Source organism: Humulus lupulus, chromosome 3, assembly GCF_963169125.1.
Source record: "Humulus lupulus chromosome 3, drHumLupu1.1, whole genome shotgun sequence".
In the NCBI taxonomy this organism is placed as follows: Eukaryota; Viridiplantae; Streptophyta; class Magnoliopsida; order Rosales; family Cannabaceae; genus Humulus; species Humulus lupulus.
In genome coordinates, this window is record NC_084795.1 from 18,709,894 (window position 1) to 18,781,982 (window position 72,089).

Here is a 72,089-nt window from a genome sequence, read left to right on the forward strand (position 1 = left end):
AGCGAGCTGACTGGGAGGGACTCGATTCCGCCCATACTGAGCCAAGGGTCCGGCCATGATGAGTGTCTCGATCTCATCCTTCAAATGCCTGCAATCATCTGTGTTGTGACCAATGTCGTTGTGGAATCGACAAAATTTGGAAGGGTCTCTTTTTGCCCTTTGATTTTTTAAGGGCTTCAGCTTTTTCCAAGGAAGGCGAGAAAATTTTGCCAGAAAAATACACTCTCTAGTATCCGTGAGGTAGACATAAGTCGAGTAGACCGGTTTGAACTTCTCCACGGGCTTGTTTTTCTTTGGACCATTCTGGTCGCCCTCACCATTTCCCTTTCTCTTGCTTCCTCCCCCTGGTTATTCTGGGCAACGGTTTGAGTCGTAGTTACGACATCTGTTTCCACTCCAGCGGGCTGGTCAGGGACTTGGCCAGTCCCTGCGACCGACGCTCGTGCTTCTTCCAAGTTTATCCATCTCTGGGCCTTGTTCAAGAATTCATCCATGGTGTTGACACCCTTCCTTTGGATTTCTTTCCATAGGTCGCCCCCAACAAGGATTCCAGTTCTCATAGCCATGAGTCTGGAACTTTCGTCCGCGTCTCTAGCTCGGGCCGCGACGTTGGCAAACCTGCTCAGATAAGCTTTTAAGGGTTCTCTGGGCTGCTGCTTCACGTTAGCAAGGGATTCCGCCTTGACACGAACTGTCTGGGAGGCCTGGAATGCCCTCTTGAAATCAGCAGAAAAACTCTTCCACGAGCTGATAGAATGTTTCTTATATTGCTTAAACCATTGCCTAGCTGGCCCAATCAGAGTTGAAGGGAATATCAAGCATCTCAGCTCAGGCCCGATATTATGGGCCATCATCAGGGTGTTGAACATCCCCAAGTGATCTGACGGATCTCCATCCCCATCGAATTTGGATAGATGGGGTATCCTGAAACCCGGCGGGTACGCCGTTGCTGTGATGTTGGGGGCAAAAAGCTCGAGCTCGTCCCCCGAGTCATATTCGTCTTTTCCCTTTTCTGATAGGAGTCTCTTCATTAGCTCCTCCATCTGAGCTAACCTTTCGAGGGTTTGGTCTTTGATCCCTTGGTTGTTCTGGGGCTGTTCAACAACTCCCGTCCCATTGTACGCGTTAGGCAGGTTATTGTCCCTTCAAGCTTGAGCTTGGTTTGGTGGGACATTCCCGTTGTCACGTATTTCGGAAGGACTATCCCCTCGGCGAGTATGACTTTCATTTTTGGTCCGATCCCCCCTCTGCGAGTTGAGACGATCTCGAAGGTCAGTCCGCGGGTCGGCTCGAGGGCTTTGTGCCGAACTTAGATGATTTCTCATATCTCCACCAGATCTGCCACTTCGGCGGCTTTCGGTCCAATAACTCCCATTAGAGAAGCTTAGAGCCTGCTGTCGAGGGTGAGGATCTGGGACATTTCCACGCGCTTGTGAGGGATGAGCAGGAGCAATGGGAGGAAGATTCCTCCTGTTGTTTTCGTATGTAGGAATGTCTCGAGCAGGATGAGGAGGAGATGGATATCTTATCGGAGAAGGAGGATATCTGATCGGTGATGCAATTCTAGTTCCGTCAGGTCGGACCAAACTAGCCCGCGGTCTCTCTGCTCCAGCGCCTCCAGCCCTCTGTGTCTGGCGATCCGATCGCTGCACGGGAGGGCTAGCCGGAGCAGGTTGGCCACGCGAGCTCCCCCCAGACCTTCTTCTTGAATCGCCACGAGCTCTCTTGGGTGCATTCGAAGGTGGAGCCGAACTTGGGGTTGAAGTTCTGACTAACCGGCTGACTCGTTGATGGTCCCTGGGAAAATCATCAAACATAGTTTCCTGGTGATGTTGCAACATGGGCGCAGAATTCGGGGTTGAGGTTCTAACCGATCGACTGGGCCTAGGCCGACTATCCCGACGAGACTTGTGAGTCCTGCTTTGCCTCTTTTCGACGTTAACGTCGGTTGCAAGAGGGGGTAGCCGGGCCAAGACTTCCTCGATTTGGTTATTTGCTTTGGCCAGATGGTTCCTCAACTGCATGTTTTCCATCTCCACCGTCGTCAGGTAACTCGAGTTTGGATTTGGCGGTAGGGGCGCTGAACTTCCGGTGTCATGATGGCCCATCGGCTGTTTTCCCGATCGTTGCTGAATCTCTGGGATTTGTTTGTTGGACACAGCAGTATGGTGAGCCTCCTGCCCACCATGTTGTTCTGCTTCGTTACCATGCCTTGAACGAGTGACCACCATGATAAACTTTTCGTGATAGCACTAATCTAAATCCTCTCAATGAAAGCACCAAACTGTTGGCGCGATTTTTCGCTAACAGTGAATTATATGAATAACTAGGATGGATTAGTGCTTAATGATAAACCGTACTAAGAAAGTGATAATACTCAAGGATGTTGGAAGTCAAATGCAAAGAAAATGATCACTCCTTTTTACGTGTTTCGGAGGTTAAAATCCCCTTAGTCCACGAGTCTGTGTTATTACTGTATCTCGTTCTATAATTTTACAACCCTTGCATTACAAAGAAAATCCAACCCTCAACACTACCCAAGATCTTGGTATTTATAGGAGAATGATCCCTGGGTAGGTACTGGGGTCATCTCGTGATCCCTTGATCCCTCGCATCATCTCTGTCACATCAATGATTAATATTTACATTTTATATTAAAGTGTGGTCTAATCATTAGGTAAAATGGATCATGGGCCGCATGGTCTAATTTAGGCGTGTGATATCTGATCACGCACGTTTATATTGCGTATCCAGGAATTCGGGATAAAACAGACACGTGATGTCTATTCACGCACGTTTACATTGCGTAGTCAACATTATAAAGACCCTGGGGTACGTCAGACCTCTGGCGTATCACGAGCTAGCGTACTGTAAGCTCGTGCCAATGGATGTTGTATTCCACAAGTGATTCCAGACAGTATGTTGCCACAAACTCATCAGCTCGTGCCATTCTGTCTAGTGAATCGTGCTAGACTTCCCCGGACAAAAGGTGGACACGTGGAACATCAATTATATCATTTTGCTTGCTAGCTGTACCCGAGCTGCTTAAAATGGTATGTGCTGATTTTCAGGGCGTACAACTGGTTACAAACCCCAAACATTGGCTACTTATGTCGCAAATATCCCATGATAAAACTTAGTTTTTAAATGAATATTTTAAAAAAAATTCTCAATAGGGGTGTTCAATGGTCGGTTTGGGCGGATTGGTGGATTTTTGACAAAACCAAACTTATAATTGGGTTGGTATTTTTCAACCCGTAACCCACCCAATTAAAAAAAAATTGAAGTTCAACCCGACCATCACTCGCCGAAACTTTTTTTTAATTTTTTTTTCTAAAAAAAATCATTTTTCACTAATTTTTTTTATTATTTTCTCTAATTTTAGTTTATATTTGTAACTAAAATAATTGTTACTTTAAAATATAGGTTCTTTTATAAAATTAAAAAAAAATTAATTTAATTTTATATTTGTAAAATTAATACTTAAATAAATATAAAATTAAAAAAAAAAGTAGGCAAATCATTAATTTGGTGGGTCGGGTTACATTAGGCAAGTTGACAAAAATTTCAACCCGCTCAATATAATAATTTGACGATTTGAAATGAATGTTGGGTTTTTCGGGTTGATTTGGGCGGGTTATTTGAGTTGGGTAGGTTGCAAAATTTTTTGCACAACCCTATTTCTCAATAATATGATGTGTAAAAATATTTGAAGATATTTTATAAAAAATGTCAAAATTAATCGTAAAAATCTTTAAAATTTATTGAAGAAAATTAAACTAAAATAACTTAATTGCTACTGTTTTTAAACTTAACTTGATTGCTACAAATAATTTTTCAGAAACTGAATTGTCAAATAGTGTAAAAGTGTGAAGGAGAATTTTAAAAGGGCTTGAATTATTTTTAATTTTTTTAATTAAAAAAGAATAATTGAAGTGAAAAGGTTATGGGTGCTTTACAATGGAAAGACAAGGTAAGAAAGAAGACAATGAGCCGTAACCATTGGGGTTTCCAAAGTTTTGGGCAATCCAAAGTAGCAATGTAATGTATTGTGGTCTTTGTTTAAAGTATGTGATAGTTTTTATGGGGTTGGTAGCTAAATGTGATTAAATTAGGGGATAATTAGGTCCAAGTGGCCAACCGTGTGGCCTTGATCAGCTCAAAAGGGTTCGCAGTTCCATGGACCATGGTGGGCTCCCCTGCCCTGACTCAATCCCCCACACCCAAATCTTTGACCACCTCACTCCAATGCCACTCCACTCCTAACTCCTTATTTATTTATTAACATCATATTACATTACCAAAGAATAGTACCATCTCTTTTTATTTTTATATCATAAAACACACATACACTTAATATAATGTTAAATTTGTATGGTTATACTATATTTTAGCATAATATTAAAAAAAAATCAATATAATGATAAAGGTTGTTTCAATTTGAAATTTTTGAAATTTTATTCAAGTTTCTCAAAAACAACTTTTAAACTATGGGAGAACTCCCTTCACAAAACAAAGATTAAGAAAAAACACTTAAAACCCATGTTAAACATATCCAGCATATTTATATTTCAGAGGAAGACTGCTGTAAGTTCTCTTAAAAGGACACACGAGTATATTTTTTTTTTAAGCGTATAGAGAAGTTGTAATTAATTTTTTTTTTATAGTGATGTACATTATAATTATAGGTGACTTCACACAAATTTTTATGAAATTATAGATAATTTATGGTACCAAAAATAATATTCAAATAGCATGTTGCACACGTATCTCTTTCGATTTTTATACGTGCATGCAACAAACTTTTGAATCCTGATTTCTACACCATAAATCATCCATAATTTATTACAAACTTATGAAAAATCTCTTATAATTAAAATATACACAATCATATAAAATAATTAGAAATACAACAACTTATCCATTAATGGAAAACTGGAAGAAAAAAAAATAGTTGTAACATATAAAACTTGTGATTTATATAGTACTATACTATATTTAAACCAACAATTAATGCTATAATAAAATTTAATATGCATTTATTGAGCTTTTTCGTAGCATTTATTGAATAGTATTTTTTTTTAAATGAAACAATTCTATAATTAAAAGGCAAATCTTCAATTACTTTGTGGGTCGTACATTATACAATCAATATTCTGAAGCAAGCAAGCCTAAAGTGTTTCGAAGCCTAACTTCATCACAGCCTTGGATCACTAGAAAGGGTAACAATAATCCAAATGATACAAAATAAACTAAACAACATACTATCAAAGATAAACGGTATCCACCACAACCACAAATAGTAATCCATACCAACCGAACTGGGAGACATTAACTGAACTAAAAATAGAGAAAAATAAAAACCACTAAAACAACAGAAAATAAAGCAAAAGTTTGCAATCAAATAAACAGCAAAAGCCCAGAATAAATAATATGATTTAATTTAATAATATTGTACATAAGATTTACACATAAATGTAAAATTAAATAGTGTAAAAAAATATAATATTCAGTCATATATTGTTTGAAATTTATTATTATTGTCAACACTTATATTAGAGATGAGAAGTAGAACAAATTATAGACTATTTTGAGTCTTTGTTAATCTAAATTTTGTTCAGACGTAGGAGTACTTAATACTTATGGGTTCAAAATATATGTATATGGTATCTATGTCGGTCAATTATTGTGATGTGACAAGACACTATGGAAAGTCAAGACTAACAAGAAGGAAAGGCTCTTTTTCATCGACTTCCTTCGATTAAATAAATCCAAATGAGAAACTGTATATACATATATAAGCCTTCGGAGTATATTAGTTGAAATTAGGATCACATATTTCCAGTATTATAAAATAATTAACTATAACAATAACAACAAGAAGAAATTGAGTAAAAAAAAAGAAAACAGGTTTATTTTGTTTTGTCTTTACTTACACTAAAATGGTCAAACAAAGTAGTAAGGGTTGAGAACAACAATACGAGGTTAAGTTTGGGAAAAGAGGTGAGGTGAGGTGAGCTGCGTATCATAGCCAAAGCACAACAAACACACAAATGTGTTGTGAAAAAGACAAAAAAAATTATAATCGTAGCTAGAGAATAGAGATGGTACCACAAAGATCGTGATGATGATGATCATGAGAACAGTAAGTAGTCACGAGGACGTGGGAAAGATCAGGTGGTCCACGTGTCAAAACCCCAGAGCCTCAGATATCAAAAGGAAAAATATATAACCAAATAAGACGAAAACAGTGTCTGACAAAACAGAAAAAAGAGGAGAAAGGAACTACAAGACTTGGCTCCAAAACGGGGGTCCATATGAGTGAGTACTGTTGAACCAGACCACTACTACTCCAATGAACCAGAGAGAGTCTCCATACAAAGTTTTATTCAGTGGTACATAGTCATATAAATAATTCATTATTATTATCAACAGTAGTGGTAGTAGAAAGTAGCTAGTGTTGTTTTATAAACCTTTCTTCTTCGTCTTCTTCTTCTTCTTCTTTTCACTACAGTTTCTTTCACACAGTACTACTAATAAATAACACTTTTTATTACAACATGTATTGTGTTCAATGTACAAAAACACATTCATTCATGCATGCATTGTCTCAATGTCTCGTCACTACAACAATGTACTACAACAACTACTACTACTAAAAATTAATTCAATTCAAAAACAAAAGATGCAATCTTTAGTACAGTCTTCATTTTATTTTTTTTGGGGTTTAAATAGTAATGATATAGTGGGGAGTAGAGACAGTAGTAAATGGTGGTGATAGTGGAGTAGTTCATTAGATTGGTAAGAGTTAGAAAAATAAAGTGTGATTTTATTTCAAAGAAAGAGAAAACCAAAGCAATAGAAGACGCTGCTACTGCTGCTATTACCTGCATACACTGCTCTACTGCTGAACCCTACCCCCCATAGATGTACGGATCAAGGTCAAAATGGCTCCACCGCCACACCCATTGCCACCTCATCACCTTTGTTTATTTCAATTTTCAAGAGATAAACATTCCTTTTAATTTTTTCATATGATATAATTTGGATGACTACAAAATCTACTTCACTTTGATATTTGATAATGAAATAATTAATCTTGTCCTATGCTTATGATGATTCGAGAATTTTGATTTGGTTTGGGTTTGGGTTTTGGGACCCGCCTATACTACTACTACATTCTTCTCCTGAAGGAAAAACCTGAACATTATTGAGGCCACTGTCACAGACTACACTACCCACCAATCCGTAAATGCTGTGGATTTTTGGCTAAAATACTATACGGTTTTTGTACCATATTTATACACAGCCCTATTACAACAGTTTATTCACACAGTAAAGTGACTTTAGTTCAACCAAAAAAGATGTTATATACATGTATAAATATCCTTATTATTGGCCTTGATACATGAGCCTTTCTCCCAAAATAAAAAAACACTTTTTATTACTTCTCTAGTTCTCTACACAAATTTAATTCTTTAGTTCCAAAATCCAAAGGTCACTTCCACACATATTCCTTGGTCAGCCAGCCTTACATGTTGTCTGTCACCTTCAATGCTCAACCATATAAAAATTATATATATATATTATTACATATGACACGTGAAAACATTCCATTTTTATAATGTTACCAACAGTAACACTACTTTATATAATATAAACATTTTCCTAATCAAAAGCCTCATAATTATTACTTACAAACACAAATAAATATTATAAAACAAAGTGATACGGAGAAGGATCTGACTGTAACAGGAAGAGAAGAAAAAGAAGAAAAAAAATGGCTAAAAATGAAGGCAAAGGTTGCAAAAATATTGACCGTAAACAGAGAAGCAAACAGGGTTGTGTGAAAATGACAGCCCTAAGTATAGACAATAGTAGAAACGAGACTAACGTACATTTACTGGGGTTTTTGCAGGCACAGCAAAGAGACCCATCCAGCCAGCTCCATACATAAACGCCGGTATATACACACATATAAATAGAGAAATATCTATATTATATATAGAGACATCAGTTTAACCATTGGGTATTTCACTAGCTCTATATACACCTTTCCACTGTCCTTTTTGAACATTCAAATGTAGTATAGTGAAACTACTACTACTATATAGTACTATTTTTTTTATGATTTTTCTTTTGTCGTTAACGTTAATGTACATTTTACTTTTAAATAAGAAAAAAAACCCAAAAAAGATATTTAAAAACTATTATTAATTAGTACAAAGTTCTCAAAAGGAAAGACAAGAAAAAACTCTTGTAATCGGACTAAGGAAAAGATCATGGCAATTAACAATGAAATATCATAAACCCCATTAGAGAAAGATGGTCATGATCAGATCAGCTAACCCGTGAGAATGACAGAGACACGGATAGAGAGAGATGAGAGAGAGAGAGATTGTGTGTGCCTTGGGCTGGTGATCATAATGATAAATGGGGCTAGATTAGATATAGAGGGATGAAGAGACAAGGCTCGGAGCTCAACGATAACCCCATTGGTTGGGTTTAGGGTTGGCTCTGGCAGCCAGGCAGAGATATATATCCATATAATGAGTGAGATTTGATGGAATAATATAATACTCTTTTCTTTTCTTTTCTTCTTTCTTGTAAAAGGGTTTTTCTTCACACACTTCATTTCAGCATAAATATACTTCACTGCCTGTCTTGATCAACATTGTCGAGAGTCGTAATAATGAAACATATCATTCATCATCACTCGCTACGCCGCCGTTTTGACCGCTACTAAAGCCGGTACTGTTAAGCGACAGTTGGTCGCCAGAAGCGGCAACAAAGTCGTCGTCGTCGTCCTCTTCGTCTTCATTTGAGCCGTCGAACACGTCCTCGTTCATAATGTCGTTCTCAGACACCTCGTGATCGTGACCGTCCAATATCTCATGTTGTTGATGATCATGATCGTCATCGTCACGGCCAATGGGAAAAGGTTGTGATGGCTTAGTTGTTTGGCCAGCGATTGGGAGTGGCTCCGTCAGTAGCTTCCCATCTCGAGGCGGAGAGAACACCACTGGCAAATAGTGGTCCATTTCGCATGGGAACTTCGAGTTCTTGAAGTGCTCTTTCAATGCCTCCAATCCCTTCATTTTTATAATATTTATTTTAAAGAAAGTTGAAAGATAAAGAAATGTTTTGTCTTTTACAACATAAAAAGTATGCAAATTTAACCCAAAAAAAAACCAGACTTTTATAATCATTATGATTATTATGATTAATACCTGTACTCTTGCGTAGGTAACTTCACAGATCTTTCTTGAGTTGAATACTTCCCAATGTTGAAGATGAAAGGCCTTGTATAATCTCCATGTTGCCTCCGGGGAAGTCATGTTCACGAACCCATATCCAACATTGCACTTGTTACTACAAGTTTTTCAAAAAAGAAACAAAAACACAAGAAATAACAATCAGTATCAATATAAATATTTTTTTTCTGGGATTTTTCTTATTTATGCAAAGATAAAAACTTTAAGGCAAAGATCGTAACTTGAAATCAATGGGCAAGTATACGAAATCGTAAGAAGAAAAGGGCTGGTCGTCCATGCCGCCGCGGTCTTCATTGGCAATCTGTTCGTTGCAGTGGATACAGTGGTTATCCAACATGTTCAATAGCAGCTTTTGACTGTAATAATAAAAAAAATTATATTAATATTTATAGATTAAAAAAAATAGAGAGAGAGGATAGAAAGAATGACTAACCTGTACTTGTTCGGTATGTTTTTTATCATTACAGTAGTTCTGGTATCCCTGCAATTCGATTCCGTCATCGCTTCTTCGCTTATTAAGAACCGCGAATCTAACTTCTTTCCCTGTTTCATTCCTTTTCTCGATCGACCCCTCAGCACCGGCGTCGGGGACTGCTGTTGAGACTGCAATACCGGCGGCGGCAACGGCGGGGCAGACGGCGGAAGTAGCTGGTTTGAACTGGACTGCGTATTACTGTGGTGGGTTTTTCTCGAAAGTCTCTTAAGAACAGCCCCGTGAGAGTCCCTATCCCGATCAGTTGCTGCTCCTCCATTAATACATAGCGAATTGTTATAACCCAAATTTACAGAAGCCATTTTACGCTCAACAGACTGAACAGTACTACTACTCGAGCCACCCTTATTAGAGTTTCCCTTGCCGAAACTAGACTTCCTGACTGGGAATTGAGCTTGATGAGTCTGAGCCGCCGCTGCATACGCACGCGGTGGTATGTTGCTAAGTTTTCGAGCCACCGGCGGCGAATACTTGTGATGAGTAGTAGTGGTTACGGCGTTAATAAACTTGCGACTGTGGCCACCGGGACGACTGAATTCGATTACTATTTGTTTGCCGTTTATCTCTCTACCGTTCATCTCCACAAGGGCCTTGGCTGCGTCTCTTACATCAAAAAACTCCACGAACTTTTGGTGCTTCTTCGAAGGAGTTTCTCTCAATTCTTTTATGGGACCTTTATGAAGAAAGAAAAAAATACAATCGAAAGAGACCCATCAAATCATTTATATTATGAGAAAGAAACTATTTTCGTTATATTTTTGTGTAACCCCACAATTGACCCCCCAACCAAATTCAAAGCCTAAACATCCCGACATATAAAAACAAGGCATACATCATGTGCAAGTGTTTAGAGATCTCGTCTGTGTGTGTATAATTAATTGAAACGAGGGATATAATAAAAGCGACCATGTTATTGTTATGTAAAAAGTTCGTACCAAAAGATTGAAAGATGTCTTGGAGTGTAGAGGCGGTGACCTCCGAGTCCAAATTGAAAATCACTATGGTTCCTTGGTTGTAGCCATCGGGGACGGAGTTAGTCGCCGGAATAACGAACTGAGCCCACACAGCCCGGCCGGCTAGAAGTCCACGCGCCGGCGGGGGAATTGGGGGAGGCAGTAGTACTGAGGTTGCCCAATTGTACTCCTCAAGCCCAGAATTTGGCACCACGAGCGAAGCATTAGTAGTGGCAATGGTACTACTAGTAGTACTATTACTGATCATGAAATGGTAATCTCGAAGCCTGGTCTGTTGTTGCATATGCTGGTCCCGAATCTCCCTCAAGGCATTCTCTGCATGCCTGAGGTCATAGAAATGAACGGTCACGATTCCATCATAGAGTCTCTCCATCTGAACCCCTCTAACCTCCCCAAACGCTTCCAATTCCCTCCTCACCATCGACTCGTTCATCTCACTGGGCACAGAGCTCAGCAAAACCGCCCGGGTCGATATAGCCGACGTTGCAGGTGCCGGGACTCGCACCGCCACTGCAGCAGGCCCCACCGCCGACCCTGAGCTTACGTACGTCGCCGGAGCGCAAGACGAGAACTGCGGGTAACCCAAGCTCCCGTCACCGAACGGTAACACTTGTACTTCACTCATGTGTGGATGATGATGATGGTATGGAGAAGTATACGGATAATAAACCTGCGGTAGTGGTGTCGGTACTGGTACTGGTACTGGCGGTGGTGGTGGTCCGAACAAGAGTACCTGGTTTGCTGGGTTGGTGCTAGGGTTTCTGGGTCTGAACTCTTCTGCCTTAGGGTCCAGGTTTCCGGGAAACCGGTGTTCAGCCATAACTAAGTTTTTGTTTCGAGATACCGCCGGAAAACCAGTAGTGAAATAGCTAGGGTACGTAAAAGGGTGGTTTACCGGCGAAAATAAGAGATAATCAAGTGATGGGTATTGAAGTTATAGCGTTATAGATAGTTTTTCTCCGGCGCTAGTCAAGTTCCATAGTAGCAGTAGTACATGCTCTCTCTCTCTCTCTCTCTCTCTCTCTCTCTACTTTAGAAGAGAAGAAAATAAAAGAAAGGCACAACTGGGTTCGGGTGTTTTTCTTTTTCTCAACTTTCATTTCAAGCAAAAGTTGCTAGAAATGTCCTTCGCCATCTACAAACTCGATGGTGCGATGAATTTACGAAAATGCCCTTTTGTCCTTGGACAAAGATAAAAAATGGGAATGGTATATTTTGTAATTGTTGTTTGATAGTAGTGGAGTGGAGTGGTGAGGAGGTGGGATTTGATTGGTGGGGGCCATCTTGTGGTAGTTGAGGACGGTACACGTGGCAGGTCGGATGAATATGGTGCGTCGGATGGAGAATCGGAATAGTTTTTTTTTTGTTTTTGATAAATTTAATAATTAAAATTTGCTAAAAACGGGGGATGGGTAATAATTGCTCTGCGAGTCTGGGTGGGTTTTGGTACTTTTTCATGTGTGTGGTTTTGACTACTCGCCAATGCTTTATTTGTGTTTAGTGTTGTGTGTGTAGTGTCTCTATTAATTCTTTTGTCCCATCGACTCATCTTCTTCCTTTCTCCTCTTATATTTTCGTCTTCAATCAATGTTTCAAAATTAAAACAAAAATTATATAAATATTAAAATATATTATATACATACATGGATCTTTCCTATTGTAAAACAAATCTATTTTCCAATGAATTTATTTCCATTTTTAACATAAATCACTAACATGTCAATTGACTAAAGTTTTGCTTGTTATACAAACATATATATATTTATTTAGAGAAATTCTATAATAAGAGTGGTAGTTTAGCCTCTATTGGTAGATGTTTCTTTGTATTTGTCACCACGTAGAAAAATTATAAATTAATTTTTTTTATATGACACTAATTATTTTCCTCGTGTCTTTTTTTATATGAGTACAACTAATTATTTTGAACTCTTATTTTCATTATTATAAAGTATTCATAATTTTATTTAAACTGGTGGGATGCCTACTATAATTATAAAATACACTGTCATATAAAAAAAATTATGTTATAATTTATTTACATGCCGAAAATAGAGACGTCCTTGTCCGAAGGGGCTAAATTGACACTCCTATTATAGAATTTCCCTATATATTTATGCCTATAGTTCTTTTGAATTTCTATTTTAGATTAAATCTAAGTAGGCTGACAATTATTTGTTAATTTTTTTTGCAAAATTCAATATAATGTATAAAAAAATTAGAGGTGTATAATATTATTAAAAAAAAATCAAAATTATTCATATTAAAAAAAAAACTTAGAATTTTGTTATAGAAAAGTTAACTAAAATAACTTAATCGCTATTGTTTTTTAAAATGTAAAGACTTAAACTACGAAAAAATGAGGGACATCAATGCTAAAAAACCCTTTTTGACTTAATATTATGATAACAAACTATATACTAGGCTAGCAATTTGGATTGGGCTCTTTTAAATATTTAAATATGGAGAAAATTATATTGCATATTTGTCATTTATAAAGTAAAATTTCATATTGAATGGTTCTTCAGATCTTTACGTTTTAAGAAGACAATCAAATTTTAATAAATAACAATGATTATTTCTTCACTGATATTAGTGTCGATGATTACTATTAGTTCGTAATATTTTATTTATTAGAAATATTGTCTTTTAAAACTAACATATACACAACACAAGCACACCTTGTCATATCAACCAAATTGTGATAAGTTTTATTTTAGATTTGGACTGCGAACACTAAAAAAAGTAATGATGACTCAAAAATAAATATGCAAAGACTCAAATCACAAAGATTTATAATAATTCCTCTATGAGAGTAATTTGCTATTAACTTTTATTAAGATTTAGGTTCACCGATTTATATGTCGATAATTGTTACAAATAGTTAGTCATTAAAGTGGAGGTTACATGATATAATTAACTAATAAATGAACAGTTATAATATTAATGATAATGCTCGAATTAAGTATAATTAATATCTTAAGCATTTTGGACGGTTGGCCATTGCCGTACTTGAAGAAATATTGACCATAAGAGTACTTCCGCCAGAAATTCTATTTTATTTTTTAAAATACAACACAAAAATACTATTTTTTATTTTATTTTATCTCAAACATTTATATTTATCACACAACAATTTCTCTATTTGTTTCTTTACATCATTTAGATATTATATTTTTTATTCATACAAACAAACAAAAAAAATAAAAACATATAATATAAGAAATAGATGAGAGAGGAGTGAAAAATTAATAAAAAATACATATGTAGCTAAGGAATAGTGCATGTGTAAAATATATATGCATTTTACCTCATCTTTTGGAGTTGAATTTTAGCATTTTTTAGTTATATTTTAGCTAAATATGTATTATTAGGGTTGAGCATTAAATCTGAAAAATCGAAACAACCGAGTACACTGACATTTCGAACACCGAAAAAACCAAAACCAATTAAACCGAACACTGAAAAAATTGTTAACGCCGTAAACCGCCACTGTTCGGTCGGTTTGAAAAATCCGTGTGGACCGACCGATTTAAACCGAAACCAACCGAAATTATAAATATATGTAGGTTAAGTTATGCTTATGGATTTTTAATTATGTTTTCAAACTTTTTAAATTTGTGAAATGTAACTATGTTCAATGAATTTATGTTTTAAAAAGCACAAAAATTGATTCCAACAAAACTTTATCAAAATTATGGGAAAAAAAATTAAAAATGAACTTCGGTTTGGTCGGTTTAACCGACCAAACCGCAGTCCAAATCAGTCGGTTTTTTTTCTTTAATTGGTTTAGTCGGTCAGTTTTTGGATCGCACCAATTCGGACCGAAATCCGAATTCTAGAATATGAAAAAACCGCTCAAACCGACTAATATTCAGCCCTATGTATTATAGTTATTCTGCTGGAGTGCTCTAAGATTATCATCTCCAATCACACTAGCTAAAACCTCTTTTTTTTAGCTAAAATAGCTAAAAAAATAATTTATGTTATATTTTTGAGAGTAAATAACCATTTGGTACTGTATGTTTGATCAAAATACAGATTTGGTATCATGTATTTTCAATAATACTCATTTGGTACCCTGTAATTTGAAATTGTACGTATTTAGTACCCTGTACTCAAATTTGATCAATAAAATTTTATCAATATGACAAAACTGCCCTAAGTTATATGTAATTAAGTAATAAAATTTAATTTTGAAACTCATATAATTGGAGGTAATTTAGTCATATTGATAAAATATTATTTATCACATTCGAGTCTAGAGTACCAAATATGTACAATTTCAAATTACATAGTACAAAATGAGCATTATTGAAAACATAGGGTACCAAATTTGTATTTTGATAAAACAAACGTTACAAAATAAGTGTTTACCCTATTTTTTATCACTCTACTACACTAGCTATATTTTAGCTATTTTAACTTGGGTTTATATTGTTTTGGACCTTATGTTTTGTTTCATTACCTGTTTGGATCATATATTTTGACAAATTATTTTTTAGACCCTATGTTTTGTAAAATGGTTCAGATAAACCCCTAAACCTGAGTTTGATAAAAAAAATTAACTAAAATCACAAATAAATCACCAAACTAACAACTCATAACAAAAGCACAATCATTCTGTCTAATATATGTGTTGTTATATTCAATTTTGTTGTTCATCAAAATGGGATTTAGAAGTCTATTTGAACATTTTATAAATTATAAGGTCCAAAAATTAATTTGTTAAAATACAGAATTAAAAAATGTAATAGGACAAAACACAAGTTCCAAAAAAATATAATTATTTTAATTTTTCCCTTATTGATTCTCTAAATATAGAGAGCCACTATCCAAACTATATTTTATCATTATTATTACTATTTTATTATTATTTTAATAAAGGGTATATTTATGAACCAAATTGTATTCCATAAAAAATATTAAATTATTCAATAACTAGCTATGATATAAAGTGTGATTGAATGTGTTAAGTTAAAAATAGCTTCTAAAATAGCGTATTACTCAAATTTTACTAAAAATATAGAATAAGGTTAGAGTTGGTCTAAATAATGGAACTTCATTTATTCCCCCACAATATAAATAAATAAAAATGACTCACTAGTTGAAGAGGAAGAAAACTATATACTCGGTGTTCATACAACATGACAAGGATTGATCCCTTTATTGAGGAGGTGACTAAGCTATGGGAGCGATCCATCGTTACTGTTTGATACAATATTAAGAACTACAGTAGTGAATTAATGATATGTGCATTCAGAATATGTATTCAAATATAACACATGCTGATTTGTCAATTTAGCATAATCAATTATATTTATTAAAACATGAACTCATTATTTTTTAAGTATGTAATGTTTAAGTGCATATTTTAAATGTTCATATCGTTACTCTAAGTATTAATGCTAAATAATGCTTTGAAGTTGTATTTCCTGAATTATTTAGGACAATACAGCACTCGGAGCTACCTATTAATACACAATTGACTATTGACAAAAACTTAAACACTGACAATTGACATAAGCTTAATTTTACTATGTCTTAATTGTTCCGGTTATTTATTTCAAAAATAGGGTTCATTATGAAATTGAATATACTTTTTTAGTAATGTGCTTTTGACTAAATACCATATTTTTAACACTTGTTATTGACAATATTAATTTTATAGAATAATAAAAAGTTGTATATTAACCTCAAAATTGATGAAATATATTTTTCAATATCCGTCAACATAACCCACAATAATATTTTCCAAACAATGGCACTAGTTATTGAAAAAATATATACTATTTTTCATTGTTTTGACTTAAAACCAATATTAAGTCAAAATACAACTCTAATATTACTTATTTTTATTCATATTACTTTGAAAATATGAACCGGTTCGTAGAATATATATGTATTAATTAATGTGTATCATGCATGGCTCATTATTATTTTTTTATTAGTATTAATTATTTATAAATTAATATGAATATATTATCGTGTGCAACATAAGTAAGAGAAATATATTAGAGACATTTTTTTTTTATAAATAAAATAAACTTATTACCTTGTGTACAAATCTATTATAAAAGATGCTTTTATAGTGTTTGCTTTGCGTTACTAAAATTAACTTTTGAAAGTATTCTTTTTACCTTTTTAAGCAAAAACAAAAAGTATTTCGCTTTTGCTTTTAGTTTATTTTTAATAAATACATTAGCTAATTAAAAGCATTCTATAAGTAGATAACGTAAGTTCAAACGAAAAATCTAATTGAAGAAGCTACGCTACACACTTAAAAAAAAATTAATTTGTGATGCAAATATGACTAGTTATAAATATATTTATTTATATAAGCCGTACCACCAACTATGTTTCAGAAAAGTCATTAAATTATTATTATTATTATTACTACTACTACTATTTTTTTCCCTTTTCAAGTTGATAATGAAAGAAATAAGTAATAACACTGATAGTGTATTAATTAGACATTAAATAAATATAAAAATAAAAACAGCCCTTTTTAATCGAAATTACTTAAATAAGAAAATTATAGAAAGTGTCACACGTGCGCTGGAGTTGCAAGTAGATGCTGCATGAGACTTCCAATGCCGTCACCACCCTATTATTTAAATAAGTTTTTTCATATAAATAAATATATATTATATGTATACATTTATAAATAAATGAATATTTATATATTATGAGTTTATATATTAATGATGGCTTCGATACTTTGCATGTTATTGTCTCCCCTTCCACGTCTTTCATTGTCCATTGATTTTTTTTTTGGCTTCGATAAATGTCCAATGACTTGGTGTCTATGTCCATACTCTTATCATATCTTATATTATTAAACATAAAAGAAAGTACTTAAAAAGATTAGTGTTTAGATTTTGTATCTATATAAGGTTTCCATAAAGTATCCGAGTTTTTTTTCTTAAAATAATATAAATCTTCAAAATTTTAATAAATATCCCTAATATTATTCTAAAGTATATTTTCTTTCAAAATAACATGCATATATATATTTGGAGTTTTTTCATAAATATATATATACTAGATATAAATAACGTGTAATATGCACGTTTGCTTAGTTTTATTTATAAAATTTATTAATTATTTTTTATTAAATTTATATTAATATCAAATAAATATCATATTTTAATTAAATATAATTTTTTTGTTTAAGTTTATATTTGTTATAGTTTTTGAATTTGAGAGTGATAACAAGAGATTATATATTATATGTTTAATGTAATATTAAATATTATACGTGGATTTTAAATTTAAGTTTCTTTCTAGTTTTTTTAAACAAGCAATTTGTTGCTAATTTACAGTATATTATATTATATGTTCAATATGATATTATTCTAATAAATGAGTTTAAGTTTAATTAAATTTTATTTAAGTTATAAAAAATATATGATTTTATTATTTTTAAATAATTATCATTGTAAAATATCTAAAAAATATCATATTTTAATTTATTTAATTATTTATTATTTTTAAATAATTATTATTGTAAAATATCTAAAAAATATCATATTTTCATTTGTTTAATTATTTATTATTTTTAAATAATTATCATTGTAAAATATCTCAAAAATATCCTATTTTAATTTTTTTTAATTATTTATTTTATTTTATTTAAGTTTAAGTGTTTACAAACTACCATTAAATATACGAATATTCTGTTAAATAGAAGAATATTCCGTTAAAGTTAACATTAAACAAATAAAAAAACTATTAAAACCAAGAATTTCTGTTATCTACACACTTATTATATAGAAGATATATTGTCTTTTATGGTCATTTATTTTTTTTCTTTCAAAAATACTATCTTAAGTTTTCAAAAATATAATTTTCAAAGTTTTTTATTTACAAAAATACCGTGTAAAAAACAACAATTTGACAACAACTAGACATCAACCCACTGGATTAAAAAATAACAATTGAACAACAACTAGACATCAACCCACTGCATTAAAAAGCAACAATTGGACAACAACTAGAAGTCAACTCATTGTATAATAACATGTTTAAAAAAATCAAAATATATCTGAAAACAACTAAATATCAATTAGACATTAACACAATAACAGAACAACTATACATAAAACTTAAACAACGAAAAAAACAATATGAAAACAACTATACATAAACCTAAACAACTAAAAACAAATAATACAAAAGACGAAAACAGGCAAAAATGTAAAAATTTCCTTATAATCGTAAAATTGAAAAAAAAAAAAAAAAAACTTTATCAGTCCGTAAAAATGTAATTTTTTAGCGAAATTAAGTGTATTTTGTAAATTTCCTATTAAATTTTTTAACTAACAAATAATTCCTCAAAAATCATATTCTAATGTTTTTTTTTTTTTATATAATCAACAAATACCTCCAACCACACATTATTAACCAAAAGACTCCACTTAAAAATAGTAATTTATTGAGTGCAAGAGTAAATTAGTAGTCGATCTATAAAATTTTTATACTAATGAAAAGTTAAATAATTATATTAAATATACAAAAATTAATGTATATGTATAATTAAACAAAATAATAAATTATCCCAAGAAAGTGTTCTTATAATTATATGCAAAAATTAAATAATGAAATTCAATCTATATATCTATATAAATGAGAATATTGAAGAGATTAAGTGACACCCTCTTATTTTATTATTCTATTTTCTTTATTTTTTAAGGGTGTATACGGTTTGGTTTGGTGCAGTTTAGAAGAATTTTGAAACCAAATTGCTTATACAGTTTTGTCAAAATAAAACCAAAACTAAACCATAAATAAACGATTTGGTTCGATTATAACCACATATCCAAAATATTAAAATTCTAAATTTTTTATTATAAAATAATCAAATAAATAATTATATTTAAAAATAATAATAATTTTGGCATTACTTTTAAGACCATAAAAGTCTACAAGAAATTTAGATGGTGTTTTGCTCATTAACTAAAAAACAATTTTTTTGAAAACAATGTGAGGTGTTTGGTATTGTTTTCTAAAAATAATTTTTAAAAACGAAGTTACAAAAAACATAAAATTTTGAGAATACTAAAAAGTTGTTTTCTGTTTTTCTAAAAAAAATTTGTTTATTTTTTTTCTCACATCACTATTTTAATTATTATTATCTCACACCATCCATTTATTGTCGGTCATTTTCTCTCTCATTAGTTTTTCTTTTCTCATCAGTTTCTCTCTCTTCACTTTATTTTACACTAGATTCTCTCTCCTCACTTTCTATCTCATTATTTTCTCTCATCACTTTCTCTATCGCCATTTTTTATCTTGTCACTCTCTATCTTCTCATTTTCTCTATCATTACTTTCTCTCTCCTCACTTTTCTCTCTTCACTTTCTCTCTCATTTTTCTTACCTTAGTTTCTCTCTTCTTGATTTTTCTCTACTTATTTTCTCACTCCTTATTTTTCATCACTTTTCCTTTTTCCTTACTTTGTCTCATTATTTATTACAAAATTTTAAAAAAAATTTCTCTTTATAAATATATTTATTAATTTTTTATTTAAGGTTTTCTTTTAAAAAAATAAAAACTAAAAAATTGATTTTAAAAAACAATAACCAAACACTAGTTGTTTTTTTAAAACTACAAAAATTATTTTATATTCTCATTTCTCAAAACATAATTTTGAAAACAAAAAACAATGTCAAGCATGCCCTTAGTATCTTTGTTGTTAGAAGTATAAGAATTTTGAATCATTTTATAGAAGAGGAAAAGAGAAACTTTTACTTTCTAAACAATGTGTGACTTTACAATTCTCTTTTTTTGTTTTGGAAACTAGTGCACGTGTATTAAATACCAGTGAAAACATAGTCTTAACAATTAAATTGCTTGGCTTGGATGATTGGATAGACTTTATATTAACTCATGGGTAAGGGTTCAAACCATTGCACACTCATTTCTAAAAAAATATTTTCAGAAAAACTCACGGTCCAGACCGATTTAATTGGTCTTGGAGAGTTAGAAACCGTGACCGAACAATTTAAAGTTGAACGGTCCAATTAAACCGAATCGTTACAAATGGTTTCATCGGTCACAATTTTAGTCGGTTTGGTGCGGTACGATATATAAGGGAGAGCTATAGGAGGTGATGTGGTTTCCTATAATAATCTATATATGTTTTACCTATTTTTCTCATATTTTGTGGGTTTTTTTTCTAAATTTTTTATTTAACATTTATTAAAATAAATAATTAATTAACAATTAAAAAAATTTCTATAGTCCCACATAGTTTACAAACCATTGTGGGTGTTACATTTTTAGGGTATAAATAAAGTATCATTAATTCACTTTGATTTGTCCAAATATTAGTATTTTTCTGATTGATTTAACTCAATCTTGCCCAATAGTTATATTTATTTTTGAGTTCATCAAATTTATATTAATATTTAACATATTATATATATAGTGTAACATTCTAATGTGTGTATATATATATATTGTATCACCTATTTTTTTATAAAAAAATTACGTTCAAAATCTAGACGTATAAAAGATTATATGGTATGGTGATATTGAGTTTGTTTGGAAAAAAAAAATATACACGCTCTAACATGTTAATAAGTTCAAGATACTCAAGGAAATTAAAACCCTATAATATTAGTTTATTTTTGTTGTGTTATGATTCATCTTTTGTGCTAATCATATAAGATAAAAGAGAAAAAAAATAAAATTATGATACTATATATAGTTCATCCTTTTATTAATATAAGAATTAGCAATTAAAAAAAAGATTGAAACATCATTAACACAAATATATATAACAGTAAAGAAAAGTAGAAAAATGACTAAATGTATACAAAAATTATAATTTTCTTACTTATATTATATTCTTTTTTTACAAACGTTATAAAATAATCAAATAAATATATAGTTTTTAATATATATATATAATTTTGGGGAGCGACTACAATGTATCCACTTTTTTGACAATATCGGTGCATCATTTTTTTATTTTCGGCACCTGGATAGATATAATTCCATTTTTTTTAAATGATGGTGTACATTGTAGCTATCTAGAACATGTTACAAATATTTAAGAAATTATGAATAAATTATGGTACTGAAAATAAGGTGTAAACTGTTTGTTGCACGCGTGCCTGATTTTTTGTGTACGAGTGTAAAATTTGATAGTTTGAAACATGTTTTCGGCTTCGTAAACTATTTAAAATTTCTTAAAAATTTGTGGGGATGTTCTAAATAACTATATAAATTTTTTTAGAATTATATCTAATTAGGTGTCAAAAATAATTAAAGATGCATTGATATTATCAAAAAAGTGAATGAGTTCTAATACCTCTCTATAATCTTGTATTATTAAGCTATATTTACTAGTACGGATATAATAGTGAGAATTTATATATATATATATATATATAAGATTAAAGTATGTAAAAAAGGATAAAAATTTCACAATAAAAGTCAGAGGCAACTGTTCCCTTTGTCCTAGCCAATAATAATAATTGGGTGAACTAAATGTTCATTCTTTGTTTTCTTCCAGCTTAAATTGAGAAATTTGGAGTGTATATATAAATATGTGTATACATAAGAGCCAAAAATCAGTTATGCTTTGTCATAATAATAATAATAATAATAATAATAGGAATAGTTGTAGTAATGATAAAAGAAAGAATATTGAATAAGGTACTTTAGCAATGAATATATTTCACTAGCAAAATAAATAGTGTATAGACTAGCATTGATTTGATCAACTGTGAAACTTTATAACAATATCCATTTAAAAATGACTTGTTAGGTAGGCGTAGGACACATTATTATTGAGTTGAGAACACATTTAACATTTAATTAATTATTGTGTAATGGTAGATTATACTTACTTATAATATAAGCCTAGTTTTTATTCTCGATATTGAGAAGGTTGAATTGAAACACTCTGACAGGTTCCTGGTGTAGTTTTTATACTTTATAGTAATTTACACCATGGGAAAGCTGAATATTGAAATTTGTCCATTTTTTTTTGTGTACAAATTTTCATTATTATATAATTTAATACTTCAAGTAATAGTAATATTGTGCTCCCCATTGGCCTCACACAAGTCATGGCCCTCATGGGCCATAGCCATTTCTCTCTCTCTCTCTCTCTTTATATACATATACATATACATATGTGTATATATATATACATATATTCATAATAATATATATGAGGGGAGAAGAGAATCCAATCCATTAGGATCTGCCTTTGTAACCCCTAAAAAGTGAATGAAAGGGATGTTTGCTTTTTCCCCAGCCCACCCTATAACAAGGACCTTATCATGCTTGAGTTCCTTCCTTTCAATCCTTGTAGAGGGAGACATTCTATTTGTTTGTTTGTTTGGACCTTTTTTTTTCTTTTTCTTTTTGTTTAATAACATCTTAATTATAAAAACAAACTTTGTTAGAGCACTTTCTAAAATGACATGCTTCTCATTAATGTTGTTAATTAGTTGATGATGATTTTAGCTCAAGAGATTTACTCTAGTGGCCCCAATTCAGAAGAACAGAAATTTGGTTTGTGTAATGCTCAATCAAAACCTACTCAAAATATGTGTTGATTTTTTTTTCTTTCTAATTGAATCAATCATTTGAACAATTTTACTTTTTTTTGTATGTTTAATCATATTATTATTATTGCTAGATATGTCAGCATAAGTCCCACTCATTTTATATTCTTCATATAATTTATTTATTTTTTATAAAATTTTACATGCCATCATTAGAAGAAGCAAAAAAAAAAAAAAAGTAATCTTTATATATAATATTCTCTCATTTATTTTGGCTTTTTATGTACTCAATGATTTCAACATCCATTTTCTGGCTTACAAAACTAAATTAGAGTGTGAAAAAAGAAGTAATCCTCATCTTAACATTATTATCACTATTACAAAAGAAAGAAAGTGACATTTAAAAGAAGAAAAAAAGGTTGAAAAGCAAAGCAGCATTGGATTTGGATTGGTCAAGGTTAAAGAAGGCATGGGATTGGAATCAAAACAAGACAATTTGAGTGGGGGAGACAAAAAGGGCTCCAACGCCCAGGAATTTTGCCTGCACTTTCCTGGTTAAACTTGCCAAACACCCACCTTCTTCTGTTATTATTATTATTATTATTATACAGTAGTTTTAGATTTGGAAAACACAATTCTTAATTTCATATTCATATATATACGGGGTGTTTTTATGGTAGGGGTTAGAAAAATATGCGCATTGATGCACCTCTTTTGTTTTCTCCTTCCAGGAATAATTTTCGACGAAATTTTTTTATGACCATATATATTGTAGTTATTTAAAATATTTTATAAATTTTCAGAAAATTTTAAAGAATTTACAGTATAAAAAGCTAGATTCAAACATGTTGTTCACGTGCATAAAACTGTTTGAATCTTATTTTCGATACTGTAAATTATTCGAAATTTATCAAAATATTGCAACATAATCTAAATAACTAAAATAAACACGATTATAAAACAACATGACGCAAAAAACTATTGAGAACACAAGGAAGAGCACCGGTGCGCCTGTGTTTTAGCTCCTACCAAAAAAAATCCTATATATATATAATTTTATAAAAATAAAATAAATGGGGCATTATCTTGGGCATTGTGTGCGCATTGCGGACCATGTCCATGTCGTGTCCTCCTGTCACTGTGGCGAATCGTTTAGGCAATGCCACCACATACATACAACTCTTGTGTATTGGGACAAGCTTTTCTTATTTGGGCAAGACATTCTAGGTGCCCTTTTTTTAAGCTCTCTTCTCTACCATTATATACATATATAAATATATGTCTCTCTTTATAATGCCTACTATTCATCCATATGGGAAGGAGTGGAGTGGACTCCAATGTAGTTTGAATATTTCCCTTTTGGGGGTTACAAATAGAATCTCAGTTGCAGCACTAGGTGAGTAGAGAACCTTAAATTATGATATCAATTTGAATTTTATTCATTAACATATTGTTTTGTGCTCTACTCTGTTCTGTTCTGTTTGTACCAAACTTCCCCAATAGTTGGATAATATTAGTGAAGTGAAAATCATTATTATATAGAGAGATAGAGGAAAGTTTAATGGATAATATGAGTGGCTTTTTCCCACTTTAGCGCTCTTAACTAAGCTTCATTTATTATTATTATTATTATTATTTAACTAAGCTTCCCATTTAATATTTGAGAGCCAAGAAACTATAACAATCAATCAACCACATACGTGATCATTTGAGCTACTACTTTTTTAACTCAAAATAATAATATGACATGTTGCTTAATAACCCATGTGAATTAAAAGGTGAAAAACATATGACTTATATGGAGTTCCTCTCTAAATGAGTTTATTATAATGGAGTGTTCTATCTTTTGAGATTACAAAAGTAGGATCTATACCTCTGTGCTAATCCAAACATGCCCAAAGTGCCTCCAGTGTGAAGCATTACCACTTTGGTATCCCTTTTACTTTCCTTTTGGGTTTGACTGAGGGCTGTTGCCATTTCCCAAGCAGAGAGAGTATAAATGGGATCAAGTAAGATACCAGTTGTCTGTGCTATGTCTTGGCAGGCCTCTATCTCCCCTTTCAATACATTTCCAAATCTGAGACAGAGATCAGTCTGGTCTTGTAAAATGTAAAAAACATACTCATGGAATGGTAGCAAATGTGTCTTCACTTGTGCTTTGTCAAATGCCAGATAAAAGTAAAGATAGGTTGACCTTTTCTTCTATTAGGGAATCATCATAAGCATAACACAGTCAATTACACCAAGTATGAGTAACTTCAAGGGTACCCTCTAATTGTTTAGTCAAACTCTAACTAAGAATAGCTTTGTTACTTACAAAGTTATTTTAAGGAACCATTTTTGTTAACTCCATGCCCACCATGATGTTTTGTATTTTACCTAACATCGATTAATTTTATAAATTTTAGTTTTAACATTGATTAGTTATATTAATGTTGCTTTTGTATTTATTAAATTATAATTATTATTTTAAAGAGTATTGCAGACAAAAAAAAAAACACAAATAAAGGTGGGTGTAGATTAAAACTATACATGAATAAAACACAGGTAAAAACATGGATCGAATGCAAGGTGAGCATACATGTGCATACACCCCCTTCAGACTCTTTCTCAAACATTTATTATGCAGTTGATACGTAGAAAGAAATATATGCTTTCTGCTCAACTAAAAAAAATAATCATTTTTGTTTCAGTTGCAATCTGCCTATTAATAGGCAACGATTATTCAGAAATTCACATGGTATCAGAGAATTTGTTCTCATAAATCGTTCCTTTTTTTTTTCTTTCTTTCCCATCTATTCTCTTTTTTTTTGTTCTTCCTCTCACGCATCAATCCATCATGGCTGCCGAGAAGGAGAGCCTCACTTCGGATGCATCTTCTCACCCCTCCACTCTCTTTAATCTGATTATCTCCATTGGTTCTTCATCTCACGACACTGAGGCTATTTCTCTAGTCACTAGCCACAAGTTCAATGGCCACAATTATCTCCAATGGTTACAGTCTGTGCTGATGTACATATGTGGAAAAGAAAAAGAGGAATACCTCATAGGAGAGATCGATACCTCAAAAACAGATCATCCAAAATATAAGAGATGCAAGGCAGATAATCACATGATTAAGTCATGGTTGATTAGTTCCATAAACAACGATATAGGAGTAAATTTTCTTCTATATGCGACAACCAAGGAACTTTAAGATGTTGTTAAAGACTCATATTCAAGTTCTGAAAATACATCTGAATTATTTGAGATTGAAGCTGCTCTTACTGATCTCTGTCAAGAAGATAACTCTGTCACGAAATACTTCAACATTCTTACCCGGTATTGGCAGCAATTGGACGTGTTCGAATCCTACTCTTGGAAGTCTACTAAAGACATTACTCTATACTAAAGCATTTTGGAGAAAAATAGAACTTTCAAATTTCTTCATGGCCTCAATTGGGATCTTGATGCAATCAGGAATAGAATCATGAGTACCAAGCCTCTTCCTCAAGGCAAAGAAGCATTCTCAACGGTGAGGCATGAAGAAAGTAGAAAGAAGGTCATGATGGGCTCTTCCAATCTTCCATCCACTCAAGAATCCTCTGCCCTTGCTGCCCGAGGACAATTCCAAGGTGCCAATCAGGATAATCGACAATAGAAGGGGTGTCCATGGTGTGATCACTACCGTAAGCCTGGACATTTTAGAGAAACATGCTAGAAAATTCATGGAAACCCTGCCAATTGGAAGCCAAAGTCATGGAAAGACAAGGACAGTCATGGGAATGTCATTGCCACTACAAGTACCAGTGCTGAAGGAAAAAGGGATGAATACGATTCATCACCGTTCACGAAAGCACAGTTAGAGGCACTTCAGAAACTCCTAAGTCAGTCACACTTCACTGCATAGCCGAATACTACACCTTGTACAAGGTTATTGGTCATGAAAGGTAACCATTTCGTAGCTCTTATTGTCAATAAAATAACTACTAACCCTTGGATTCTTGATTCGGGAGCTTCAGATCATATGACAGGAGATGCAAATATTTTTTTTGAGTTTCACACAAGTCCAAAGCATCATACACTGAAAATTGTTGATGGCACATCCTCTAATGTTGAGGGTTCCAGTTCAGTAAAGATAAATCAAAACCTAACTCTCATTTCTGTTTTCTATGTACCTAAACCGAGTTGTAATTTATTATCTATTAGTAAATTTACTCGTGACCTAAATTGTGTGACAAAGTTTTACATAAATATGTGTTTCAGGAATTGGATTCGGGGAAGATGATTGGTAGTGCTAAGATGTGTTCTGGCCTCTATATCCTACAAGATGACACTCTATCTGTTGTAACAACTCAAAAATTCAGTTTGCTTTCTTTAAATAATCAATCTATTTCAAATAAAGATAGTGATATTATGTTTTGGCACTATCGTCTTGGTCATCCAATTTTTTTTGTATTTGTCAAAGATGTTTCCCTCTTTATTTATTAATAAAAATCCAAACTCTTTTTGTATTGAAATCTGTCAATTTGCGAAACACACTCGAAATACCCATTCTAGAATACCATATAAAACTTCCAAACCTGCTTCATTGATTCATAGTGATGTGTGAGGTCCTTTACGTGTAAACACTATAATTGGATAAAAATATTTGTATCTTTTATCGATGATCTCATGAAAACAAAATCAGAAGTGAATTTTAAAAAAAAAATTCATTCAATGATTCAAACTCAATTTCGCACTAAAATTCAAATCCTCAAGACCAACAATGCCACCTACAACTCTATGGATGAGTTATTCTCCTATAACTCGAAAAATATCTCTATGGATGTCACATTTTTTTAAAAACATGCTTACTACAAATCTGAGATTTAAAGGGAGAATGCAAGTGAATCTCATCTTTGGAATACTATTCCGAGTATCAATACTTCATCTCCTAGTGTTCACCATGAGGGTCCTTCCACTTGTTAAGTCATAGAAAATCAAGTTTCTGCTAATCCCTCGTCTAATCTCTTAGGTTCCCAAATCATCGAAAACTCTTTAGATCCATCAATGAGGCTTGCTCCTCATCAAGAACCAGAAAACAAAGAAACTCTTGTCTATACGAGAGAGAAAAAATCTGGCAAAGATAAAGAGCACACAACACATCTAGAGGACCACCATAAATCAAAACTGGATCCCCTCACTCCAGAAACTCATTCAGGTTTAAGTAATTCTAATCATGATAATATTGTTTAGATAAATGATGATTTAGATTTGCCGATTGTATTGAGAAAGGAGTTTGTGCATGTACAGAACATCCTATTTGCAATTTTGTGTCCTATAAATATTATCACCATCCTATCAGGCGTTTGTCTCCGTTATTGATAGCATACAGATTCCTCACACAATTCAAGAGACACTGACTGATTCTCGATGGAAGGAGGCTGTAGAAAACGAGATTAATGCTTTGGTGAAAAACAATACTTGGACAATCACAAACCTACCACCTGGGAAGAGATCTGTGGGTTGCAAGTGGGTCTTTACTGTTAAACACAAAGCAGATGGAAGCATTGAGAGGTTTAAAGCTCCCCTTGTTGTCAATGGCTTCACTCAGTCCTACGGAATCGATTATCAAGAAACGTTTGCGCTTGTTGTCAAGCTTAACACAGTATGTGTACTGTTATCCCTTGCTGCAAATAAAAGTTGGCCTCTACATCAACTTGTTGTTAAAAGTATTTTCCTGAACGGTGACCTTGAAGAAGTTTATATGGACATTCTACCGGGCTTCAAGAACTCCTCAAATCGAGGCAAAGTTTGCAAACTTGAGAAATCTTTGTATGATCTTAAACAACCTCCACGGTTTTGCAGATTCACTAAATCAATCATTCAGAATGGGTATACTCAATGTCAAGTAGATCACACTTTGTTTGTCAAATTCCCATCAAATAAAATGATGGCTATTCTAAGAGCATCTCCAATGGTGTTCCAAAAAGTGTGTCAAATTTGACACATACTAAAATTTGTGCCAAATTTGGCACATCAATAAATGCTACTTTTTTTATTTACCATATTGTCACTAATTATTATAATTGAGTAGTTAACAATTAATGAACAACTATAAATCATTTTCTATTTTTATTTTAATGTCAAATTTCTTGGAGTACATAATTTGGATAATAAAAAAATTAATTTTTGTATGTACTCAATAAATACTAAATGAATTATTAACTTTTTTGTGTTAATTTGCATTTTGTGCATTGGAGCACAATTGCAAATATTAGGTCAAATATATCATTAACTCATTTTTTGTACTAAATTTGGCATAAAATTTACATATTACCTTGAAGATGATCTAATTATTTATGTTGATGACATAATACTGACAAGTGACTATAAGGAAGAGATGGAGAGATTGAAAGACTTTTTATCGAAGAAATTTGAAATTAAAGATCTTGGGAATCTTAGATATTTTCTTGGCATGGAAATTGCTCGATCAAGACATGGAATCTTTGTTTCTCAATGTAATTATGTTCTAGACTTACTGAAGAAAACATGAATGCTTAGATGCAAATCGGCCTCAACTCCAATGGACTCCATCAAAAAGGTGGGTTCAGGAATGGACAAGACACCAGTGGACAGGGGGAGATATCAAAGGTTAGTTGGATAGCTGATCTATCTATCTCATACCAGACCTGACATTGGTTTCTCGATTAGCATTTTCAGTCAATACACGAACAATCCTACTAAAGAACACATGGAAGTTATTACTAGAATCTTAAGATACCTCAAGATGAATCCTGGAACGATCTTCTATTCAAGAAAAGTGATAGCAAAGAGACCAAAGTCTACACTGATGCAGACTGGGCTAGAAGTTCAACTGAAGCAGAATTTAGAGCTCTTGCTCTAGGTGTTTGCGAAGAGATTTGGCTGGAAAGATTACTGGGTGAATTGAGACTCTTTGCAAGAGAGTCTATTAAAATGCTTTGTGATAATCAGGTTATTATTAGTACAACTAAAAATCATGTTCATCATGACATGACAACATATTGAGATAGATCGACACTTCATCACTGAGAAGATTGAGAGTGCCACGATTGAGACTATTTATACTTCATCAAGACTTCAAACAACCGATGTTCTTACCAAAGCTCTTCACAGGACTACTTTTGATGAATTAGTGTGCAAGCTAGGAATGTTTGATATATATAACCTAGCTTGAGGGGAAGTGTAGAATTAAGTAAATATATTGTATTTGTTCGGTATCATTCCTTTAAGGAAACCAAATTATTTTATTTCCTAGTATATTGTTTATTCCTGATTTTTAGGAGATTAGTTGACCTAGGTTTATTGTATAGTTTTCAGTTGTAATCTGCCTATTACTATGCAATTCTCTTTGATGAATAAAATAAGGATTATTCACAAATTCACAAATAATAAAAAATTAGAAAAAAACCAAGGAGCTCCCCACATTTCGCTAGCTCCTTAGCCATATTTAGAGTGGTTGAAGCATAGTTTTTTATGAGAGCTCCATAAAATAGCTATGGAGTTATTTTAGGGAGCTCCCTTAAAAAAATTATGCTCCAACCACTCTCAAAATTGACACTCAAATTTGGAAAGTGGCTAGCTAAATATGAGGAGTTTCCTATTTTTTTATATTATTATAATGAAAAGTAACTTTATTTTAATATATTGGATAATAATATTACTTTATGATCATTTTAAAAATATTGTAAAATAAGGAGTATGGTTGGAGACAAGAATAAAAGTGGCTTACTGAAATAACTCTTTAGCTAAAAAATAAGAAACCCCTTGAAGTTTCTCTAAAGGGTTCCCCACAATACTTCACAAAAATACAAAATTTATTTAAATTAGAGCAACTCAAAAGAACTTGTTATCTAACCCTTCAAGTTCTAGTTAAACAAGAGAGCTCTTAGAGCATGAGCTCTCTAAAATAGTTTTTTTACCTATAATAGGAAGTGAAATCTAAAATAAGCACTTCAACCTTTCCTTATATTCACTGACCAAAATAGAGAGCCATAAAAGAGCTAGCTAAATGTAGAGAGCTCCCTAAATTTTTTCTAAATTTTTTTAGTAGTTTTTTAATCAAACTTTACCTTTTTGCATGAATTATTTGACAAAAGTAACCTTTTTTTTATTAAATATTTCATGGAAAGTGGTAAGTTTGATTAAAATTTTTTGGAAAAAACTTATGGAAATCTATATATTTAGCTCCTTTATGGCTTTCTATTTTGAAGAGTGGAGTTTTTGGAGTACTATTTTTTAGTTTTCACTCCATATCATAGCTGAAAAAGAAACTGTTTTAAAAAATCCCTTGGAGATACTCTAACCTTTTAGCTAAAATAGAGAGTGGAGTGAACTTAAGAGTACTCCAACCACTCCCTAAACTTACTCTCTATTCTAGAAAGTAGTCAACGGTTTGCCACATTTGGCGCTCATTGAATTGAGTCTATATTTTCAATTATGTTTTATTCATGCATGACTGTGACCTACACAATACACCCACCTTTATTTGTTTTATTTTCTTCAATTCTCTTTAAAAATAACAATAATAATTTAAAAAAAGACAAAAAAAAAGGGAAATACAACTAACCTATGTTAGTAATTAAAACCTCTAAACTCATGAATGTTTGCTGAAATAAAAAGCATAATTGAAATGAAATTAACAAAAATAACTATCGAAATTAGCTTTAGCTAAAATTTGACTAAAAATTAGAGAACACTTAAAATTGCTCTTATTAAACAATTCTTCACCAAAAGACAACACTTATAAAATAATTATTTAAAAAAATAAATAAAGAGCTCGCCAAATGTGGTTGGAGTTGGGTAGTTAGGAAATTTGTGGAGTTATCTAAAGTCCACAGTACTACTTTTTTTAGCTAAAAAGATTGGATAGGAATTTCCCATGATTTTTAATTTTATTTTTATAGGTAGATTCGCTACTCATAATCCACTAAAGATTTATCAGCACTGAATGACTTAACCAAAGGTTAAATAACATAACTAGTTTTGCAGTGAAGATTAAAGGAAACAACTATCAAGAGTACTGCAAATTTAGAAGATGAAAAGAAGCTTACTTTCGTGGATTGTGACGTTCTACCCAATGCACAATACCGTTGTCTATATCATCCAATCCATTTTCAATGGAATTCAAATCAAAATGCCTCTTGAAATTGGAAATCAAGTGTTTCTCTTGTTGTTGGTAACCTTCAACTGTATCAGCTAGCATTACAGCAGTGATCTCCCATGGGAGCCTGACATGAAGCAAAAACATAAATATTTTCAACAAATGACATGCTTCAACTACAAGAACATACAATTCAACGAGTACACACCCTAAGCAAATGGTTCCAAGTCCTAAACCAACAGCTGTTGTCCCAGTTCCAGCATCTACAACAAGTTTCAATGGCTTTTCTTTTCCAAATAAGTGATCCTGAGATAAATACTTCATCAGACGAATTGAGCCTATGAAAAAGAAATCATGTTAAGGTAAGCCTCCCATGACAATAATCTGTTTTCCTTACGCAATCATAAAAAGGTATTACCAAGTAAAACATTTTTCTGCAAAAAAAAAAAATATATATATATATATATAGTCAAAATAAAAGCACTTCCAGTTACCTAATAAAGCTACAACATCCCCAGCACCTTCACTGACAATAACAACCCTTCTTGTATTGTCATCTTTATAAGCTTCTTTTTGTGCAGATTCTGAACCTAGATTGTTTTGAGTTATAGAAGCCTCCAAAATATCATCAAACCAAAGAACATGACCACTATTGCCTGCCACATAATCAGCATGGCTCCTTAGCATATTTTTTCTGTCAGAATACACAGATCTTGGAATATAAGTGACATTTCCATATAATGATGATATCAAGTTATAGCCCGTTTGAATTTCAGGCTGCTCCCCACGTAAAAGCAAATGAGACTTTATTCCTCTCTCTGCACATGAAACAGCTGAAATATAGGCAAAAGCAATCACTTAGCAGCCAACCCTTCACATGCCTCGTTGTACTAAAGTGAGCCTCAAGTAACTACAACAACGAATTACCAACCTACAGCAGCTGCATGTGCACTTTGACACCCTCCACATGTAACCTGGAATAAACTGCAACACTGTAAGAAAATGTTGAATGGTATTGGAATTCAACAAATTAAAAGCGCATGCACTTATGATGACATTCTTAGCTCTGAAGATGTACCCCAGATTCACTTGGTGTGTGGTATTATTAACCAAACACAAGCAAAAAAATAAGAGGGAAAACAGGTTAGTATATTCACCCAACAAGAAATAGTCATTTTTGTCATGTTATGTTCCAAGAAATTTAAAACCCAAGAGGGATAGCTCAAATAATCGGGTATGTGGTGTGCTCACACAAGGTTTGAGATTCAAGTACCTCATGGGTGCTTACATTACATAGTAATTCATATAATTTTATTGTCCCCAAATACTACAGGGTTAGGCGAGAGCCTAGTTTCAAATAAAAAATTTAAAACTCACCACATCTGTCACCAAATGATCTTCAACAAGAGGAAACAATGCATCCAATTTTCTTGATTTATTACCGTTTACTAATGGATGCAGTAAATCATCCCTCACGACATAGAAAGATGGTTCTTGGCTTTCCTTCTCATTCATTTCAAGAAAAGGGTGTGTTACTTGCTTTGAAGATAGAATTACTTGCTGAATTTTGGTATCAGGCTTTGGCAGTGTCCATCTTCTATCAAGCAATGTGGCCACAAACTCTTCACCACTTAATTTAACATTGGGAATACCCTGAAATGAAGGATGACATGAATCAACTATTACTCCCAATACTTGTTAACTCATTCTTAACCGAGGAAAATAAATGACTCTACAGACATTTCATAAACTCTAAGCCAATGAGTTCAACATCAAGCAAGGTTGGAGTTTAACGAAATGAGTATGAGACCAAAGTGGGCAATTTTTTAATATCATAAACAAATAAATTCAATTAAATATTAGTTGTTATAACTTACATATAGAATTTCCAAGAACAAAAACGGAAGCTTGATTCAATTGAATATAGAATGTAACTAATGACATGAACAAATCTCATTTAAACAAGTATTCCTTGGACTACACACCGAATTCATTGATGGGTTTTCATCAGAATATGGAATCAGTATCACGGTAACTAAAATTATAAGACAAAAAAGAGCATGGTGTAATGTTATACATAACCAAGAATGAATGAGAACCCATTAAAGGCACAGGGAGAGAGGAGTGACCTGCGGCTGCGGCTGCGGTGTGTGTGGTAGTTGGCCGGAATAAAGCGAGCGCTTAGAGGATGAAATGGCACTCAAAGTGGGAAAGCGTTGAAGTTTCATAGTTAATCTCAGTTCTAAGACTACACGAAGCACTAAGAAACGCCCATCAAAATCTTTGATTCAAAATGGCCTGCTCTTCAGGTATTGGGTGGCAGGAGATAACATGGGGCGTCGTCTTTATCAACTGCGAACAATGATGTCTATGGACTCGTGGAGTGGAGGGTCGGCTATCCTGCCAAGATCGAGCAATTCAGCTAGCATATTCACATTTAAACGACATATCGTTTACATATGAATTTTTTTGTGCCTGTGCACTTTCTAACACAAAGATATCAACTTAAAACGACAATTGCTTCGAATACCCAAAAACGACAGTATCCTAAAAATTTGGCAAAACTACATAGATAAGATAAAAACGACAATTAGGATTATGTGATTTCTTCATCTTCTTTTTGGAGAACAAGAATGCGATCGATCAGATTTTGAGGGTGATGTTATTGCTAATATACTATGGATTTTCTCATGGTAGTTTGTTACAAGGAGTTTAAAATAATATGATTAAGTAGAATATTAAGAAGAAGAATGTAATTGTCTTTTGTTTGATTGTGCACAAAAATATTTAACTAGATTCATGTTAATTGAATTACATTATTTAGTTAGATATAGAATCTTATACATTATTTTTAAAAATTAATTATATGAAAAATTAAATGTATTATGATTGATGAGAATATTTAGAATTCACATTTTTGAATGGATTTAAAATTACGAAGTAATCTCATTCTCACAATAATAATATTTTAGGAGTAAAAAAATAAAAAAAACTTTACACCAAATATAGTAATATTAAAAATTATCATTCCCATGAAATTAAAAAGATTATACCAAATATAGTCTATGCTTCAATCACGATGGTCTATAGGGGTGTTCATCCAATTTCACAATTGATACCTAAAGTTGACAAATTAAAAATGTAAGTATTACTTAAAATATTTTTATTTATTTTTTAAAATAATTGTTATTATATCACTATTATTGCTTGTATCAAATATATAAAAAAATTTAATTATTATTTTACATGTATAGTTTAAAAATTTATTTATATAAATAAATTGCTAATTGAATTGGTTACTTTCAACAATGAAAGTGCATCCAACCCACATAAGTGGAGATTTTAAAAATCTCAATCCAATCTAATTCAATCCGCACAAGTGTGAATATCCACACTTTACTGATTAGATTGAATCGTGCGGATTTGATTTGATCAGTTAAATCTTGAAGACCCATATACCATATGGAGGTGTCGTAACCTAATGGTTTATGATAATGTAACTCCAATAACAACCAATTAGCCAATAGTGTATGCTGAATATAAAAATGTATTACGAAAACAATTGTTGTTTCATCTGTGTTGGTTGGTGATAGCTAAGCAATAATACAATTATGTGATCATTGAAGGGGACTCTGCATGCATCAAGGAAATGACATTTATGGGAAATTAACCCTTTAATTTCGAAAGTCCTTTATTAGGTTATTAGTTCATTTTTATGGTTGTTCTTTTTCGGCTATTACTAGACAATCTAATTGTAATGCTCACGATGTAGCTAATGGTGTGTTCGGAAATAACTGTGTAATTACTAGGCTTTGTGATGATTAGAGTAGTAATTATATATACAAGTAATTACACTATATTTTAAAATACAATGTGTGTTTGGATGTCAAGTGGTAATTACTTATAAATTTATATTGTTATGTTTGGCACATCAGTTAGTAATTATACAGAAAAATAATATTATGTAATAAATACTATTTAAAATTGATAGTAATTACACCAAATTCTCAAGGGGGCTATGAGAATTGGAGAGTGTAATTGGGACCCCTCAATTACCTCAAATTACATAGTTATTGTGTAATTATATGATCAGACAAACACGCTAAATTGAGTAATTACCTTGAATTATACTCAATTTCAATTACAAGGTGGCTTTCCAAACGCGCCCTAAATGTGCATTGAGCTCGACAATATCTGGGGAAAGAAATTCATCTTCAATCAATTCCTCAGAATATCCTGATGTATTTACAATGTTTATCAGTAATGAATCACGTTTCTACCAACAACAAAAAAATATTATACCTTACCAAACAACTCTTTAAGGGAATGTTTGGAAGTCACTTTATATAATATAGTAATCATACTCTATTTTAAAATGGGTAAATACCATTTTAGATCTTGTGTTGTGCAAAAGTTACCGATCGGACATTTTGTTTTGTTAAATGACAATTCAGACTCTATATTTTGCAAAATGGAACAAAATAATACCCTAAGCCAAATTTTGGTCAAACTTTTTTTTAAATATGACCAAAATACCCCTGGATTTTATTTAATATTGAATTTTATATTATTTATTAATAAATTTTAAATATTAAAAATTAAATTAAAAATGTAAAATTTAATTTAATTTTAAAATTAAAATATATTTATAGAAAAAATTAAAATTAAAACAAAATCAAAATTTTATTTTAAAAACACATAAATCAAAGGGCCCTAAATCAAATCACAAAATACATCCAACAGCAAAATTTAAATAAAGACAATCCTCCTATTCAGATTCAAGGAATATTAAATTCAAGAATAAACATCCAATCAAATTATATTAAGCAAACATAAAAAGACATAACAAAGTTAATAAAATGAAAAATAGTTGTTGACCAACGACACAGAGTCAAATGTACGACAAAGTATAAAATAAGAATGAGAAAAATGATCTAATGGAAATGAAGAAAACATCAAGGAATTATAGTGGTTCGGCCCCAAAGAATGGTAATGACCTACGTCCACTTAGTGATATTATTATTATTTAATCTCAAAGTCGTGGTTAAAGAACTAGGGTTCTTGAGTTTCACAAACCTTGAATGTATTATAGTAAGACAATGAACAACTCACTATAGCTCATTTTTCTCTCAATATTTCACAAAAAGATTCAGGAATCAAAAATCCAAAAGTCCCTTTCTTGAGCTATTTCATGCATATTTATAGGCTCAAGGAGGGTTACCCATGCCAATGTGCCCTATCTTTCCTTAATAATCGCGTATCAAGATAATAATGAAGAAATATTCAATGTAGTTATTATAAGATTACAGCTTAAGAAGGAAATAAATTAGGTTATACGACTAGCCTGGTCATATCAAAAATTAACCCTGATGATGCGGTGTACTTCTGGTCGATAGTCGAGCAGTACTTTCGTCACGTGTCAACCACGTGTGAGAAATTCTCGCCACCTCATCAACAACCGTTTTTTGGGTAAACATTTGCCCCCCAAGTTTATTTATTGCGACCAGCAATAAGTAAACTTAGGAAACCGATTCTTCGAATACCCCACGAAATCTGTCAGAACCACCCATGCTTTCTTGAAAAAGGTGAGTAATCATGTCTAATCAAGTCTTTTCGGTTTCCCAAAAATGTGTCCGACGGTCATTTCACTTCCCCATGCTTAGAAAAAGTAACTCATGATTACCTCTTTTAACATGTCGCAGTCACTATATATAATACCCCAAATCCATTTTTTTACTTTTTACTTTTCATTCGCCATTTTCTCGTCAAGAACTCCTAAGAACCTCGACTTTCAGAGCCCAGAAAACTTGAAGAGCTTCCATCGCTGTTCTAAGGATCCTCCGCTCGGACGCTCAAACCTGTTTCGTTTCAGACCCATCTTTTCATCTAAGTAAGTTTTACGAACCCCTTAGATGTTTGAGATGCCATGCAAAACTGTTTTTTGTGTATTCAAATCTGTGTTCCTGACTGTTCTTGGCCGAAACTGTTTTGGGGTAGTGGGCATATTGATCGATGCTTGATAGGACAGCGAAATTATGTTTCATAGGAGTTAGGAGCCAGTTTGGTAGTCGAGATTGTAGATTTAGGGCGTAAAATCGAAGCAAAAATTCGTTTTTCAAGCTAGTTGAAAAACTGGGTTTTTCCCGCCCCTTCGGAGTCGAAAAAGTTTTTTCCTGAAAAACTTTTTACTTCCGCTTTTCAATCTGTTTTATACGCAAGTAACGTTATTCCAACTCTCAACACAAGCTTTTAAGCTTTACGTCTTACCTCCCCTTTTCTTTGTTCGCAGCTTTTCATGCAAGATTTGTGGGGAGGTGAAAGACCCATCGATGACGACTTACTAGTTCAACTACTTGAGGACGAGGAGCAACCGTCATTGCTAATACTTGAAATTCCCTTTTCTCGCGCCACTTCAAACACTCCATCGACCCTTGTCCAAAATATGGGTCGAGCAAAAACTACAGCCCAGAAAAAGAAAACCCTAAATCCTTCAAATCAGCCTGCTCCTCGGGCTGAAATTCCCTCGACCAGTGGTCGAGAAGAAAATATTCCTAACCCAAACATCCAAACTCATGCTCAACCCCGAAATGCTATTAAACCAGATGTTGAATGGTATGTTGTACCTGTCAGCTGGGTAACGATCAGGATGATCACCAACTATATCAGAAAATATGGACTCTCGGGGGTGACACTAGTCCGACCCACTCAAGATCAACGGGCGAACTTGCCTGGAGGCGCTTTCAGCGCCTGGTCGAGGTACCACATTGAGGCAGGGGCTACCTTTCCTCTTCATCCTTTTTTCCAAGGGGTGGCCAACTACTTCGGGGTCGTTCCTTTCCAAATAACTCCCAATGGAGATAGAATACTTGCAGCACTCTATATCCTTTATAGCCACAAAAAATGGCCTGTTCCATCACCACATGAGGTTAATTATCTGTTCGACCTCAAGTCTAACCCCAACCAAGAAAGCACAGGGTTTTTTCACTTTTGTCATCAAGAAACAGGGCGCACTTTCCTGTCCGTCACCACTCACATATCGAATGTGGGGAAGTACTATCAGGAGTATTTCCTTACGACTGACATGGTCGCGAACAACCTAGCCTTCACTCAAGGAGGTAACGTCTTTGTATCACTGGTCGTTAATCTTTCTTTAATTTTTTCTCTACACTTTCTTAGATTTTTAGTGCCTTTCAGGCCCAGGGTTGCGACCAGACCCCACTCCAGACATGGAGTTAAGATCAGCCCTCTGGGCCAGTATGACTGGCGTGGAGAAAAGCGTCAAGCATCTGGTCACAGAGGCTAACCTTAGGCTGGTCGGCCTTTTGGCCCCTCATCAGGATGTGAGGGAGTCAACAGCGGGGAGTGCTACTGGCGAAGAGGTTCCCAAGCAGCACCCAGACGTGGAACAACCCCCTCCGAGGACTGGAGTAACAATCAGGGAACCTTCCAGCACTCCGCGGGTTGCTGCTCCCCCCGCCCTAAAGGGAAAAGGAAAAAAGAAGGCCACTGAACCCCCCGCTCCCATCGACGAATCTTCAGATAAGAACGGTACTAATCTTTCGCTCTTAGATAGTTTGCCAATTCCCTGTCACTTATTTGACGGGGACGGCAACTTTAAGTATACTCCAATCTTAAGTTCAGATTTCTTCCAGGCAGTAAGTAGTTCAGTAAGTAATGTAACGACCAATAGTTGTAGAGCGGGTACTTTACTTATAATCTCTTTACTTTCATTTTTAGCTCCGTCTATGTATCTTGTCTCACTGTTTGTGTTGTTTCTTTTTGTGCAGATATGTCATCTGAAGACGTGTTTGAGCATGACAAGGCTGCCGTTGCATCTTCAGGCAAGAAGAAAGACAGCAAGAGGACTCGAGGGAGAGCAGTAAAACCGCCTCAAAGAAGGCCCGAACTGAGGACCCTCCAGCCACTGTCCCTTCGAAGGAGAACATGCCACCTCCATCGCCACTCGAGCAGCCGGCCTCAACTCCTCCGGTTGACCAGCATTCCACTCCTCCAACACCCATCGACCAGCACCCTACTCCTCAGATCCCTACCAGCCAAACACAGCGCACACAACCCGAAGGCTCCCTATCCAACATCATGCTCAGCTCAGCCAGGGAGAGGATATACAAGCTCTCTAAGCACAAACGCAGTCAAGAGGCCGTTAACGAAACCATTTCCATGGAGACTGACCAAATACTCAACCGAGGGCTGAATGAGCTTGTTAGCGTACGTTACCTCCTGATGCTGAATAATTTGCTTTTGATTTTCTGCCATCGCCTTACCCTTTTCATCTGATTGCAGGGATTACTGACTGTGACCGCTGGCTGGCACTGTGCGGGTGCAATGGTGTCCAAGACTAAAATTTTTGACACCAGGCTTGCTGAGGCTAAGAAAGCGCTTGAAGGGAAAAATGCCGACTTGCTCGAGAAGAACAATGAGCTAACTAAGCAGAATGGCGAGTTGCTTGAGAAGAGTGCGGAGCTGTCTAAGCAGAAAGAGGAACTGCTCGAGCAAAAAGCCACTCTGACCGAGGAGCTACTAGAGGTTCGGAACGCCCTGAAGAAATCCAATGAAGACAGAAACATTCAGGGAAAGCGCCAAACTCAACTACCAACAATGCAAACAGCTCAAGCTTGATTTGATTGCGAGCAGGCAGGAGAAGAAGGAGCTGGAAAAGCGCGTGAAGGAACTTGAGGAACTCAAGGCTAGAAACTTGGAGAAGTACAAGGAAGCCACTCATCTTTGCTTCTACAAGTTTTGGAAGCACAACCGGGAGGCTAACTTCAACTATCTGTCAGTACGCCTGAGGCGGACTCTAATGTCTCAATGTGCCATTCGCCTAGAGGAAGAAGAGAGGGCTAATGTTCCTGCTTCCCCAGAGATCTCTCTGGCAACATGGATAAATGGTGCAGACAATGAAGCTGGTGTAGCTGTCGACCAGGACGCTCCTCAAGACCCTCTAGCCTCTTAGTCTTTTCTCTTTCTATCTTTTAATCTTTTAATTACATGACCTATTGATCGTGATGTAAAGACATTAATTTTTTATTGCTGCGTGGGCAGCTATTTTCCTTTTAATCGAACAATTACATCCAAGCAATACTGCTCGCGGTGTAAAAAAATTCGTTTTTGATATTATAATACATTTTCATTTTATTATAACATCTGTTCGCATGACCAAACTTAGCATAGCACTTTGGTTTGATTTAACAAAATACAAAATTTTGAAAAATACTCTAAGTACTCTAGCATGCTTTAACTTATTTTGCTCATGTGCTTACATACATTTTGATGATATGCTTTGCTTACTTGTGCCTTATATATCCCCCAAGTGATCGAGGAGCTTTAGGTCCTTGGACTTGCCTTGACCAAAACCTATTTGAACAATACTGCTCGTAGCAAAATAATTGAAATTGTAATACAGCAAAACAACACACGTAATGAGAAAATACTTGTAATAAATACAATAATTGGAAAGAAATGACTGGCTGCGCACAGTCCCTTATATTTCTCGTAATAAATGGACGAAACATGTCTGTACGAGTGATCAATAAGATCGTACACTTATAAGCGATCAGTCACATAAAATGACCAACCCTCTTTCAAAACTTGTAAAAAGTAAAATTAATACAAGCCAATTCTTAAGAATAATTGTTTATTGATAGTACTTGCGCAGGTGTTCTCCATTCCAATCGCAAGGAACGAGATCTCTGTTTAAGCGAGCAAGTTTATAGGTGCCTGGGTGAAGGACTTCTTCAATCTGGTATGGCATTTCCCAATTAGGTCCGAGTACTCCAGCAGCTTGGTCGCGAGTGTTTAGAAAAAATCTTCGGAGTATAAGATCTCCAACGCTGAACTTTCTTTCTCGCACTTTAGAGTTGAAATATCGGGCGACTTTTTGCTGGTACGCAGCTACTCGGAGTTAGGCTTGCTCACGTTTCTCATCGATTAAGTCGAGGGATTCCATCAATGGTTGGTTGTTTGAGCCTTGGTCGTACGTTATTCTGCGATGCGAAGGCGGATCTAACTCAACAAGCAACATAGCCTCACATCCATAAGACAAAGAGAATGGAGTATGACCCGTTGCTGTTTGGTGGGAAGTTCTGTACGACCAAAGTACTTCAGGCAATTGTTCTGGCCACGCACCCTTAGCTTCTTCTAGTCTTTTCTTCATTGTATCCTTCGGCGTTTTGTTGACTGCTTTAACTTGTCCATTTGCTTGGGGATGGGCGACTGAAGAAAAGCTCTTAATAATGCTATGCCATTCGCAAAAATTCGTGAATAAATCACTATCGAACTGGGTGCCGTTATCCAAGACGATCTTCCTTGGCAATCCATAGCGACAAATGATGTTCTTGATCACAAAATCCAGGACCTTCTTGGTCGTTATGGTTTCAAGTGGCTCGGCTTCGGCCCATTTAGTGAAATAGTCGACGGCAACCACGGCATACTTGACGCAGCCTGTAACGACCCAAAATTGTTGTTATGGCTTAAGGGCCCTGATTAGTGCGGCGGGAGGGCATAATTGGTTTATGTGAGAGTTTATTGATTTAATGCATGATTATATGATAAGCATGCTTGAATGATTATATGAATGTAATTGTGGTTAAATGTTATATCTGTGAGAACCACATTATTATGTGGGTAGATTTGCAGTGTGCGACTTGAGGCGATCCTAGGGAGCTAGATAGCGGGAAAAGTCACAACGGGGCTTAATATTTGACTTTGGGCAAGTCAGGGGTATTTTAGGTATCGGATGGTTATTTAGACTATCGTGTTATGGAAATAAATATATTTGAGGTTAGGAGACTTAGGCGGGAATATTGGGGAATTTTACCGTTTTGCCCTCGGGGACGTTTCCGGTACCCCGAGCCTCGGGATTGACTTAACTGACTAAAATTAGACTAAGTTAATGGAAAGCAGTAGAACAAAAGACACAACCAACCCTTTAGCATATCTTCTCCTTCTCCTCTTCTCTTTCTTTTCTCTCTTAAGGAAACTACAGAAAATCTAAGGACAACTCAACTGGAAATTCTATGTTTGAGCTGAATTTGTGAAGGATTAGCTTAGTTCTGACTAAGGGACACTCAACCAGGATCAAGGTAAGAATTGAGTTTTGTTTTTGGATGTTAGAATTCTGAGTTTTGGCTGAATATTAAGGTGTTTATGGTTTTGATGTTTAAGGGTTGAATTGAAGCTGAGAGCTTAGGTTTTAGCTCAGAAATTGTTAAGGAAGTGGTTCAGCAAAGAAGGTAAGCTTCAATTTGTAATTTAGAGGTTAAAATCTGAGCTTGCATGACTGGTTTTTGGTGTTTTGAGGTGCTGGGTTTCAGGAATCAAAATGGAATTTTAGTAGGTTTTTAAGCTGGATTTCTGTTGGATTATGTTGTTAGAATCATGTTAAAAGTTTTGTGATTAATGGGTTTTGAATTAGGGTGCTTTGGGATGGTTTTGAATGAGGTTAGGATGCTAGAAATGGTGGATTTTCTGGGCACGAAGGGTAGGGTCGTGGCTCTGTTCTAGAGCGCTGCGGCCCTACGAAGCAAGGAAGCCAGGGAGGCTCGGCCAAAGGGGAGCGCCGCGGCGCCACAAGGCAGGGCCGCGGTGCGTGTCTGCCCACTAAGGGGCATGGGTTCTATTTTAGGGGCGGGCCGCGGCTAGGTTTCAAGGGCCGCAACCCTTGGGTGCATTCTTGATCTTTTGGGGATTTTAAGCGCGGGAATCTAACCTAGGGTGCTCGGGATCGATTTCACCACCGTGTTTGGTGGATTCGATGTCCCGGAAGCTAGCATTGTACTCGGAAACTTTTATTTGAATATTGATGGAATCCATTACCTTGGTTGTGACTAGGTGTCAAAGCTAGGGCTCGGGAAACGAATTGTGCTCGAGGGACGTCGCTCGTTGTCAGTGAACGTATAAATTAAAGGTAAGAAAACTGCACCAAGTTGTGTAATTGTAATGGGACTAAGGGTTCCCTAATATGCCATGTAAACAGTAAACCAACGGCCTAAGAGTGCCAAGGTTAAACTAGCGCATAGGGCGCAGCTCGGCCACTGGTAGCCGAGGACAGCTTATTATGCACTGAGCTCGGTTTAAGCGGACCGGAGTCAGTGGGGTAAACAGAGGGTGCGGCCTAAGTTGTCGGCCCTGATTATCATGTAACTTGATTGTTATTAATGCTTAGTTGCATCTTTGATTCTGAATACGTGCTATGTGGTTAATATGAATATTGAGTGTTTGATCATGCTTAAGGGATTATTCATCTGTTATTGTCGTTTGTGATGCATATTATGTTTTATTGCTGGGCCTTGGCTCACGGGTGCTACGTGGTGCAGGTAAAGGCAAGGGCAAACTCGATCAGCCTTGACTAGGAGAGCTCTGCGAGCTGAATGTACATGACCAGCTGCTCAGCCGCCACGGTTGAGGGGAAAGCAGGAACGGGGGAACCAGAAATGTCTGTTTTGCCTTAGAATGGCTAATGGTTGCCTGTATTTTGGAGATTTTGTAAACCAACTTTTAAACACTGTTTCTTTTTTTTGGGATCCCATGTGTAAAACTGTTTAATTATATAAAGTGTATCTTCTGAGACCAAAACCCTTTTTAACCCTAGCACATTCATGGTTAGCGGCACGTTTTTAATTAAATGACTTGATTAGCAAGTCATGCACCTTTATAAGTACACGGTGTAGCGGTCTTGGCTATCCAGGGCGTTACACCGCCCGTCTCTGTGGGCAAAGATCCGATCAAATCAATGCCCCAAACTGCAAATGGCCACGAACTTTGCATCTGTTTAAGCTCATTAGAGGCTGCTCGCGGGATTTTGGAGAACCTCTGGCACTTGTCGCACCTCCGTACAAACTGCATCGAATCTTCATTCATCATGGGCCAAAAGTTTCATTGCCTCAGTATCTTTTTTGACAAGCTTTGCCCCCCAGCGTGGTCTCCACAAAAGCCTTCGTGTACCTATTTCATCAACTCTTTGGCCTTCTCTTTCGAAATACACCTGAGGAGTGGCATTGAATATCCCCTTCAGTACAAGATTCCATCGACCAGGATATACCTAGCAGCTTGTCGCTGAAGGGTCCTAGCTTTGTTTCTGTCCGTTGGTAATATGCCTTGCGTTAGATACTCTATATATGGTGTCATCCATGCATCCGTCATCTGGATCACCATAGCGGTCTCTTCTGCTTGGATGCTTGGCATTGTTAGCCGCTCAACCGGCACTATATTCAGAGTATCAACATCCTTCGCACTTCCTAATTTGGCCAAAGCATCAGCATTGGAATTCTAGTCGCGAGGTACTTGCTAAAGACTGTATTTGTCGAACTGAGCCAATAGATCTTTTGTTTTGTTCAGATAGGCAACCATCTTTAAACCTCACGCTTGGTATTCTCCCATGACTTGATTCACCACCAGCTGAGAATCACTGTAGATGTCAAGCACTTTTATATTCATGTCCCTGGCTAACCGCAATCCAGCGAGTAGTGCTTCATACTCGGCCTCATTGTTAGAACCAGTGAAGTCAAACCTGATTGCGCAGTGAAATCGATGCCCCTCCGGCGTTATCAATATCACTCCTGCCCCAGCGTGGCACTCGTTAGAAGAACCATCTGTAAATAATTTCCACGTGGGAGCTTGGTTTTGACATTCAGGCTCATTAGGCTCTTTAATCTGCTCGCCATTCGTAAGTTCAGTGAATTCTGCAATGAAGTCAGCCAAGGTTTGTCCTTTTATCGCTGCTTGCGGCAAGTAAGATATATCGAAATGCCCAAGTTCGACTGCCCATTTTAACAGTCTACCTGCAGCCTCTGGTTTTTGCAGGACTTGTCGTAGAGGCTGGTCGGTCAAAACCGTAATTGGATGAGCTTGAAAGTAAGGCCGCAACTTCCTACAGGCCAAAACTAGTCAATAGGCTAGCTTCTCGATGGGCGGGTACCACTGTTTTGCTCCAATTAGCCTTTTGCTTACATAGTAAACAACCTTCTGCACGTCTTCTTCTTCCCTTACTAAAACGGCACTAGCAATGTATCTTGTGATTACCAGGTAGATGAACAAAGTTTCTTTATCGACCGGATTTGACAGGATGGGTGGTTGCGCCATATGAGTTTTTAGTGCTTGAAAAGCCTGTTCGCATTCCTCCGTCCATTCAAATTTTTTATTGCCTCTAAGTAGATTAAAGAATGGGATGCACTTATCTATTGACTTTGAAATGAATCTACTAAGAGCGGCAATTCTTCTGGTCAAGTTTTGAACATCCTTAATCTTTGCTGGCGATTTCATGTCGATCAGGGCTTTGATTTTCTCGAGATTGGCTTCAATTCCTCTCGAGTTAACTATAAATCCCAAGAACTTCCCTGATCCTACTCCGAAAGAGCATTTAAGGGGATTTAGCTTCATCTAATATTTGTTCAAGACGCTGAAGCACTCCTGCAATTCCTTTACATGCCTTTCTGCTTTCTTCGACTTGACCAACATGTCGTCAACGTAGACCTCCATGTTTGTACCGATCAGTTCCTTAAACATGTGGTTGACGAGTCGCTGGTAAGTCGCACCAGCATTTTTCAAATCGAAGGGCATCACTTTGTAACAGTACAGCCATGTATCAGTCCGAAAGCTAGTGTGATCCTCATCATCAGGGGGATGCATACTAATTTGATTATAAATGGAGTATGCGTCCATGAAAGAGAGGATCTCATGTCCTGCAGTGTCATCGACCAGCTGGTCAATTCTTGGGAGTGGGAAACAATCTTTGGGGCAGGCTTTATTTAAGTCTGTAAAATCCACGCACGTACGCCACTTGCCATTCGACTTGGGAACTAGCACGGGATTAGAGACCCACGATGGATAAAACGCCACCCTGATGAACTCATTCTCCTTCAGCTTCTCGACTTCTTCTTTTAAGGCCCTTGATTTATCTTTGTCGAGTAGCCTTCTTTTTTGTTGCACTGGTGAAAAACTCTTATCGATGTTTAGGACATGGCTGATGACTGCAGGATCTATCCCAACTATGTCTTTGTGCGACCAGGCAAAGACTTCCTGATTCCTCTTTAAAAATTCCACCAGTGCTCGTTTTGTTGTTGTCTCTAAGTTTTACCGACTTTCACAACCCTGGTCGATTTTTCTTCATCGAGTTGGACCTCTTCAAGGTCTTCGATGGGTCCAACTTCTTCCTAAAAATCCCCAAAGCGAGGATCTAAATCCCTATCCTCACTTTGCGCAATGCCCTATTTGGTGAGATTATCACCTGAGTGGGCCTGAGCATCAGTTTCCATTTGCAACTCTTTCCCGCGAACATCTCTCGATACACCTTTCTTCGCCTTGGTGATCAAGGCGTTGTAGCACTCCCTCGCTTCCCGCTGATTTCCCAATACGCAACCCGTCCCTGCGTCTGTTGGGAATTTCATGGAGAGGTGCCATATCGAGGTGACGGCTCGTAAGTCGACCAGAATCGATCTCCCAATTACAGCATTGTATGCTGAAGGACAATCAACTACTATGAAAGTAGTGAGTAATGTCCTATTAGCAGGCGCAGTACCTGCCGTAACTGGAAGCCAAATCGACCATGTTGGGGCGAGCCCTTCACTGGAAAAATCATAAATGGTTTGGTTGCATGGCTCTAGGTCTTTGACAGACAACTTCATTCTTTCCAGCGAAGACTTGTATAGGATGTTAACCGAACTTCCTGTGTCGACCAACACCCTTTTCACCATCATGTTGGCAATTTGTACGTCCATGACCAGCGGATCGGAGTGTGGGAATCGTACGTGCTGGGCATCGTCATCAGAGAAGGTTATCAATTCATCCTCTGTACGAGCCTTTTTTGGTGCTCGATCTTCCACACTCATCATCTCGATGTCCTGGTCGTGGCGTAGGGTTCGAGCGTATCGTTCCCTTGCCTTCCCACTGTCTCCTGCAAGATGTGGGCCTCCGCAGATGGTGAGTAAAGTGCCTGCCACAGGAGCTGGTTGTAGAGGTGGCGAGCGTTGGCGTGCAGGCGCCTGCTCGTTACCACCTTGAGCCTCTCGCTGAGAACCTCCTGCGGCTCGCACATATCTTCTCAAATGTCCCTGCCTTATCAGGAACTCAATCTCGTCCTTCAACTGGTTACATTCATTGGTGTCGTGCCCGTAGTCATTGTGAAAACGACAGAACTTCGTTGTATCTCTCTTGGAGATATCTTTCCTTATAGGTGCGGGTCGTTTGTAAGGCACGCTTGAGCTGGTTGCCTGGTAGACTTCAGCTCGGCTTTCGACAAGGGTCGTGTAGTTGGTGAATCTCGGCTCATATCGATTGCATTTGCGGCGCTTACTCTCAGAAGCCGAGGGTTCATTATTCGCCCGCTTTCCACCATTCCTACCATTGCCATTCCCGTTGTCTTTGCCGTTGCCATTGGGTTTTTCCGACTCGTTGGCAGCTTTTGCGGGTTCTTTGGGCCCCTTGTCTTTATTTGGCGATTTCCCTTCGTTGGCAATCACATCTTCGAGCTTGATATATCGATCAGCCCGATCCAAGAACTCTTGGGTACTTCTAACCCCATGCTTTCTGAGGCTACTCCAGAGGGGTGAATGGCGCCTAACTCCAGCAGTTAGAGCCATCATCTTACCTTCATCGCTCACTGTCTTGGCTCCAGCTGCAGCTCGCATGAAGCGTTGGACATACTCTTTCAAGGGCTCTCCCTCTTTCTGTCATATCTCGACCAGCTGGTTGGCCTCTGTGGGGTGTACACGACCCGCGTAGAACTGTCCGTAGAATTCCTTCACGAACATTTCCCAAGATACTATACTAGCAGGAGGGCATCTTTCGACACATTTTGTATGTCCATTTTTATCTCAAACTTATTAACGTGAGATACTGGGTCTTCGTACCCGTCAAAATTTGGCAATGTAGGCAACTTAAACTTACTGGGAGTTTCAGCCACAGCAATCCTCTGTACGAAGAGGGTGCCCCTCCTCCTATCGTACTCGATATGGGACGTTTGTCCCCCGACCAGTTGTTGTACTGCCTGGTTCAGGGCATCAATCTGAGCCTGAACTGCTTCCGAGATTGCTGGGGCCGCTGGTGCTGGGGGAGCATACTCATCGTGCCTCTCACGACGGTCGTTAAGTATGTCTCTAAGATCTTCGTCTCTGCTCGCTAGCTCCTAGCCGGCTAAAGACGTTCGGCTGCCTGGGTTGCCCCCCAGCATTGTGGCTAGCTGGCCTATTTTCTTTAGGTGGGGGGCTTCTGCCTCCACCTCTTTCTTCATTTCTTCGGCCAGCGTTCCCTCTGCCGGAATCAGCTTCATTATAGCCATGGCTATCTCAGAATTGTGGCTGACTATGGCGCGACCGGCTGTTCACGCTATTTCCTCCTCGGGGTGGCATCTCTCGAGCGTCAGGGGGAGGCATGCGCTGGTCGTTGGGTCCCCGTGCATTGTTATGTCGTGGAGGGTCCCTGACCACAGAGCCTGACTCTGTGTTCCTTTTGTTGGCAGAAGGACGCTGTCCCCTGCTCGGTAGATTCGGCTCTTCATCCCTTAGGCGTCTAGGCTTGCGGGGCGGTTGCCAGACCCTATTCTGCCTCGGGTGCTGGGGATTGCCTCGACCAGTCTGGGATGGAGGCTGCTGCTCAGGATCCCTAGGTGGGACATCATCCTGGGCCATAGACGGCTGCTCCAGACTTTGAGGGCTTATTGGCTGGAGCAGAGGGCTTGGATTGGGACCTCTTTGAGGTGGTGCGCTCGGTGGCTGATCTGGCTGGGAGGCTGGTACAGCTTGACTCCTAGCCAGTTGAATGACTGCTTCAAGGGCGGCCATGGCATCCCTCTACCGACGATCCATTTCCGACTGCCGCTCACTCAGCTCTTGGTGATGGCGTTCTATTTCTCTTTGTTGTAACGCCATCGTCTCTGCAGCATTCTCTTGATTGGCCCTCAGATTAGCCAACTCATCTTGCAATACTCCCAGCGTTGCCCTCAGTGTTTCGAAATCTAGTTCCTCCTCATCAAACTCCAAATGTGGTTCATTCTCGGCCACATTTGGGGGAGGAGGTTGGGATGGTGCAGCGCCAGCAGCCTGTCCAGTCTTCTTGGATGTTTTCGCCATTAGATTCTTTCACAGTTCTTTCCCAAACTCTCAATGAAAGCACCAGAATGTTGACCATCGATTTGGCCAACGACACGGAGTTAAATGTACAACAAAGTATAAAGCAAGAATGAGAAAAATGATCTAACGGAAAGGAAGAAAACACCAAGGAATTATAGTGGTTTGGCCCCAAAGAATGGTAATGACCTACGTCCACTTAGTGATATTGTTATTATTGAATCTCAAAGTCATGGTCAAAGAACTAGGGTTCTTGAGTTTCACAAACCTTGAATGTATTACAATAAGACGATGTACAACTCACTATAGCTCATTTTTCTCTCAATATTTCCCAAAAAGATTCAGGAATCAAAAATCCAAAAGTCCCTTCCTTGAGCTATTTCATGCATATTCATAGGCTCAAGGAGGGTTACCCATGCCAACGTGCCCTATCTTTCCTTAATAATCGCGTATCAAGATAATAATGAAGAAATATTCAATGCTGATATTATAAGATTATAGCTTAAGAATGAAATAAATTAGGTTATACGACCAACCTGGTCGTATCAAAAATTAACCTTGACGATGCGATGTGCTTCTGGTCGATAGTTGAGCAGTACTTTCGCCACGTGTCAACCACGTGTGAGAAATTCTCGCCACGTCATCAACAACCATTTTTTGGGTAAACAAAGAAAAACATTAAGAAATAAAGTAGAATTTGTAAAAATTCAAATAAGAGATCTAGATGAAATTAAAAATGATCATTTAAAACGAACTTGTAAGATGTCTTTGCAGATAATAAAATGAATTAACTTACAAATAACATTATTAGAAGTTCAAATAAGAGATTTAATATACGTATTTTCTATTCTTTCGCAATAAGCCCAGCCTTAAGAGGCTTTAGAAAATATCTGGTATCAGAGCCTATTAAATCTAGGCTTAATAAAAATGTTTAAACTTAAAAAACAAATCGAAAATGAAGATGATAAAGATAAACGAAAAGAATTAACTAAACTAATGAATTCAAAACACGAATTAAACTTTCTAGAAATGCCTCCTAATACATTAATATAAGAAGGAACAATAAATGTATCAACACAACCTTTAATTTGTGATAATGGAAAATTAAAAACTATACATAGAAATTTCATAGATACCCTAGAAATGAGATACAATCTAGGCATAATTAACACACAAAACCTAATATAAACAGAATGCATAATGGAATAAATTTAATACATAACAACATTAATAATATAGCGGAAGTAATAATCCTTTTAATAAAACAAAAAATATGAAATTCAAATAGAAGCCATATTTGAAGAAAATTTAACAAAAATAATAACTTAATTAGAACAAAATAGAGAAAACTTAAGAAATCTAAATTATGAAATAAACGATTTACAAGATAAAAAATATGACACTATTTTGGAAAACCTAACTAGAATAATTAATCTAATAAATGAAAACAAATCAAACAATCTTTTAAAACAATTTAAAGAAGAAATTAAAATGGAATTAAAAGCAAGAAAAAAATAAGTTTTAGGATCTACAGACTAAAATGAATGATATAAAAAGAGAATTAACAGAATTAAAAACTATAGCTCATGATTTATCATAAACATCAAAAATTATAAAAGATAGTAAAAAAAACATATTTAGAATATTTAGAAAAGAATTAGAGTGATCCCAATTTTAGTAAAGAATATATTCAAGGAAAATTTACACCTACTAAGCAACAGGAATAGATAGATTTATGAAATGTCATGGATCCTCTAAATTACCTCATTTTTTTTCATACATTTGTTCTACAATTAAATAATATATCTGACATAGTATATGATATATTAAGTCAACTACAATATGATAAAGAAAAAATATTAGAAGAAATAAAAACTAAAACAGATGAAATTCTTAAACTTTTAAAGGATAAAAATATTAGTCTAGAAGAATTTAAGAAATTTATGGAAGGATATAATAAAATAGATATAGATCTAAGTGAGATAAATAAAAAATTAGATAATCTACATATAGCACCAAAACCATCTAGAGAAAGAAAATTAGTACTTTGGGTTCCTCCTTCCAAAGAAGATAAACCATACTTTTATGGACCTCTGTAAAATGGATCTACTAGACCAGATAGAATCAATAAATAATATGATAAAATCATTAAAAATAATTGACGAAGAAAATAATCAAAGATATGAAAATAGAATCTATAATAAGTAATTGTCCAACAGAGCAAATGCTAAAAAATATAAAGAACAACAAGATATAATATATCAATAAAGTTATGAGGAAGAAGAATTCTTTCCCATAGAAGGAGAGTTACCCAACTAATTATCCTCCTCCTAAAACAAAAAATATAGATTCATTCGATAACCATGGAACATTTGATAGAGTTCATATTCAATCCTATGATCCAAATCCATATGAAAATAATCTAAGAGGTAAAAGAAAACCTACTGATAATCCATATTATAAACGCAATGTTCAATCTATATACATAAATTATATAATGCTTCTCCAGGAATATTAGATTTAGATTGCTGTGAAAAATAAAATTAAAATATTAATAGAATGGACAAATATACAATGTTTACTATTATATTCAGAAAGTATGTTAAATGAAAACCAATCTGAAGAATTTCGGTGGAACTATTTATTTAGTAGAACCACAAGAAATGTTAATTAGTATTTATCACAAAATAAAACATTAATTCAAGTAAATACAAATAGGAACTAAACATAAAGAAGTTGTAAATGCACAAAATAAGAGATATATCCTATTTGGTCCAGAGAAACTTCTTTAAGATAGGATCATGAATGACATCGATCCATTCCTGGTGCTCCTGGAGCTTATTGATGATGGAATCAATGGGGATTTCATTCTTTAGCAGGTCCCCTTTTTTCTTGTGCTTTCTATTTGCCTCGCCTTCAGCAAGTATTTCGGCTCTTGAAAATTCTCCCCATGTGTAAGGGTCCTTGTCTTCCTTAGTGAGATACCCACAAATTACACCCCACCCCTTATGAAACTTTGTATAGCATTGACTTCCTTCAAATTCGGGGAAGGCCCTTTGTACAGCTTTGCTGGCGGTGTATCTTGAAGCACTTATATTTTTTACACCAATATGCAAATGAAAGCCTTCTCCTTTGTGATTTTCCTTGGCAACAATTATGGCAGTACACTGGAAAATTTGACTGATTCTTTCGGCAGCTTCCTTCTTAGTAATCTCTTTCATTTTCTCTGCATGAGAAAGAGTAATCAAAAGGAATTCCCTTAGAGAACTCCTAGTTACGTTTTTGCTTTGATCGTTCTTGATATTCAGGGAATGGTTTGGGGGCCGAGATTTCAGATACGTGGGGCCCGCATAGCCCGTTGATCAATCAAATGATCGGCTGATGGGAGAGTTTTGCCGTCGCACAGTGAGTACTATATGGCACTACCATGGTGGATGCCTTGTGGGCAAGGTAGTTGATCGCAATTTCAAGGTTATTGGGATTGATGCTCTCCGAGTTGTTGATGGTTCGATATTCACTGTATCACCAGGTTGTTATAACTCACCCAGGCTACTCTTTGGATGCTTGGACGGTAAGTGTTTGTTGTTATCTGAATGCTTGAGTGTTGCAGGATTGATGACTGTGAGAGGGGTTGAGAATTTGTTGGTTTGTTTTGGCAGGTATGTTGGTATGAAGATACTCAGAGAGAGAATGAGATAGAGTTGACCATTTACCCTGTTGTGCCAAAAGGAACTAGTTGCTTACTTTGTTGCTAATCTGCCAGCCATCTACCAGTATTTCCTCTTCTGCTTCTGTTTTTGGGTTTGTTTTTCCTGTGATGTGTACTTCTGTCTTTGAAGATACAGAGAAGGCTAGTTTAGGAGTCTCATTTTGTTGATTGATTCATTCAAAGAATAAGAGTGTATGATAAGAAACTGCTGTTACTTGTTGCAGAAATTAAAGTAGCATTTTACAAAGTGCTTTGATTGATTAAGATGAAAACTTCACGCAGGTTGTGTATGTCACCTATATTTGTTATTCTATGATTTATGAGTTGGACTGGGCCTCCATGTGTTTGTCTGTGTGTGGTTTCTGAGCTAGGAGCGCTTGGAATTTGAGTCCTACTCATATACTTTCAAATGGTAGCTCTTGACAGTCGGCTTTATTGATATTTAGAATTTTAAGAGAACGTGAAGTCTAAGATCATCGAAGGTGGGTTCGGCTTCTTTTTATATAAAAGTTCCTTTAGAAAAGGAATCAAATGGGGCCCGAACCTAGCAACATTCAGAAGGTCATACTGCTGGTGGAAGTTGCACAGCGAAAGGCAGTATGACATGATCCTTAGAGTTATATAGTTGCTTATTGTGGGAGATAAGTGATCCGTTCCTCTAATTGATCGGGATTGTTACCGACGTTGGATCTTTTTCGACCAGATTACTAGTGAACAGGTAACTGTAATGATGCGCAGAAAGCACATTCTTTCTAGCATGCGATGTCTTCGGTATTGGCATCTTTCCCGGGAGAACTAAAGCAACCTCTATCTATTAACGACCACTTGGGAATTGCTAGCTCGCATACGCTAGTTCGTTCGTACGCCCTGCTCGATCTACAGCTAGGGAAGTGAAAGGAGCAAGTTCTTGCTTGGCATGTGACTTCTACGGCAATCCCATGTCTTCAGGCAAGGTAGCGTTAGCTATCCCAGGTTGTGAACTGGCTCCGATCAGTGCCTATTCTCCGATCAATGGTCGAATATGCTGCCGTTCCCCTATCGGTCAAGAAGTCAACTCCTTGGATGGGTAAAGAAGCCTATCTTATCCCGAAACCGGAGATACTGGAGGACTGATTCGAGTGGATCCTGTTGCCAGAAAGAGAACTTTCCTAGTCGCGAAAAGAGGCTTCCAAATAAAAGGGGCACTTAATCTATAGAAAACCAAACCTATCGATACTTATGACCCGGTAACTAACTTGTTATAGGCTCCGAAGGAAGGGTAGGGTGAGTCATTCCTATCTATTCCAAACTTTCCTCTCCCGCTTATTGATTAGGCCGAGCTAGGTGTAATCTCCCCTTCACTTCGATCTTTGCCTTTGCCTACGTAGTCTTTTTCCCTGCTATTTGCTTTTGCCTTCGGGATAATAGATGTATTTATTACTTCCCCTAGAGAGACTTGGGATCACCATGTATTCTAATCTTTCTCTAAACACAAGAGCTAACTATCTATCCTTACCTTATAAGTAGGAGTAGTATCTCAAGAAAGGGGATCTTTGGACATTCTAAAATCCCCACTCTGTCCTAAGCAGATGCTCTGCAGCGTCGACGTGACTCATACCTAGGATGGGTGGCTCTCCATCTGATTCGTGAACTCACTGAGACCGGAAGGCACCTCTGCCATTAGGGAACCCTATCTATAATAAAGAAATATCCCGTAGAAAATGCTGAGTCGAGAAACTGGTCACTTGGAACCGGATTCGGATGTGCCTTAGTTTAGTTCCAGGTGTGTATTCCGAGGTTCTCTATGAATCGGTTCTAGAGTAGCACTCGATGAAAGATCCTGGCTTCACTACCGATTCCATGTTTGAGTCTCCGCCTCCACAAGAAAGTGCTAAACTCTTTGTCGCTAGTAGCGCGGGATTCCACTGCTTAACTTAAGTTAGGGCCCCGTCGCTTTATTGCCTCTTTCCTTCCCTGCGAGAGAGATTAAACCTTGGCCGCAGATCCTACTAACTACAGTTAACAACAACCTTAGTTTACTTCCAGTACGAGTAAGGTAAGTCTTAGTAATAAAAGAAGCAAGGGAATAATAGTAGTTAGTATTAAAACTACAACAGTGCAATGTAGCCCTCGGGACTCATACCCATGAGTCCCTTCGGTCTGCGATACATTGGGTCATTCAGTCACTCCCTCTCTAGGTCTCTCCCTCCGCTTTAGGTGCTATGGGAGAGCCCCCGGAGTCCGTTCCTTCATTCCCAACCTAGTTTCTTTCAGGGGGCACATCCCCCCGAACCCCCTATCGTTCGTGTCCTACATCCGTAGTTCACTAACTTGTTTCCTTGCTTTAACTCAATTCACAGCTTAGGTTCCTATTACTAGTTTCCTCCAATCACAAGAGACGTTAGAAGGACTCAACGTGATGAAACGACGTAAGTGTTCAGAGAAACTGAACGCGTTCACAGCTTAACTCATCTTGATTTCATTGGAAGTCAAAGAGACGAGCAACGAAGTTCAGACAAGAAGGCTCTGGTGTGTTGATGTTATTCAAGAGGACCCTAAGGGCCGGGGAATGTTTAAATAACTTCCCGTTTAACAACAACGTTGATACTATAGCCCTTTGGGAGTGGTGACCCAAAGGAGTAGTCCCTCAACAGCTATACTCGAAACGACAGTGGCTCCATACCCTGATATGGATTGTTTAGGGGAACTAGAACCCCTTAACAATCCCCAGGGGAGGTGAATCAGAGTGAGAGGAAGCCCTCATAGGCAGAGTGTCCCCTAGATTGTTCAGTGGAGCTACTTGTTACCTTTCATAAAAGGTAACTTATTACCTTACTGTTGTTTAAAAGCGTAGCTTTAAACGATTGAAGTTTTCAATGAATCTATCTTCAAAAAGTCTGTTATTAACATGAACTTCTATCATAACAAAAAATAAAAACTCCCAATTAAGCCTAAACTTTCATGCTTGTACATAGTTTAGAAATTGTGATATTATTTTATCGTCTGCCCAATAAGGATTAAGAACTACCAATGACTCTCGATTAATAATTTAGAGGTATATGCCATCAACCTTATTTCTTGCTTAGAATTACAATTCTGTAAAACTGATTTGATCATTTATATCTGCTTGTTCAAATATGGAGTTTCTTATCATATTTTGGCTAATGGTCAACAATAGTAACAACAGAGCCTAAATGAAGAATAATTACATAATCTTTTGACCCTTTACTAACACCAGCATAAAACTCCAACTTAGACAACTTTATTTACTTGTTATTGATGGTGACTAGAAGAGACAAATGTATAAAACTTATCACTTTCAAGAATAACCTTGAAAGTAATCACTTTCTCTTACATGATTAAACTTTGAGATTTCCAAACAGAAGGTCCTATGTTGCCTCATAACTCTAAAACTCCCAAAAAATCATAAAAACGAAACCATATTCAATCGCAACCTATATGAGGCTATTAGGAATGAATGACTTAATCTAAATCTTTTGAGAGCTTGACCCATATTGTCTCTTCAATGCACTTAACATGGTTGTGAATGGAATTACGTTTGTGATTATATTAGTCCATACAAAATTCCAATATCTCTCCCACTTGGACCAATATAATCAAAACACCTTATTAATCTCCATTATCCAATAGGAAATCAAATGAATCATGTATAACACTGATAGGATACATATATTACACATGATTTGGCCTGAGAGATATTCAAATATAATAATAACCATTAAAACAACATGCATGCAGTACAACACTTGAGACTAGGCATACGTCCTCTTTTGTACTTGTCACTTCATTAAAAAGTACATATAAGTGACTGCATATATCATTATGCATGTTTGGACTAACTACTTCAGATGTTTTCAACTTTGAAGTTTTCTAAAAATACAAAAGCTTTTGAAATTTGATGAGTCAAAACTTTGAGAAGACTGTGCTCAAGATATCCATATGAGAGAAAACTTAACAAAAGAGTAATAAATATTCGATATCTCTCAAAACTTTCATATATTATGATAGATCCATCTTTGTAGACAAACAAATTGCAAGTAAAAAATCTGCAACTTTGATGGTCTAACTTCAGAATAAGTCAAAGCCTAACATAATATTTCCATTTCTCATATGAAAACCTTCTATCCATTAGACTTTAATCAATCAGTATGTCTTGAAACAAATATATATATATATATGGTACACATGCATCACCCCACTATCCTGAATACATCGTGTTTACGAACATCCACAATTAACACGATTATCACCTCGGAATAGACAACGACCATCACACATTCATTGTCATATTCATCCAAAATTTGTCCACTATTGATCTATGTCATATCTTGAGCCTCAATTATAAGGAAATCATAACAAATGACTTACTAGTTCCACTGAAACTATTTCAAAGCATAAAACCAAAGCACTAGTCTTCTGAACTCATCATTATTGTAAAACATAAGAATTTTACTTCAAATACCTCGGGAAATGCCTAAGTGATCTCATCCTCATTAAAGCGATTATAGTAGAATTGATCGACACATATATATACCTCACTATAGCTAATTAACACTCATCTCAATGCACCCACTGATAAGGAGTAACAAATTGATATGTCAAAACATATTACTGTCCCACTCGATAACTAAACGGTAGAGTATTAGGATTGTTTAAGGCTAAGAGAAAATAATCAAGAGCAATGCCACTATGCATATGAAAACAAGAATTACGCTATCTACTCGTCTCCTTACCTTTCTCAAAGATCTATCAACAAAAAAACGATCAAGTCACGCTAGAGTCGTTCTAACAAAACATATGACTTTTACGCAAGTAAGGACAACCACATCAAGTGTCAAGTGTCACAACCAAATGCATCAATCTACTACCGACAAGATAGAAAAATTGTGTGATTTCTTAACATCCTACCAACCAATAAAATCATCAACGGGATGACTAAATTATTTGTATAGATCTTAATATTAATTGTGATTGACACGGGAGAAAATAATATTAATAATAATAAATTACAATGTTCAATAATTGACATGTGAAAGCTTACGACAAGTAAGCATAACACATTCAATGTATAATTTTAATCTCATAATCATCAAATAAGGTCAAATGTGCATCTAATTATTTTTAACAAAATTTATTACCAAAATAGTCATAAAAATTAGGTAATAATCATCATAATTAATGTGCCAACAACAATTAATAATTTATCACAAATTATCCATACTATATGCCCAAATATTACAATAACATGATTCACAAAATCACAAATGACATACATAACAAAATTATGGAAAGCAAATCAAAATTGACCTTGAATGGGATTAAAATAATCAATGAGATTCCAACATTTGTTAGCTTAGACTCACAACAGGTGAGTACATAAGCATCCAAATTTGTTACAATCTCACAATTTTCAATATCTACGAATATAAAATATTATTTCAACAAAATTTAAAATATTAAAATTATGAATATTTCACATACACAAGTAGAAATTTAATCAATAATTGTGAGAACATGCATGCTTATAAGATTATGAAAATAATTGTGTGAAACAATAAAAGGTTTCAAAAATAAACTTTCAAACCATAATATAATCACAGACATATTATAAGCAATGCATTTACTAAAACATTGGGATAACAATGCTAAAATTGAGAAATTAAATTTTGGGGTCAAATGGTCCCAAAAATTGGCCCAAAAATGCCTTTGTACACCTTTTTTTTTGTTTGTTGAAAAATAGGCTCCAAAAACGACACGTAGTTTGGCAGAAAAAACGACACGTAGTTTGATTAAAAAAACGACACGTAGTTTGGCATAAAAAACGACACGTAGTTCGACAGAAAAAACGACACGTAGTTTGGCATAAAAACGACATGTAGTTTGGAATAAAAACGACGCGTAGTTTAGCAAAAAACGACATGTAGTTTGCATAAAAACGACACGTATTTTTTTTGCAGAAAACGACATGTCGTTTTATCAGGTCGTCACTGATCTTTGTACGGGTTGACCCGACCCGTTTCGGACCCAGAAGCCGCACCAATGATATTTTGACCCCGGAACTCCGTTTTCGACGCCGTTTTGCTCCAAATTTCATTTTCTATAGAATCATAACATGTATTTGGCCAAAACAAGCTTCAAATACAATTCCATTTAAAACTCATTTATAACTCAAAAAAGTTTGAAATATGTGGGCAACGATCACACAAAACAACTATCACAAGTTATATTAATCCTAATAAAGATTAATGTAACATTTATTTAAGCTAAAAGAATGTATTTCGAAATTTGGATTTATTAAACCCATAATACCATAGAAATCCGAAAATGTGAACTTGAAACATACCAATCTAGTACATAGAGAGATACTAACCTTTTAACCATGGAGATGATTATTGACTCTCCTCACTAAAATCTACCAAGAGAAGAAAGAAAACAAGAAATGGTTCAAGGAGTGTGGACACTACCCTTCTCCTTCTCCCTAAGGCACCCACGTAGATCACATACGCATTGCACAAAAATAAAAGGGAATTTTATAATGGGTTTATTGGGCCTATATCCTCACAATGAATTGAGAATTGGTTGTCTTGGTTCAATGGCTAGCCGACAATGTTTTAGAATGTGTCTATGGGCTCTGTGTTAGTATGTTATGTACATCTTATTATGCTATGATGATATTGTCATGCAATATCGATTATACAATTATCCTTATATGCTAATAATAACATTGTGTGAGCAACACCTAATTATATGAATCCATATAAAATATTCTAACATACGGCTATATTCTGGTTAGGATGATGATGTTGAAAGTTATTGCTCCGATAGTTGGCATTATCGCCTAATTTTATTGAATTTTTATCTGTATACATAAATAAAAAATTATTGGCACACTCCCAAATTGTACACAAAAAATTGCAGGCTATAATATGTAATTAATCTCAGCTGTATAATTAAAAAAAAATATGTATAGTGAGCTTAATTACACATTACAGTGTACAATTTGAGAGTGGGCTAGCATTGCTTGTATGATTGAATGATGGCTTTATTGTTGACACATCCTCATTGACGTGATATCAGAGACAATAAATAAGGGACTGGGAGTGAAGATGATGACAATTGTCTAAGTGATAGTGATGGTGATGTCAGCATTGATGACGAGGACGAGGATAAGGATGAGGATGAAGAGGAAGAAATGGAACAAGTTGATGATGATGGTGGTGGTGATTGTACCGAACATGGTGGAAATGGACAGGAGTTTAAAGGAAAAAGAGAAAACTGGAACAAGATGATGATGATGAATATAGTGCAAAACATGGTGAAAGTGGACTATAGTTGTTTTTCCCTTTTATTTTGTTTTATACCATTTGGTCCAGTGTACTTCTCTTCCAATCTATCACTAAATTAAAATTGATTGTTGGTGCTGTTTTGGTTAGGCGAAGAAGGATGCAAAAGATACCTTGGCAAAGTAAGGTTTGTTAAGAAAAGGCATAGATGCTAAAGAAACACAGTTCAATATTCCTAATTCCGAGTAGCTAAGTGTTAAGGGAGTGGATCCAGCCAAGCCAACCTTGAAGTGAGTTCTGAACCCTTTACTGAGCATTTCAACTTTCAGTCTGTCCATGTGGCTTTTAGTAGTTTGTCCAAATCAAATAATACAAACAATACATACCTTAAGATGTTGGCTTTCTCTTGATTACATTTGCTTTTGGTATCATTAGTATTAATTTTACAAAGCAAAGAAATGAGCTTTTGGTATCATTAGTAAATATCATACACTGAACCAAGTGGCTGTGTACTTACCAGTCTCGCGATGCAGTGGCACAAAAGAAGGTATACACCTTTATAATTTTCAGAGACCTTTGTTTTGGGATAATTTTTCTTTGCTTGTAAGCTTTTTATAAAGCTTCCTTGGTTAGCTAGGAAATCAATCAATATAAGCTTTGAAAAGGACGCCCTGTTTGCTTTTTAGACTTAAGGATCCTCTTCCTCTGATTTGTGTGTAAAAAGCTCCACTCATCATGGAAAAGTAAAGTAAATAAAATTTGCCTTAAAGTCAGTGATGCTGCCCCCGGTTTGTGCTTTGTAGTAATTATGCTTTTCTTGTTTTGGTATGATTTTCCAGACTGGAGGTTTGAGCAAAATAGGCAGAATGAACATGAGAAGGCTATGCCCGCCCATTGCTGCAAAGAGAGATAAGATTGCAAAAACCAGAAATGAGAAAAAGAGAAAACTACAGCGTTCTGGAAAACAGTTAAGGGGAAAGAAAGCATGGAAATACTCACCTACTTTCATCATATCATGTACTTTGTTCTTTTCTTGCTTTTTCTTTTGTTGGAGCAATTTAGATCTCTAGCCTCATTTAAAGCTAAATGTAGGGTGATAAGCCTTGCCCCAATTTGTGAGGGAAAATTTTGTTAGCTCTCGTGGGATACACTATTTATAAATGCATTTTTGGATCCAAGATATATGTCAATCAAAAGCTGTTTTTATTATTATGAATGTTTCATGAATTGAAGTCTTTTGGGGTTGAGGTCATTTAAGATGTATTCTGATTATAGAACAACTGAGCCTAAAAAGAAAGCAGACAAGGATGGATAAAAGACTAAGCAACAACAACAACAACAAATGAAAGAGCTTTTCAAAACAAGCAATTACAATAATACACCTTGTAGAATGATGAGTTCCTTTATATAAACTTGGTCTACACTAAACTCGCATTCTCGGAAGAAAACAGGCAAATAAATAGATAAATAGATATAAAATTGAAGAAACCAAAATATTATAATGATGTCTGACCAGAATTACTCTTCTTGCTCTTCTCCTGAACATGAAGGCATATCAGTACTCTGGCCAAATACATCAGGAATTCCATCCCAATTCCTTTGCTCCCTAGTTTCCCAGTACCCACCCTTGTATCGATAACAACCGTCCTCATCCCTCTGAAACCATCTCGGCTGCCATCCTCTCTCCTGCAATTTTCTAGCCTGTACCAAAGGATGTGATAAATCGAAATCAATCCAAGACCCCAAACTCAGTGAATGATCATATTTATGATTGTTTACCTCAAATAAAGCAAAACATTTTTAAAGTTAGGCCCATAAATTAGCAGTATGCTGATGAAAGACTAAGAAATACTCTGTCTATTAATGAATACCTGTCTTTGTAGCTGTTCGAGTCTTAACTTTTCTGCATTAGCCAATTCATAATCCCCATTCTCAAGATGTCTTTGATCTGGTCTAAGCCTTGAGTCAGTTGGAGGCAATTGATCCGATAGGCCAGGTGTCAGTTCATTCAAAGATATCGCAAAAGGTGAGAGATTGTATCTCGTCTTGGTCATATACTTGTCTCTTTCCCACAGTAGCACAGCTTCGGTCATTGGATCATACCCTTTTGGCTTTGTAGTTGGATCTCCCAGCACATAGTACATTGCTTCGTCCCACTTGCCCACTAACATTGCTACTTTTTCTCCCGTCTTGTTGTCTTGCACGAATCCATGCACCTGACAAAACGAAAGAAAATAAAAACAGGAAAAAAAAAGACAAAAACAAAAACAAAAAAAGAACAGTCACTAAAATTAATGCAAATGACACCTCATATGCGTTTTGTCCCTCACAACTACGAAACTAACCTGATGTGGGTTACGGTCTATGATAGACTGCTCTTTGAATTTGAGCTTGCATGAATATGTGCCACTGCCCTTGATCCGCATGGTGCCGTAGTGATCACAATAAAATTTTCCAAGTATGATATTGTATATAGAAGTGGTAACCTTGCTCCACTGAAATGTTTCACCATCATCGAACTGCAGTGTAAGGACACCAACAGGATCCAGTTGGATAGAACGACCCCAAAACTTGCCTTTGAGATTGGAGTCTGCCCAGAATTTCCAGCCTTGTCCTTCACAGTGACAAGCAACAACCATAGGGTGGTGACTCACCTGAGCGCAAGCTGCTTGTTAGAAAAAAATGCGGTTCACTGAACATGTTGCTGTTAAATAGCAATACTTCAAACAGAATAATGGCTTAATTTAATCAAATGCTGCTATCAGATGTCAAAACATGTTCTAGTGAGAAGAAAGTAATACTTTTTCAGAGAAGAACCGAAGTCCTTTATCTGGATAGTCAGCCTCATATGTCTCTCCAAGGAGAGGATTAAAGGGTTTGCACTGCCGACCTTCTGTTGAAGCGTAGCTGGATACAGCAAAGGCTGCAACGTTTAGAATTCTCATTAAGTCATTTCCCTGCAACACATGAAACCTAATTTGTCAAAACATTCAGATAACAGTACATGTCAATTTAAATTAAAGTTCATCTCCTTCTCTATGACCTTTTAATCCCACAATAATACAAATCAAGATGTTGAACATGAAAACAGATTATGTATCTTTTTCTAGAATCTGAACCGCATATGACAGACAGCAGACTATATGGAATAAAAATATGCTGTCTTTAATTTTCATAAATCCTAAATGTCCTACTAATGAAAAAAAAGGCAACTCATTATTACATGTAATATTAATGATCGATAATGCCATTTTAAATGAGTTGATATTTTTTGTATTAGTGGAATTTAGTTAAGACATCAGATTTTGATTCGAAACTCGAGGTCAGTGTATCATAAGATCAACTGGTTCAATCTTTACTAAGATATCATGCTTCATTGCTTCAAAATTTTCTTTGTAACAGAACAACAGCTAAAGATCTAACCTGTTTTCCCCATTCGAATGCCCGGTCAACCAAGTACGAATACTCCAGGTCTTCAAAACACTTCTGTAATGAAGAGAGAGGTTCATTAAAATAAACAGGAAGACAGACTCCAGATAAATCCTTTCCAATATTGTCCTTGATAATTGACCAAAGTCCAATTGGCCTCTCTTTCTCCTTTGGTTCTGGCAAGTTATCCCTTCTTTTAACAAATGGATATTCAACCATCCTGATCTCACTCTCAAATCCACGCAATCTATCAGAAAAGAAAGAATCCTTTTCGTATAGACAACCATTTCCAGTACCTTCCCTACTCCGATAAGAAGCACTTCTCAAAGAATCAGCAGACAAAAAGTCATTTGTATCAAAATACGTTCCATCTTCCTCATCTGATTCAATATCTGCTCCATCTTGACTTTCATTATCTGCATCAGAATCAGATGCACTACCCTCGGACATGACAGAATAGAAATCTGTAACATTCAGAGTAGAGTAGATTGTCAAAAATGAGAGTGAAAATATGTATGTACATACCGACAGAAAAATGATAAATGATCACTATAAATGGCCGTGGAATCACAAAAAACAACTAACCACTAAACCTCCTATTCCCTTGTCCACAATATGACTCGCGTTCCTTTGTTTCATCCACAACAGTAGTTTCCAGCTCAATTTTCTCTGTCTGTGAATCAAATTTTAAGAAAATAGACAAACTTATTAAAAAAAATCCTTCTATGTTCGCGCTACTTCACCAAACATCCCATTATTCGCATCAAACACCAGAATCAGCTAAGCGAAAGAAATACAAATAAATACCTCCAACTGTCTCAACGTGTCCAACAACAGAACATGTTTATGCTGAAGAGTCTTCAATTGATTTTTCAGCTCTGAGGTTTCTGAAAGCATAATTGATTCACAGTCCTTGATGACTGCCTCACCAATCCCCTCCTGCACTAGTCTTGATCTTAGCTTCTCTGTTGAAACAACAACATCTTCTGAAGCCCCAAAATCACAGCTCGTCAACACTCGAGGAAAAAGATCTTTAGAAGCTAGCAGTGCGTCAATCCATACAGCTCTATCCTCTCTAGTTACACAACGCAAGTGAAGAGTCTTTGTTCCAGTAAATATTGAAAGCCTTTTATCATCAGATTTGCTTGCACGTATTGAAGAAACCTTAAGAAAACAAACTACTTCAGATTCAAAAATGCGCATAACTGAATAAACGGCCAAGTTCTTATTTTCAAAGCACTTCAATAAAAAAAAAGTTGATTTTGATTCATACCCATCATGTAGAGAGACAAGAACTAACTACACTTATACCTTCAAGTATAAAAACTGAACAAAATGCAAAGCAGGGGAATAGTTTCAAACCTTCAAATGAACTACCCCAAATGGCTTGCAAGGCCTAGCCGACGCACCAAGTCGATTACTGCTACCCCAATTAGCCTTCCGCATATACCTCAACGAATCCTCTCCGATCACTCTAAGACCCTTCTCCCTCGCCGGGCTCATCAAAATCTTATCTGGTCCGTGAACTTTATAGTACGAAAGCACTCCATCTTCAAGCACAAACCACCTCGACCTCCAACCTTTCCCATAATTCACCCATTTATACAAAATCCCAGCCACACTACCACCACCACCACCAAACACCTTCGAATCCCTAGCCTCGGTGACCGTATCCTCCACCTCTTGGTTCAGTGTCGCCGACGCTTTATCCGATTCCGTACCGACAGACGATACCTGAACCGATAAGCTCGGCTTCGTACCATAGCTAACGCTTCTGATCGAAGCATCGATCCCTAACTGAGGGCACTGAGCCGGAGATTTCCCTACGACAGGATTGGTCCGGTCACGGTCGATCGAAACCGGAGCAATGCAGCAAAGCGGGTTCATCAGAGGCAACACTGAAACATTCAACCAAACCCCCAAAGACAAGGCCGATCACGATAATGCCGGACCCAAAACCATGCCGATCGAGCGCGCAGAGACTCCTATGAAGCAGTCATAGTCGTAGTAGTAGTGGTAGCGGTAGCACTGTACTGTGACCATTCGGGTCGGACTCCGTAAGCCGAACTCAAGTCCCGTTTGGAGCACGACTTGGGCAACCACCGAAAACGGAAGTTTCCACAAATGACATAAGAATAAGATCGTAAAACGTAACGGAGGAGCTTATAGTATAGATCTCATAAATGAATATAAAAATAAAAACAAAAATGGAACAAGCTGAGCTCACAGATCCATGGCAGACACTCACTGGGTCACTGCTTAGTTTTTTTTTTTTTAACAATAAAAAATTGTAAAGAGAAGCGTGAATGGCGTAGGATAAGCCATAAGCCATAATCAATATATATATGTTATATAAATATAAATAATTATAAAGAGTGAGTAATTTTTAATTTGATGGGACTTTGGTTTTTGGGTTTTCGGGGGGAGACAGCTAACGTGCGCATTTTTGTTCACAGGTAGTGATGAAATGACGATTTAGGACATGGTTGTCTAGAGGTGGTTAAGGGGTTTGTCGTAAAGAGTAAGGGTGTTTTGGTAATTTAGTAGAGTGGGAAAGCGATCTTGTAACGACGACGGACCGGGACCAAGGTGCGTTTGAGTGAAATGATAGTGGAGTTTTTGATGTTAACACTCAACAGTAGTTACACTACTACAACTACTCACTCTACTTGTTCTTGTTCTTGCAGTGGCGGAGGGAGATCGGGATTGTGTGTGTCGACGGTCCATGGTACTCCATGAAGCCTAGTTTCTATTGGGCCCCCTGGCCCATCTTCACTATTGGGCTTAGTAATTTGCCACCTCCTCAATCTTGTTTGTGGAAACAACACTGTGTCCGTTTTTTTTGGAATTGCGATTTAAATTTCATCTATTCATTGTAACAAAACAATGGACCAGATATTTATGTTCATTATTTCCTACAAAGCTCGTTTGCCAAAGTTGGGTGGTTTGGCAAGAAATGGTGTCTTAGAAGTAAACTTATACCTTGGGACAACGGATTCATGAGTTTTTTCAAGTTTGCAACTTCCATAATTGAATTTCTTTGGCAAGGTAGAAATATGAAGTATCACGAAGACAAGATATCCACACCCACTGAGATCCTCTCTCGTGTTCAACTTAGAGTCTCAAAGTTGTAATTGATCCAACAAGAGCCCTTTTAGATCTAGACCTTCCCAGTTTAGCGGAGATCATTACACGTGGGTATAGTTGTAAATGTGAGTCGGACTTTTTGACACAACACAAGTATGAATGACACAAACATAGCACGACATGAAAAATATAGGTCTAGGCCCAACATGACACGATGTTGTGTCAAGTTTAGATGTAAAACACGAAAGCATTACATAATTTGTCCGAAGACATGATACGTAAGCACAGATAAACTAGCTCGAAAACATATCGCGGTGTTGTGGGTTGTGTCGGATCTATACGTCAAGTACGAAGATTAGTCTAATATATTAATTTGAAAGCACGACACTATAAAAAACTCAAATTAAGCTCGATCATTTAACATTAAATTATAATTATTTATTTGTGAATTATATTTAAATTAAAATGGTAATAAAAGTTTGATTTTGAGTATTTTAGTCCAATCAAAATATTTATAATTACAAAATAAAAAATATATTAATTTCTTTTAAATTTTGTAATTTTAAAAAATTGAGTATTTATTAGTAGGTATTATCAAATTCTAATAACTAATAATTATAAATATTATCTTTAATATAAATGTGTGTAAAGTATTGTGAAAAAACATATACAAATACTTAAAATTATAGTTTAAACAAAAAGTATTGTTAACACACTTTTTTTGTCTAACTAAAATTGTAAATGACGTAGCTTATGAATTATGAAGAATTAAAAGACAAAAAGGAGAGTAAACACTCAATTTACTAAGGTTTGATATGAAAAAATTATCCTAGGTCCAGTGGTATCTTTTATTAATTCTTTCTAGTATAATTTTGACAACGTTTTTGCATCCTCCAAAATTGGCGTATAAGTTTCACCATATTATCTTATTTATAAGGTAGGTAGTGCATTAGATTTTCCTACAATCAAGAAAAGTAGTTACTTAATTTGTTACAATTCAATAACTAAATCAAATACAACAATTGTTATCTATTTTGCAGGTTTAATTAATCAACATCAAATAAACTAGTAAATGTTAACGAGTACAAATTGTACATTGCTCCATGCAAGGCAATTTCTTCTTGCTTGAGCTTCCCTTATCTGTTTCTCAAGCATTCTTCGAGGACTAGTTGACGAACTTGATTAACTAAGTCCCATATATGTTTGAACACCTTCACAATACTCATTAAAGTACACCATGAGCACTATCCATCCTTATGATATTACCCGAGCACTCTTCATTTCCAAATTGAGCTTTTTTGTTTTGTTAGGTTTATTCACAAATGCGGTGTTTCTCTTCATTAAGTGTTGTGCACAAGTTATAAGTATAACAAATAAATTTAACTTTTTATTACATTGTCAATATATTAAATACTAAGGGGGATGGGGGAGAAATTGAACTCGCGACCTCTAACTAGAGAAGATAGGTGAGAAACCAGTTAGGCTAAGCCTAGGACCACACAAGTAAATTTAACTCAGTGATTTGTCTCTTAACTATTGAAAAAGATGTTAGGGGTTCAAACCCCTTCCTTACAATTTTTTTTTAAAAAAAATAAGTAACAATAAAATAAGCTTGAATAGAGGCCAAGAAGTAGGCCTGAATTTAGGCTCAAATAGAGACAAGGAGTTGGCTTATATAACGCATTATACAACGAAAAACATAGCCCTTGAGCTTTGTTGTACTCAACTTTTTCAAATGTAGGCTAGCACGACTTGACCCACATTTTTAAAAGAACTAGACCAGCCAACTTTTACAACTCTGCACCTCGGCACAAAAGTATCTATTTCTAATATGATGGTGCTTACAAGGAAGGATTTGAGGAAATGAAGGACATTTTTTGGCCATTGTCACTAATAATTTCAAAAACAAACTCTACATTGCAGGCATAAGCTAAAGCGTGTCTCCTAGCTTTGAAGTTATGTTTATGAAAAATGGACCATTACAGCATGTTTACTAATTCCATAGAAGTGTTCTCACACTACAACAATTTTCACTTTTAATGACTGTAATGCCCCAAATTTCCTAATAAGGTTTCGAACCTTAATTAGGAGGTCGGGAGGGCCATAATTGCTTTATTATGTTATTAAATGATTATATGCATGTTTAGGTGTATTAAATACGCATATGAACCCATTTCTGAGTAATTGGGTGATTTTCATATTTTGGTCATTTCGGGCATATTTGGCATATATGTGATATGCGTATGGTGTTTTATTATTATTTGGTTACGCTAGGGTTACACAGCATAAGATGATCCTAGGAGGTAAGCTAGTGGGAAAGTCACAACAAGATTTATTCTTGACTCAGAGTGAGTCAAGGGGTATTTAGAGCATTACCAGATTATTGGGTAATGAGAATTAATATTTGGTGATAAATTGGGGGTTATTAAGATCAGAGAGAAATTCTGGAGGTTTTGACTATTTTGCCCCCGGGAGTGTTTTCGAGACCCCAAGCGTTAGGATTTGGTTGAAGCTACTTAAGCTTGAAGTAACATTTTAAGAAATAAAAAGAACGTTTTGTACGTTCTCTCTCCCTCAAAGTTCCATTTTCGTCTCCCGATCGCATTTTCGAAGGTAACTTGAGTTCTAGGACTCGGATTCAAGCGAGGATCGAGGCATAGCGATCCTAGGAAATATTAGAAGCTTATTAACCGGAGGATTTAGTTGGAAACAACTCAATTGGAGGTAATTCAAGTTTTAAGTTTTTAAGCTTGAATTGGACTTTGTGTTTTGATGAGTTTTTGTTAGATTTGAGACTTGGGTTTTATGGGTTTTGGATCATGGGGATGTTTGAGAACTTTGATTTTTGAGTTTGGAGATGTTTGGATATGTTTTTGGGAGGTTTTAAAAGGTTAAAGTCGGAGAAAAATGGCTGGTTCGAGGTTGGGTCGCAGCCCTGTTCTTGGGCGCCGCGGCCCAAGCTCGAAGAAGCAGCTGGTGGAGTTTGGCCTGTGCTTTGCGCCGCGGCACTGGGTAGTGGGCGCTGCGGCCCTTGCTCCTGGTGTGGCTAGGGGCCGCGACTCAAGGTGCTAGGGCCACGGCTCAGGCAGGGTTTTGAGGCCGTTTGAGTGTTTTGATCTCGGGAACTTGGTTTTAGGCATCGGGATCATCCCTACTACTCGAATTAGTGGGATTTGATGTCTCGGAGGCTAGATCTTGGTTCCGGGATTGGTTTTAGAACTTGAACTCATTGGTTCACCATTTATGGTTGTGACTAGGTTATCACTAGAGGCTTGGAGTAAGGATCGTGATTGTGGCTCGTTTATTGGTAACCTGTGCTTGGACCAAAGGTAAGAAAACTGCACTCCATATGTGACATGCATGGTTACTCTTGATGCATGTTGGATGTTTAAATGTGAACATTGATAGCATATTGAATGCTTAGCAATCTTGCTCATTTGTATATGGTTATTATTGAGGTATGCTGGATGATTAAGTGTGATGCATGTGATGCACGAGAAACATGTGATTAGGGCATGCCATGAATATTGACTATGAGACTGATCAGAGCTTGAGTCTCTGTGTTTGTGCATGATCATAATTGTGCTAGCAACTGTTAAGTAAGCATGCTGAATGCCCTACGTTTGAATATTCGACATATGACATATGTTTGGTAGCATTGCTTACTTGTGCGTGGCACTGACTAACTAGTCATAATTGGCAATGGTGTTAGTGTTAACTGTGAAGTTGTGACCTACTTGACAAGTTCAGCAGTAATACTGAGCACTGGTCACCTGGTATTGACTAAAAAGTCAAGAATGGACTTAGCGGGTTTAACGCAATCCGATAAAGATTAGATCTAATCGACATCTGCATGGAATGACTCAAATGAGCATTAATGTCGGACCGACCTCAAGTTCGATGAAAATTATAAGCGTTTGTCTAGCCAAAGGCTAGTTACTTAGAGTTAGGGCCAAAGAACCCCAGTGACTGTTAGTCACATGGCTATGGGTGTTGAGCCCGAAGTGACTTACCCAGCAGTCACTCATTTGATTGGAGCCAAGGCCAGAGAGCCCCAGTAACTGTTTCGTCACATGGTTGTGGGTGTCGAGCCCCGCAGTGACTTATTCTTCAGTCACTCATCTGATTAGAG

At 35.8% G+C, this 72,089-nt stretch overlaps 3 protein-coding genes across 4 annotated transcripts; all 3 read right to left on the reverse strand.

Moving 5' to 3' along the window:
* Positions 1-8,141: 8,141 nt before the first annotated feature.
* LOC133822254 (protein terminal ear1 homolog) lies at positions 8,142-11,811 on the reverse strand. Its single transcript, XM_062254526.1, has 5 exons — positions 10,704-11,811; positions 9,709-10,441; positions 9,497-9,631; positions 9,231-9,372; positions 8,142-9,092 (listed from the first exon to the last, which is right to left on the reverse strand). The coding sequence occupies exons 1-5, from the start codon at positions 11,560-11,562 to the stop codon at positions 8,703-8,705; spliced, it is 2,259 nt and encodes a 752-aa protein (XP_062110510.1). The 5' UTR covers positions 11,563-11,811; the 3' UTR covers positions 8,142-8,702.
* Positions 11,812-24,942: 13,131 nt separating this feature from the next.
* LOC133822255 (D-cysteine desulfhydrase 2, mitochondrial) lies at positions 24,943-34,811 on the reverse strand. Of its 2 annotated transcripts, none has more exons than XM_062254527.1 (7): positions 34,502-34,808; positions 33,750-34,025; positions 33,304-33,346; positions 32,867-33,205; positions 32,581-32,710; positions 32,323-32,499; positions 24,943-25,343 (listed from the first exon to the last, which is right to left on the reverse strand). In XM_062254527.1, the coding sequence occupies exons 1-7, from the start codon at positions 34,598-34,600 to the stop codon at positions 25,106-25,108; spliced, it is 1,302 nt and encodes a 433-aa protein (XP_062110511.1). In that variant the 5' UTR covers positions 34,601-34,808; the 3' UTR covers positions 24,943-25,105. The 2 variants fall into 2 exon arrangements, with proteins under 2 accessions (XP_062110511.1, XP_062110512.1); XM_062254528.1 differs by lacking the exon at positions 24,943-25,343 and adding an exon at positions 25,352-26,223 and having other exon boundaries at positions 34,502-34,811.
* Positions 34,812-62,769: 27,958 nt separating this feature from the next.
* On the reverse strand, positions 62,770-67,192 carry LOC133822256 (oxysterol-binding protein-related protein 1D). The gene is made up of 8 exons (XM_062254529.1): positions 66,233-67,192; positions 65,678-66,034; positions 65,456-65,543; positions 64,865-65,334; positions 64,243-64,398; positions 63,787-64,095; positions 63,313-63,657; positions 62,770-63,142 (listed from the first exon to the last, which is right to left on the reverse strand). Exons 1-8 carry the CDS (start codon positions 66,755-66,757, stop codon positions 62,960-62,962), a joined length of 2,433 nt encoding a protein of 810 aa, XP_062110513.1. The 5' UTR covers positions 66,758-67,192; the 3' UTR covers positions 62,770-62,959.
* Between the last annotated feature and the right edge of the window lie 4,897 nt (positions 67,193-72,089).

Bases quoted from the DNA above. Each gene is read 5' to 3' on its own strand.
- LOC133822255 (XM_062254527.1), bottom strand. From the start codon at position 34,600: ATGAAACTTCAACGCTTTCCCACTTTGAGTGCCATTTCATCCTCTAAG. The intron at 32,500-32,580 runs GTGTGTACTCGT...GCTTCATGTCAG, and splicing joins CTTGGAACCATTTGCTTAGG to GCTCCCATGGGAGATCACTG. The intron at 25,344-32,322 runs GTAAGCTTCTTT...TCTCTGTCTCAG, and splicing joins GAACGTCACAATCCACGAAA to ATTTGGAAATGTATTGAAAG.
- LOC133822256 (XM_062254529.1), bottom strand. From the start codon at position 66,757: ATGAACCCGCTTTGCTGCATTGCTCCGGTTTCGATCGACCGTGACCGG. The intron at 65,335-65,455 runs GTTAGTTGTTTT...TGAATGTTACAG, and splicing joins AGGGAATAGGAGGTTTAGTG to ATTTCTATTCTGTCATGTCC. The intron at 63,658-63,786 runs GTTAGTTTCGTA...TCGTTTTGTCAG, and splicing joins TAGACCGTAACCCACATCAG to GTGCATGGATTCGTGCAAGA.
- LOC133822254 (XM_062254526.1), bottom strand. From the start codon at position 11,562: ATGGCTGAACACCGGTTTCCCGGAAACCTGGACCCTAAGGCAGAAGAG. The intron at 10,442-10,703 runs GTACGAACTTTT...TTCTTCATAAAG, and splicing joins AGACATCTTTCAATCTTTTG to GTCCCATAAAAGAATTGAGA. The intron at 9,632-9,708 runs GTTAGTCATTCT...TTATTATTACAG, and splicing joins AACATACCGAACAAGTACAG to TCAAAAGCTGCTATTGAACA.